General features: G+C 44.3%; 1 protein-coding gene and 1 long non-coding RNA gene across 6 annotated transcripts; one reads left to right on the top strand and one right to left on the bottom strand.

The window, feature by feature from the left end:
* The first annotated feature begins 6921 nt into the window (after positions 1 to 6921).
* LOC138787246 (uncharacterized) lies at positions 6922 to 23337 on the top strand. Its single transcript, XR_011362329.1, has 4 exons — positions 6922 to 7001; positions 19872 to 19988; positions 21011 to 21105; positions 23181 to 23337. It is a non-coding gene; the product is annotated as an uncharacterized lncRNA (long non-coding RNA).
* Positions 23338 to 43020: 19683 nt separating this feature from the next.
* On the bottom strand, positions 43021 to 69787 carry PTBP1 (polypyrimidine tract binding protein 1). 5 transcript variants are annotated; one of them, XM_069962388.1, is made up of 15 exons: positions 69703 to 69787; positions 67074 to 67104; positions 58238 to 58307; positions 56290 to 56462; positions 56010 to 56156; positions 55349 to 55519; positions 53810 to 53920; positions 53546 to 53717; positions 51780 to 51851; positions 51267 to 51418; positions 47379 to 47412; positions 46849 to 46941; positions 46555 to 46771; positions 46395 to 46472; positions 43021 to 46308 (listed from the first exon to the last, which is right to left on the bottom strand). In XM_069962388.1, exons 3-15 carry the CDS (start codon positions 58257 to 58259, stop codon positions 46176 to 46178), a joined length of 1575 nt encoding a protein of 524 aa, XP_069818489.1. In that variant the 5' UTR covers positions 58260 to 58307; positions 67074 to 67104; positions 69703 to 69787; the 3' UTR covers positions 43021 to 46175. The 5 variants fall into 5 exon arrangements, with proteins under 5 accessions (XP_069818489.1, XP_069818487.1, XP_069818485.1 ...); XM_069962386.1 differs by lacking the exon at positions 69703 to 69787 and adding an exon at positions 69597 to 69693; XM_069962384.1 differs by lacking the exon at positions 69703 to 69787 and adding an exon at positions 68791 to 68980.
* Positions 69788 to 72089: the final 2302 nt, after the last annotated feature.

The raw sequence follows: 72089 nt of genomic DNA, 5'->3' as shown, positions 1-72089 counted from the left end.
AATGTTGCATGAAGATAGCAAGGTGTGCTTGGCCTGGTAGGAAGCCGTATGCACGTGGCTTGACTGAGAGCGCCCCCTATGTCTATGACAGTAAGCCTGGTGTGGATGACTTTGTTACAATGCAGAGCCAGATAGACCTGAGTGATGCATCCAGTGAGGTTAGTGGTGGTCACACAGTAGTAGAAGAGCCACCAGAAGCTGTTCCTGTGGCTAATGTGAACATGCCTCAAGTAGCAAGTGATGAGATGGTGGCCAGAGAAGGTCAGGTCGAAGAGCTAGTGCCTCTTACAGGGAGTCTTGAAGTTGCTGAGGCTGATATAAATGGTGAAGAGGTAACTTGGAGGAACTGTATCCTCAATACACAGATGTGCATGAAGGAGCTGATGTGAAGACTTTTTCTTTGGACACTGAAAGTGTCTGCAGTCTGTATGTTGCCCTGTCTGGAGTGAGAGGTAGTGAGGCCTATCAGGCAATGTCTGAGCCGAGTGTCACTCATACAGTCCCATCCAATGTAGCTGGAATTGAGAGGTTGCATGTTGCCAAGGGTAACAACCTGGATGTTACCAATAAAGGAAACCAAAGGGCTTATGAGAATGGGGACTGGGTGCATGCTAAGAATGGGGACTGTGCATAATGAGAATGAGGACTGTGTGCATGATGAGACTAATGGACGTGGTCATGAAAGAAATGAACGTCAAAGGGAGAAAGTGGACCATGGTGTTCCTGTGTTAAGGAAAATGTGGGGGAAACAAAAATCTCATGAAAAGTGTGATGTGTGTCTCCAGATACTCCACTCCACCTAGAGCTAATGAGGCTCTGAAACCACCTGGTGGAGCTCTATTAGAGACTCCAGAGCTTCTCAGCGCTCGTTTGCTCCTCGTACCCCGCTCGCTGCCGTCCGGGCAGCCCATAGGATATAGCAGCGTCTGCTGCCGACGCTCCTATTCAATGGAGCGACGGCAGCAGATCGCTGCTATATCAGTCGCTTGTTTTTCAACATGTTAAAAAACAAGCGACTGCAACGATCAGCCGACATGAACGATGTCGGCTGATCGTTGCACTCTATTCCACGGGACGATTATCGTCCGTAGCGGCCGATATCGGCCGAATACGAACGATAATCGTTCCGTGGAATAGGGCCTTTAGTCAATGGCTAGACAGCCCAGGTTTTATTTTATTTGCAAAACGTTGCTGTTGTGTTATGTTTTGAACGGATAAATAAAGCTGACTGTGGTCAGTATTAAGCATACAGCACTGACTGGACTGCAATTTGTGATGTGCCAACTGTCTCAGGCCCAGTAGATGGCGATCCCAGCAAGTGAGATACCTATTGTGCCAGTTGCCCAGTAAAAGGCATGTGATACCTATTGTCCTAGTAGTCCAGTAAAAGGCTACAATGAAGAAGGGTAGTGCAAAGGGACGGGGCCGTGGACGCGGAAGAGGCGGTTCAGGCACAAGTCGTGTGCAAGCACCCGGACAATTAACGGATGCTGCTGAGGGGCAGGCAGGTTTACTGTTTTCTGGTCCTTTTCTGGCATCGGAACTGCTAGAATCCCGGGATTTTATATGCACTGATGCCCAAAGTTTGGAGCATCTGCCATCTCAAGGTGATGTTGGTGAGAAACGGCACCCACCGGGTGGAATCTGCATAGATGACGATGATAACGAGACACAATTGCCATCCGGGGAGGCAATGGGTCTGTCTGTTGTGCAGCAGGAGGATGATAGTGATGTAGTTGAGGAGAAGGAGGCGGTCGACGACTTAGTGACCCACCCAACCTGGCTTGGGGAGTCATCCAGCGGCGAAGGTTGTGGAGTTGGGGAGGCCTGTGCAGCCCCCTAAATTACGTCCCGAGGAAGAGGTGTCCAGAGGCAGGGGAAACACAGAGTGAAGGCAGGCGAGAGGCAGCAGAGCTGAGGCCCGTATCAGCCCCCCGCACCAAGCTCCCACATCAAGGGGCCGTGTCTCTTTTGGTTTGGACATTTTTTTTATGTCTGCGCCGATGATAAACGGAGTGCGGTGTGCTCACTTTGACATTCCAAAATAAGTCGGGGCTCTGAAAAAAGCAACCTTACCACCTCAGGTATGCAGCGCCATTTGGAAGGCAAGCACTGGGCAGAGTGGGAGAGAGCGAACGCCGGACAAGCTGCGTCAGGGGTCCCCGCTGCTGCCTCTTCCTCTCGTTTGTCTGCTGCCTCTGCAGTCCGGATGACCAGGCAGGACACTGAAGCATCGTCCTCCGCTTCGGTCACGTCTCGTCCTTCCACCCCAGCCTCCCCTTCGCCTGTGTCTGGCACTTTGCCTGCACCTTCGTTTGCCTCCAGCCAACAATTGTCCATCATGCAGGCATTTGAACACAAGCGGAAGTACGCAGCAAGCCACCCACAAGCCCAAACCCTAAACAACCACATCTCAAAAATGCTGGCCCTTGAGATATTGTTGTTTAGGCTTGTAGAGACCCAGTCCTTCTGCGACCTGATGGCGGCTGCCATGCCACGGTATTCGGTCCCCAGCCGCCACTACTTTTCCCGGCGTGCTGTCCCTGACCTGCACCAGCACGTGTCCGGTAACACCAAGTGGGCCCTCAGATACTCTGTGACCGCCAAGGTCCACGGACTCGTGGACAAGCGCCTGCGGTCAGTGACGATACATATCCATCACGACACATTAGGTCAATGTGGTGGAAGCTGGGACCGGGTCTCAAACTGGGAGGGACTACCTCCGACTCCCCAAGGTAATAACCAGCACAGGTTCTGCCAACCCCACCACTTCCTCCTCTTACCATCTTCCTCAGCCACTGGATGGAGACGCTGCAGCACTGGCGTGGGGATATGGCAGCAGGCCGTGCTCAATCTTCTCAGCTTGGGCGATAGACAACACTGCGCACAAGAGGTGCTGAACAGCCTATTGCAGGAGAGGGAAAGGTGGCTGTCGCCACTGCAACTGGGACCAGGCATGGTCATGTGTGATAACGGACGTAATCTAGTAGCGGCTCTGGAGCTGGGAGAACTCATGCACGTGCCATGCCTGGCCCACGTTTTTAATTTGGTGGTTCAACGTTTCCTGAAAACGTACCCAGATCTCCCCAAGCTACTGGTGAAAGTGCGGCGCTTGTGCGCCCAATTTCGTAGGTTCCCTGGGCCCGCTGCTAGCCTGAGGAAGATCCAGCAACGGCTCTATTTGCCTCAACACCGGCTAATCTGCGACGTCACCACTTGCTGGAATTCCACCTATTATATGTTGGCCCGGGTGTAGAGATGGAATACCAGCTCCAAAATCCCCGCGTGCCCACCTCTCAGCTACCTCAGTTTGCCAGCCATGACTGGGCATGGATGGCGGACAAATGTGAAGTTTTGCGCATATTCGAGGGCTCCACCAAGAGGGTCAGCAGAGATGACGCTATAGTGAGCCTAACCATCCCTCTCCTGTGCATCATCAAAGAAACCCTGCTCTCCACAAAGCAGAGCAACTTGTGTAGGGAGGAGGCCGGGATGGTAGGAGACGTTTTGCAGCGTGACACTGAGAGCACACTGTTGTCAGCTTCTCAGCAGCAAGGCCAGGAGGAAGAAGAGGACAACGACGAGATGGAGGAGGATGTGGAAAAGGAGGGAGCCCATACTTTGGAGGGTAGCACTCACGTTGGGTGTGTACCATCGGTTAGGCGGGGATGGGGAGAGGAGGAGAAGAAGGAGGAATGGGAGAGTCATCGGTCTGGTGGGGACAGCCCGTTGGTTGTTCAGACTCTTCATGAACACACATGGTTCATGTTGGACTGCATGGAAAGGGACCGATGTGTTGTCCGTATAATGGACAGTAGCCAATACTTGATCTTTGCACTCCTGGACCCCCAGTATAAAGACCAGGTTTGCTCTCTTATTCCCCTACAGGAGAGGACCCGGCGGCTACAGCAATACAAGCTTGAACTCCTGCAGACGATGATGGAGATCTTTCCCCCTACCATCGCTAGCGGAAGAGAGGAGAGTTCAACAGGAACAACATCCGCGAGGTCCACAGGCAATAAGCCAATACTGGACAAAATGTGGGACAATTTAATGGCACCCCAGCGCAAAACATCCACCACTGAGGTGCCTACCTGCAGGAGGGACAAGTATCGGCGGATGCTTAGGGAGAACATGGCAGACTGTGACCCTGTCCTCCCCGATCCCTCGGCGCCATACACCTATTGGGTGAAGAAGCTGGACACATGTCTGGAGCCGCTAGTGTGCTGTCAGAGAGGGTCTTCAGCGCAGCCAGGGGAATTCTAAAAGATAAACGCAGCCGGCTGTCCACGGACAGTGCTGACCGGCTGGCGCTTATAAAGATCAACAACAACTGGATAGACCCAGAGTTCTGAACTTGTCCACCACAGCAAAGCAGCCAACAGTGAAGTGCCTTGTGCACTTCCCTCTCACATTACCTTCTAGTACTCCTCCTCAACCTCCTACTTCCTCCTTAACCATTGACTGCACCTGTAGGGCCTACTAGACCCAATTTTTCCGGGGCTCGCTTCAAGGGCCCCCAAGTGACTTTTAAAAGGAAAAACATTTTGGGCCTACTATGGCCAATGTTTTTGGGGGCTCAACTCAAGGGCCCCCCATCTAATTTTTCCAGGGCTCACCTGATGGGCCTCAACCAAATTTTTCCAGGGCTCACCCGATGGGCCTCAACCTAATTTTTCCAGGGCTCACCTGATGGGCTTCAACCTAATTTTTCCAGGGCTCACCAAATGGGCTTCAACCTAATTTTTCCAGGGTTTACTTGATGGCCTTTAACATCATTTTTCCACGGCTTGCTTGATGGTCCTCAACCTAATTTTTGGAAGCCTGAGCTGAAGTGCCTGCCTGCTACCTTGTTCTTGGAAGGCTGAGCTGAAGTGCCTGCCTTTGAGCATAGTGTATTCAAAAACGAATGGAAGAATTCAATACAAACATAGCATAGAGATATAAATTATAACAAATTTTAATTATAAATTTAGGAAAACAAATAACGAAAAACAGAAATGAACAGAAAAAAAAAAGCATCAACGCCTTTGGCGCAACTTGTCGATCTGGCCCTTCAGATTTCTCAGCCCCAGCTGCACATCCCTTAAGGTGCGCATTGCCCCATATGCCCTCCTAGAGAGGTTGTCTGTCTCCTCCGCCAGCTGGTTGAGGGTCTCTATTACTGTTGAGGTAGAAAAGAGTTATGTGATGATTACAAAACTTATACAGGTGATGAAAAGCGATCATTTTCATCCTGTATCTCAAGTTTCTGCCCTTTCTATATGCTACAGGAGTTTGGAGGATTAGGGGAAGGTTCTTACCGCTCGCTGATAAGGGCCTTGCTTCTGTTGGCTCTGGAGAAAAACGACCCGGACAGTCCCCGAGGGTCGGAGCTAAAAAATAAAAGCGCAGAGCTGAAGCTCGGCCTGGCCCACTGAGGAGCATGGGAATTCCCCGGTGGTCCCCTGAGCAGGAGGTCACATAGAAAAAAAAATATTCCCTGGTAGGCCCAAGGTACCCCGGCTGCAAGTCCTGTTATATTGTGTTAACATAGGCTATATATATATATATACAGTACATGCAAATGTTTACACTTACTAGACTGTCCCAACTCCCTACTTTCATCCGTTGTGGGCCAAACATTTAGATCTTTAAAAAAAAAGGAAAAAAAAAGGAGTAGAAGTTATCATCATCAGCATCATCATCCTAAGCTGTTTTATTCCTAAAAAGCTCAATACTTATATTATGAGAGGAGGGCCATATGCTGTGGGCTGCATATGACAGGTGGAGGGAACAACTGCGGAGAGTGGCAATATACTTCGATTTTAGGGTGTTGCAGGCATGCTCCCCCTGATGTCACAGTGTCATTATGGAGGTGTTGGCAATGTTTAGGGAGGTTTCATAGGGGGCTTGGTGACCTCCAAGTGGTCGAATTTGGATTTCCAAGTGGCGAGAATTTTTTTCCCATAGACTATAATGGGATCGAATATTCGTTCGAATAGTCGAATCTCTGTCCCTATTCGATTCGAATTCTCGAAAGTTGAATATTTTACTACTCGCTCATCTCTATAGACTACCTTTCATTGGTCTGAAGAAGAAGACTTAGCGAGACATCTCTGATCAACAACTAAAGTAGAATTTTTTATATTAATTTATTTCATACTGGGGGGAATTCAGACATGGTGTATGTGGATGGACATGTTGCTGGGGGCACACTATAGTTAGATTAGGACTTACTGAGGAGAATATGGTGTATATTGAAACGAATATAACAGAATTCATGTGAAAAAAAAAAAAATATATATATATATATATATATATATTTTTTTTTTTTTTTTGTTCCCCACAGAACTGCTAGATAGCCTCCTAACTAAATAATATGTATTTTGTGTTGATTTAATGTAAAAAATAAGAGATTATTAAAAAAAAAAGTAAGTAGAATTTTTTAAATTAATTTATTCCATACTGTGGGCTGACTACTTTGTCAATGCTTTATAATGCTTAAAGGGAACCAATCATCCGTGGCTGGTACATGCCAGGAGGTGCTCAGGAGCTTTATACAGCGCTTCAGGGAACCATATCAGCCCAATTGGGCTGATTGGTTCCCTTTAATAGTAGGGACACAGGGGGAGATTTATCAAACATTGTGTAAAGTGAAACTGGCTCAGCTGCCCCCAGCAACCAATTAGATTTCACCTTTCATTTTCCAAAGAGTCTGTAAGCAATGAAAGGTGGAAGCTGATTGGTTGCTAGGGGCAACTGAGCCAGTCTTACTTTACACCATGTTGGATAAATCTCCCCCATAGTGTGGATTCCTGAGGTGGGAAGACATGGTGAGGATGGATCAGAACATGCTGAGGGGAGGTTACATGGTCTATACAGCAATTCATATAAAAGAATATGTGAGATATATGTATAATTTATTTTTTTTTCTTTCAAGGAATTGCCAGATAGCCTGGACTGCCTTTCACTGGTCTGAAGGAGAAGAATCAGCAAGACATCTCTGATCAACAACTAAAGTAAGTTGAATTTTTAAAACTCTTGCTTTAAAGTGGTTCTCCTGCCAAGCTTACTTTGAACCAAGCCCAGCCGCTGGAAGTCTGACATCATGGCATAACTGCACTCCAGCACACAGAGGGGTGGCGCTGAAACTGATGTCAGGCTTTCAGCGGCTGCGCTCAGTTCAAAGTAAGCTTGGCAAGAGAACCCCTATAATACAACAGCAAAAGGAAAACTAGATAGTTTGCTGTCAGTTTGTATTTATTTTCCCCACTGGCTCCAACCAGTCATCTTTGTTACACATGTTAAATTAATCACTTAAAGAAGTATTCTCCTCTGGCCATCTGCGCGCTGCTTTTACTTCCTGAATGGGTGAGGGGTGTAAGGAGGACAGGACACAGCGGTGCTGAGCTGAATCAGCCCTGCATCTCTGTGTCTTCCTCTAAGATTACACATGCATTCAGGGTCAATCCACAAACCCCGGAGACATCTGTGATCTCAGAGGGAGACACAGAACCTGGAAAATGTATATGCGATGCCCGGGCCCCTAGGGGCCACTCCGCTGAGAGGTGTTGTTGCGCGCAGGAACCGGGGCAGCTGCTAGCTAGAGGGTTGTCACGGTTTAGGCACGAGGGGTCACAGCTGGAAACCGGGCTCCTGACCGAGCGGAGACTAGGCATGCGATTCCTTGTTGTCCTTTAGTCAGGGCACCAATAATTACACCAATGCCAAGGTTCAGAAACAACGGTAGTTGTATATTTATTGTAACGGTGGTAACTAGTAGCAACAGTCTCTCCGGATGCAACCGGGTATAAAGCAGACTTGGATAAGGCAGAGTAATGGGTGATGCTGCAATAGGCTGTGATGATAGCGTACTGAATGATGGGAGTAGTAGTGATACTGAAGTTGAGATGCTGGGCGGAATGAAACTGAGATGAATACTTGCTGTTGATGGTTAGAGAAGATGATGAGAGGAATGACTGAAGAACGGCACCCAGATCTTGAGAATAGATGAGAATCTTGAGGACTTGAGAATAGAACACAGCCAGGAACACTTCTGGTAATGCTACAGCAGATACCGCAGGGCTGCGGCCTTGTGACACGGGAGCAAAAGCAACACACAACCTATCCCCCTGAAGGTAGGAGACAAGAGTGAGGCAGACAGGAAGTCACATGGTATTTCCCAGCCAAAGCTTGATGGCCATTGGAGTTACCATGGAAGCAGGGGCAGTCACGTGACATCCAGCCATTGCATCATCACACAATTAGGCATATAGGACTAAGTATACATGAGAAGTAACATACTTGAACACTGGGGGGGCGACATAATACCATTAGGCACTGATAACTGAATATGCATACAACAAATGAATGGAATAGCAGACCTGGACACTGAGAAGGGTGACACAATATACACAGTTTGCAGTGGACCAGCTTTCCAGAACAGAAGTGGCCATAATAAAGGTGCAGAGATAAAGTGACAAATAACAACTACTCTTTTCTGGGACACTGCATATACCTACCAATTTCTGAGGTTCCCAGCCCCCACCGCTTACAGAGTGAAGAGCTGTGGTCAATAACCTAGTGGGCAATTTTGCTAATGAAAAGTATTGGGAAAATTGCTATTGCAGTGTATAAAAGTGTACATTTTTTCACAGAACTGCTTTTACAATAAATACATCCTGTCTTACGATCATATGAGCGGTGCTCAAAAATGGAAAAGGAAAAGGGATGAAGAGGAGAAACATGCCAAACTCCCTAAAATAAGCAGTTTCTTTAAGACCCCTAGAGATGCGAGTACATCCTCTGCTTCTCTTGTTACCAGTGAACAAGGTGCATCAATGGAAAATTTAAATGTGAGTCCTAGCAGTGTTGTAGAAGGTTCAGTGCAGGACACTGAAACAACCAGTATAGCAGAGGAACACTTACAAAGTCCATCTGGGTCACAGTCACCTGCGCCATCTAGTTTTATTGAAAGTGTTCTAACAGAGGAACACGTAACCGACCGAGGCCATTATCCCATCAATATTACAGATGCAAATATTAAACGATTTATTATAGGTAATGGTCCATGTAGACCTAAAGGACCATTTCCACGAGTTGAAAATGATGAAAGGTGTTTCTCAGCAACTTACTATGTGAGAGTCACTAAAACAGGCCTTAGTTACCTGTTACTTGGCTATGTTATTCACCCAAACTTAATGCAGCCTATTGCAAGCCTTGCTGGTTGTTTGGAGATTGCAAGAAACAGGGCTTTGAGCCAGCATGGGCAAAAGGTATCCAAAAGTGGCAACGGTTATTCGCAAGGATCCAAAAACATGAAAATAGTCTCACATAGATGCATGTATAGTGTATGATCATTGGAGACGTAATAAAACAATAGAAAATGAGAGAAAAATCAGTCAAGAAAACCTGTTTTGGAGTAAAGCCTTACACAGAATTGGGTCCTATTCCACGGGCCGAGGAGGGCCCGATCAACGATGTAAACGATTCCACGGCTATTCCACGGCCCGATGATCGTTGAGCGAGGGCTGCAGGGACATCGTTACTGATGCCCTTGCAGCAGCATACATTACCTGTCCAGGCTTCTTCTCCGCGCTGTCTTCATCCCCGGGTCCCGAGCGCTCTATCTTCAGAATGGCCATTCTGAAGATAGAGTGCTCGGGACCCGGGGATGAAGACAGCGCGGAGAAGAAGCCTGGACAGGTAATGTATGATGCTGCTGCTTGTCAAAACGTTGGTCGCCCGCCGCATACCGCTATTCAACCATGCGTGGTGGGGGAACGATGATTTTAGGTCTGGCCCTAAATGAACGATCAGCCGATGACACGATCATCGGTTGATCGTTCTCTCTATTTCCCCGAATGATAATCGCCCGAATCGCGCCAAATGGGGCCGATCCGGCCGATTATCGTTACTGTGGAATAGGGCCCTTACCCTAACAATGGCTATGGCCAACCTTGCTTTTTGTGGCCACAGGGAAAAACTGGGAGAGGTAAACAATGGGAATTTTCTCACCATTGTTGAATTACTTTCTGAATATGATCCTGTACTAAAGGACCTCTTGCAGAGACCCCAAGGAACAGTTAAATATCTAAGTCCACAAATACAAAGCGAACTGATAAGTGTTCTTGCAAGCAAAGTAAAGGATTCATTTCTGAAATCCAGACATCACAGTTTTATTCTGTAATAATGGATACAATCCAAGATTTAAGTAAAGTAGACCAACTTAGTCAAGTGTTTTGTTATGTCATCGTTGAGAAAAATGAAAGTTGCAGGGTAACTAGTATTAAAATAGAGGAAGCCTTTTTAGGTTTTCAGTCCATTGAAGACCAGTCAGCTGCTGGTCTTGAACACAGTATAATTGAATCTATACAGAAAAGAGGGTTAGATCTGTCAAAATGCAGAGGCCAGGGCTATGATGGGGCTGCCACTATGAGTGGCATTTACACTGGTGTTCAAGCTGGCATTAGCAGCAAGGAAAAAATGCTCTCTTTATACATTGTGCAGCTCATAACCTAAATTTAGTTTTGCAGGAAGCTGTATCAGATATCACTGAAATCTCACAATTTTTTGATGTTCTTTAGTGAAAGCGTAAAAAGATGGGCATTTTTGTCATCCTTTACTTCTGAATCCTCCTTAACTTTAAAACAACTTTGCCCAACAAGATGGGCATCTCAACATGATTCATTGTTAGCCCTACGGTTTAGGTTTAAGGATATTTTACAAGCTTTGTCTAAAATTATTGTTCTGTCAACCAAGCCAAAGGAGAGCGATGAGGCCAGTGCATTAAAGACAAAACTTTCCATTTTTTTTTTCCTAATTGTCTTACAGGCTAAAATTTTACAAAGTGTAAATGCAGTTTCTAAAATACTGCAGTCAAAAGACATGGATCTCTCTTCTGCAACCAAATGAATATACAATTCTACTCAAGTCCTTAGCAACTTTTTAAATCATTTTGATGAGGTAAAAAGAACAGCAGTAAGTCTTGCTGAAAAATGGGGCATGCAGGCAAAATTTGAAAATAAAAGAGTCAGGAAAGTTTAGAGACACTTTGATGAGCTGTGTTTGGATGAAAGGTTGCAGGACCCAGAAGAAAAATTCGTAACAAACAGTATTCCCCAAATGTTTAGATATAGTTATAAGTTACCTGCGTAACTGTTTTAGTGGGATGAACACAGTGGTAGAAAGGTTCAGAATTCTTCAGCCAACAACACTCTCGTCAGAATTCGATGATGCAGTCTTTACAGAGGCAAAAAAACTGCAAGAATTCTACCAGGATGACTTATCCTGGTATGTGTCCACAGGGCCGGCGTTAGGGGGGGGCAAAGTAGGCACTTGCCCAGGGCCCCCATCCCCCAGGGGCCCCCTAGCTCCTTCCTTCATTAGTGGAGCAGGAAGCAGAGCAGCACAAGCAGCTCCCCTGCTCCACTAATGAACGAAGGAGCTGAGCTGTGAGGACGGAGCGCCCCTCCTGCAGAGCTGCCTGTGCCCTACAGAAGAGGAGGAACGGCAAGCCCAGGTAAAGAAATAGAGGGGGGGGGGGGTTAGAGGGTCACGGAGACTGGGGGCGGGACTTGCGTCCAGGGGGCGGTGCTTACAGCCGCGGGTGGGCGGAGCCTCGGGTGTCTTTATAAAACAGTAACCCCCTCCCCATATACTAGCCTAGCGAACAGTATACAGGAAGGGGGCAGGGGATCTTGTATGATGCAGTCCCCCCTTCCACCATATACTGTTCAGGGCCCTCCTCCCTCTGTATCTATGGGCACCAGGCCCTGAGCAGTACATGATGGAGGTGGGTGCTGAATCACACAGTATCCTGTATGATAAAGTACCCCCATATCTCTCCTCTGCTCTACTACTACCCCCAATACTACTCCTAATACTGCTCTACTATTACCCCCAATACTACTCCTAATACTGCTCTACTACTACCCCCAATAGTGCCCTACTACTACCACCATCAATACTACTCCTAATACTGCTCTACTACTACCCCCAATAGTGCCTTACTATTACCCCAATACTACTCCTAATACTGCCCTACTACTACTACCCCCAATAGTGCCTTACTACTACCCCAATACTACTCCTAATACTGCCCTACTACTACCCCCAGTAGTGCCCTACTACTACCCCCAATACTACTCCTAATATTGCTCTACTACTACCCCCAATAGTGCCCTACTATTACCCCCAATACTACTCCTAATACTGCCCTACTACTACCCCCAATAGTGCCCTACTATTACCCCCAATACTACTCCTAATACTGCTCTACTACTACCCTCAATACTACTCCTAATACTGCCCTACTACTACCCCCAATAGTGCCCTACTACTACCACCATCAATACTACTCCTAATACTGCTCTACTACTACCCCCAATAGTGCTCTACTATTACCCCCAATACTACTCCTAATACTGCTCTACTACTACCCTCAATACTACTCCTAATACTGCCCTACTACTACCCCCAATAGTGCCCTACTACTACCACCATCAATACTACTCCTAATACTGCTCTACTACTACCCCCAATAGTGCCCTACTATTACCCCCAATACTACTCCAAATACTGCTCTACTACTACCACAAATACTGCCCTACTACTACCCCAATACTACTCCCAATACTGCTATACTACTACCACAAATACTGCCCTACTACTACCCCAATACTACTCCTAATACTGCTATACTACTACCACAAATACTGCCCTACTACTACCCCAATACTACTCCTAATACTGCTCTACTACTACTCCCAATACTGCTCTACTACTACCCCCATACTGCCCTACTACTACCCCCAATACTACTCCTAATACTGCTCTACTACTACCCCCAATACTGCTCTACTACTACCCCCAATACTGCTATACTACTACCCCCATACTGCCCTACTACTACCCCCAATACTACTCCTAATACTGCTCTACTACTACCCCAATACTGCTCTACTACTACCCCCAATACTGCTCTACTACTACTACTACTCCCAATACTACTCTACTACTACCCCTAATACTGCTCTACTACTACCCCCAATACTGCTCTACTACTACCCCCAATACTGCTCTACTACCATTGCTATTATTACCTCCACTCCTGATACTACTACTCCCAAAACTGCTACTCCCCTTATCTACTACTACACCCGTCATCTTATATGCTTCTACTATTGCTACACCCCTTATCCACTATGCCTATACTACTACACCCATCAAAAAATAAAAAAAATCGAGAAAAGAAAAAACGAGATTTTATTTTTTGCCCACATCACCCCAGCCCTAGGAGATGCTATGTGCTGGGGGCGGGGGGGGGGGGCATTTAACTATCAGTGGAGATGCTATCTGCTGAGGGGGCAACTATCAGTGGAGATGCTATGTGCTGGGGGGGGGGGGGGAACAGGGGAGATGCTATGTGCTGGGGGGGGTAACTATCAGGGGAGCTGCTATCTGCTGAGGGGGCAACTATCAGGGGGCTAGCTAACAGGTGTAAAACCTACAGTGAGATGTCTCCTATATTGGTGGATACTACATACTGGGTGGTGGAGGTAACTACCAGAAGAATTACCTACAGAGGGATACTGACTATATGTACTATGGAGGCACAGAGGGACCTATCTACTATATAGGGCACAGAGGGGTCTTATTTAAGGTCACAGAACATCACCCCACCTCGAGCAGCGCGCCAACCGCTGACAAAAAAGTATCGGGACCTTAAATTGCTGCTACAATGTTTTAGCATTTGGGGCCCCACCTTCAACTTTGCCCAGGGCCACATTTTGTCTAAAACCGGCCCTGTGTGTCCACTACAAACCCCAGCATCCCCTCAGTAATTGTGTCTTTGTGTTTTCACTGGTATGTGTATTATTGTATTATTGTTTACCTTAGCATGGCACCGTCTTTACTTTTCCCACTGATAAGTTTCTCCCATTTGCTCTGCCCCCCCCCCACCCATTTTCACACCTGAGCTCTGATCAAATCTGATTCAACTTCCTGGACCTAGTAGTATAAATTTAGAGACAAGGTCTCATTTTAGACCTTGGTCTCATTTTTTGCACATCTTAAAGGGGTAGTGCAGCGCTCAGAAATTATTCACAGAATAACACACATTACAAAGTTATACAACTTTGTAATGTATGTTATGTCTGTGAATCGCCCCGTTCCCCGTGTCCCACCACCCCCACCCGTATACCCGGAAGTGTTGGTGCATTATACATTACCTAATCCGTGTCGAGGGCCGTCTGCCATCTTGTGCCAAACGTCATCTTCGGACGGACGGCCGAGTCGCTGCCGCCCGTCCCCCCTCCGCCGCGTCACAACTGTGCTCAGCCGCGATTGGCTGAGCACAGTTATGCTCAGCCAATAGCGTCTGATGACGCGGCCGCGTCATCAGCTGCTCAGCCGCGACTGGCTGAGCACAGTTATGCTCAGCCAATCGCGGCTGAGCATCGGATGAAGCTGCAGAGGGCGGCCGGCATTCGGGACAGTCGGAGCTGTTCGCCGGCCGCCCGAAGAAGACGTCACTTGCTGAAGATCGGAGACTGGTGTCGGCACGTGACAGGTGAGTATAGCGCACCACCCTTCCGGGTACACGGGTGGGGGTGGTGGGACACGGGGAAGGGGGCCATTCACAGACATAACATACATTACAAAGTTGTATAACTTTGTAATGTGTGTTTGTCTGTGAATAATTCTTTACTGCCGCACTACCCCTTTAAATATGCCATCTTAAAGTGCTAAATTCAGAATTAGGCCAGAATTGGATCAGGATTGATCAGAGAAGGACTGTGAAAATACACTCTTTTGTAAGTTACATCTGATCACCATGAAACACTTCCTCAACCTCCTAACTATCCTTGTCTCCACCTCCTGTGTTCTCTGTCTGTCCTACCCACCCTCTATTCACGCTATAAATTACATCCACATCAGCCCCTCTCTCCTCTCCTCCCCTATGTATACCTCCCATACCCTGTACACTCTCACTCACCTCACTACAACTCCTTCCACTGTGCAGCACAGAAGTCGTTCTCACAAGTCTTTTAACCTCCTGCTTAACTCCCTGCTGTCTCTTTCTATCCTTCTGCTTCTGGCTGCTGGTGACATCTCTCCTAATCCTGGTCCTCCTTCCTTTACTGTTAATCCTTCTCTTTCACTTCCATCCCAAAACTTTTTTAAGCTTACTAAGAACCACTGTCTGCCATCCCCCCTTTCCTCAGTCTCTCCAGCATCCTTTACCTGCGCCCTCCTGAACCCTCGCTCAGTGTGTAATAAACTCACTGAGATTCATGATCTCTTCATTAACAAATCCTTCACCCTTCTGGCCCTCACTGAAACCTGGCTGCAACCATCTGATACTGCTTCCCCCGCTGCTCTATCATATGGTGGTTTTCATCTCTCTCACACTCCCAGACCTGAGGGTAGGCATGGTGGAGGAGTTGGGGTTCTTCTCTCCCCACAGTGCACCTTCCAAGTAATCTCACCTGAGCCCTCACTCTCATTCCCTTCCTTCGAGGTTCACACCCTCAGACTCTTCCGCCCACTCCCCCTTAGAGTGGCTGTAATCTACCGTCCCCCTGGCTCATCACGACAATTCCTCGACCACTTTGCCAACTGGCTCCCTCATTTCTTATCTACAGAAGTTCCCACACTTATTCTGGGTGACTTCAACATCCCTATTGATACTCCCATCTCTTCTGCTGCCTCTCAGCTTCTCTCTTTAACCTCCTCCTTCGGCCTTTCACAACTAACCAACTCTCCCACACACAATGGTGGGAATTCCCTGGATCTGATCTTCCGCCACTGTTCTGTTTCAAACTTTTCTAACGATCCATCTGAGCTATCAGACCACAACCTTCTCTCTTTCTCAATAACTAACATCTGCCCCCCTCCTGACACTCCTACCCCATACATATACAGAAATCTAAATGGTATTAACACTCCTCAACTCATAGACTCCCTTCAATCCTTACTGTCCCCAATCTCATCCCTCACCTGCCCAAACACGGCCACACAACACTACCACAACACCCTGAAAACTACCCTACACTCTGTAGCCCCCCCTACTCTCCGCACACCCCGCCACAGATGCCGGCAGCCCTGGCACACCCCGGAAACTCGCTTTCTTCGGCGGTGCTCCAGGACGGCTGAACGTCTGTGGAGGAAATCTAGAACCTCCGCAGATTTCATTCACTACAAATTCTCTCTCAAATCTTATTACTCTGCCCTTCACCTTGCCAAACAATCTTCCTTCACCTCTCTCATCTCTTCACTCTCAAACAATCCAAAACGCGTTTTCAACACCTTTAACTCTCTTCTGAAGCCCAAAGTTCAGACACCCATCACTGACCTCTGCGCTGAAGACCTGGCCACCTTCTTTAAAACCAAAATTGACACTCTCCGCTCAGATATCACCTCCCAGCCCCAAAGTCCCATAGCTCCTATTACTTCTCCCATAGATGCCCTTCCCTCTCCCCCTTCGCTCTCAGCCTTTGACCCAGTGACAGAGGAAGAAGTTGCCAAGCTCCTCTCCTCCTCTCGCCCCACTACTTGCCCTTCTGACCCTATTCCCTCACACCTGGTCCAGTCCCTCTCTCCCGCTGTCACTACTCACCTCACTAAAATATTCAACCTCTCCCTCTCCTCTGGCATCTTTCCCTCCTCATTCAAACACTCTATTATAACCCCCACTGCTGAAAAAACCTTCTCTAGACCCATCTTATGCAGCCAACTATCGGCCTGTTTCTAATCTCCCCTTCATCTCTAAACTCCTGGAATGTCTTGTCTACTCTCGCCTAACCCGCTATCTCTCCGATAACTCTCTTCTTGACCCTCTACAGTCTGGTTTCCGATCCCTCCACTCCACTGAAACTGCTCTCACCAAGGTGTCAAACGACTTCCTGAAGGCCAAGTCACAAGGAAACTACTCCTTGCTGATTCTTCTGGATCTGTCAGCAGCGTTTGACACTGTGGACCACCAGCTTCTCCTCTCCATGCTCAGCTCTCTTGGCCTCGAGGACTCTGTTCTCTCTTGGTTCTCTTCCTACCTCTCTGACCGCTCCTTCAGCGTATCCTTTTCTGGCTCTAGATCCAATGCCCTACCTCTTAATGTCGGAATTCCCCAGGGGTCAGTCCTGGGTACCCTCCTCTTCTCCCTCTATACAGCCCCAATCGGACAGACCATCAGCAGGTTTGGTTTCCAATACCACCTTTATGCTGATGACACCCAGCTATACACCTCCTCCCGCGATATCTCCCCTGCCTTCCTGCAAAATACCAGTGACTGTCTATCCGCTCTCTCTAACACTATGACCTCTCTGTTTCTAAAACTTAATCTCTCAAACTGAACTTCTGGTATTTCCTCTCTCTAACAAACCTAAAGCCGACATCTCCCTCTTAGTCTGTGGTACTAGCATCACTCCTGTGCATCAGGCTCGATGTCTGGGGATAATGCTAGACTCTGCTCTATCTTTCACTCCCTACATCCAAGCTCTTACACGCTCCTGTCATCTTCATCTCAAAAACATCTCCAGAATCCGCCCATTTCTCACCACTGACACCGCTCAGACTCTGACTGTCACCCTGATCCATTCTCGTCTTGACTACTGTAACTCCCTACTAATCGGTCTTCCTTTCTCTAAGCTCTCCCCTCTCCAGTCTATCCTGAATGCAGCAGCCAGACTCTTCTTCCTCTCCAGCCGCTATACCGACGTTTCCCCTCTGTGCCAGTCACTGCACTGGTTACCCATTAAATCCAGAATCCACTTCAAACTCCTCACCCTCACCCATAAAGCCCTCCACAACTTTGCCCCTCCATACATCTCCTCCCTCATTTCCACTCATCATCCTTCCCGTGCTCTGCGCTCTGCAAATGATTTAACCTTAACATCTTCCATAATCAGAACATCTCAATCCCGCCTCCAAGACTTCTCTCGTGCTGCACCAATTCCCTGGAACGCCCTACCTAAACACATCAGACTCATACCCAATACTCACAGTTTCAAGCGTGCCCTGAAGACTCATCTCTTCAGGCTCGCCTATAACATTCCCTAAACTGTTTCCCCCTTCTGTTTCCCTTGCTCCATCTCTGACGATTCCTGCACTTTATATGTTTACTTGCATCAGACATTGGCGTTGTTACTGGCTTATCCCGTATTTCTAACTATGTACAATGGCTGGACCATGGACAAATAAAGCAATTATGCCTGGTGTCAACGAAAATTTATAGTCTGTAAGCTCCAACGAGCAGGTCTCGCTTATACTTTGTATTTTTGTTTTTATTTATGTTCTTATTTATTCCAATTTAACTGTGTATTATGTACCTCTGTACTGTATGCATAGAAAAAAAAAAAAAAAGCGCTGCGGAATCTGTTGGCACTATTCAAATAAATTTATTATTATTATTATCCAGTGGTTTGCCTGGTCAGTTGTTAAGTTTCTGATCTGCGCTTCCAGAAGATATCGAACGAGCCTCCTCGGTAAGAGATCTAGCCATTCTCCTGATGGTAGACAACTCGGGATTATCTTCTACTCTGCCTGATATCTGCATAGCATTTCTGCTGTTTCTTACACTTCCAGAAACTGTATCATCTGCAGAACAATCATTTTCAAAATTAAAATTAATCAAAAACTACCTTAGGAGCACAATGTCTCAACAGAGACTAAGTCATCTAGCCCTGCTGAGTGTTGAAAATGAGAGGGCCAGAAAACTTGATATTCAGGGCCCAATTGACAGGTTTTCTGAGGCTAAAGCACGAAGACGTACATTTTAGTAGGATTTGTGAGTATATAGTTTGCCAGTTCAGAATTACGAGTTTTAGGGGGTTTCACATACACCACTTTTTGAAAACAGCTTCTGCAGTTTTCTTTAAAGGGGTAGTGCGGCGGTAAAGAATTATTCACAGACTAACACACATTACAAAGTTATACAACTTTGTAATGTATGTTATGTCTGTGAATGGCCCCCTTCCCCGTGTCCCACCACCCCCACCCGTGTATCCGGAAGTGTGGTGCGCTATACTCACCTGTCACGTGCCGACACCAGTCTCCGGTCTTCAGCAAGTGACATCTTCTTCGGGCGGCCGGCGAACAGCTCCGACTGTCCCGAATGCCGGCCACCCTCTGCATCGTCATCCGATGCTCAGCCGCGATTGGCTGAGCATAACTGTGCTCAGCCAATCGCGGCTGAGCACAGTTGTGACGCGGCGGAGGGGGGACGGGCGGCAGCGACTAAGCCGTCCGTCCTAAGATGACGTTTGCCACAAGATGGCGGACGGCCCTCGACACGGATCAAGTAATGTATAATGCACCAACACTTCCGGGTACACGGGTGGGGGTGGTGGGATACGGGGAACGGGGCGATTCACAGACATAACATACATTACAAAGTTGTATAACTTTGTAATGTGTGTTATTCTGTGAAAAATTTCTGAGCGCCGCACTACCCCTTTAATCAAAGCCTGAGGTTGATCAAACAGTAAAAAGTATAAGTCATTCCTATACATTTTCCATTTCTTTTGAGTCCACTTCTAGCTTTGTCTAAAAAAAACTGGTAGCATTTTATAAAAAAGTGTGTGAAACCTGCCCTATTTTGTTTGAAGTCTAACACTGTTAAAAGTTTATACTAACACACTGCTTACTATTTAGTTAAATTGTTCCAGTTCAATCAGTTAGTGGATGGTTTAAGTAATTATTTATATAGCATCTGCCCTGCTAGAGACCACAGGAGCCAACTAAGACATTCTGGTAATGGTGAAAAAGTGTATATAGTGCTCATAGGTGTGCCTCTGATTGTCTAGAAAGTCATGGCAGATGCTTCCAAAAGTTAGACTTGTTTGAATATATAATCTAAAGTCATTGTCCCTTTGTTTTATTTTTACAAGGTTCCTATTCAATTTAACTTGTTCAGATACGTTGTTTTGTTGACTGTTTTGGAATTCGTTATCCTGGATTAATGTCTGTGGATCTGCGCTGTTCATGTCCTTTCAAGTTATTACTGGGTATGACTTGTGTTGTATGATTTTTTTTTTTCTGTTCTTTATTAACCCTTTCCCGCACAAGGACGTAACTGTACGTCCTCGTGCGGGCGTTCAGAGCGGGGCTGCACCGCGAACCCGCTCTGAACCGCCGCGGTCCCGGGTGCCTCATGTAGCCCGGGATCGCGGCTATTAGTTGGCACGGTCCGATCGCCATGCCCACTAATTAGATAATCAGAGGCAGCTGTCAAAGGTCTGAATCACCCCCCTTTTCCTAGGTTATAAATAAAAGTAAATAAATAAATAAACATATTTGCTATCGCCGCGTGCGCAATCGCCCGAACTATTAATTAATCACATTCCTGATCTCGCACGGTAAACGGCGTAAGCGCAAAAATATCCCAAAGTGCAAAATGGCGCATTTTTGGTCGCATCAAATCCAGAAAATGTAATAAAAAGCGATCAAAAAGTCGCATATGCGCAATCAAGGTACCGATAGAAAGGACACATCATGGCGCAAAAAATGACACCTCACACAGCCCCATAGACCAAAGGATAAAAGCGTTATAAGTATGGGAAGGGAGCGATTTTAAGGGACATATATTTGTTAACAATGGTTTGAATTTTTTACAGGCCGTCAGATAAAAGCAAAGTTATACATGTTACATATCGTTTTAATCGTAACGACTTGAGGAACATATAAAACATGTCAGTTTTTCCATAGGACACACAGCGTAAAAACACAATCCCCCCCAAAGAAAAAGAATTGTTGTTTTTTTTTCAATTTCACTGCGCATATAATTTTTTTCTGGTTTCGCAGCATATTTTATGCAAAAGTTCAGCCTGTCATTGCAAAGTACAATAAGTGACGCAAAAAATAAGGGCTCACGTGGGTCTGTAGGTGTAAAAATGCAAGTGCTATGGCCTTTTAAGCACAAGGAGGAAAAAACGAAAACGCAAAAATGAAAATTAGCCTGGTCCCAAAGGGGTTAAATATAACCTATAAATAGTGCCTCCTATGCTAATCAATGTCTATTCTTTTGTAGGTTCTCTGTGGATGGTTGCCTGATATATGGGGATTTGTCAAGATTGAGAAATCAGAAGATTACGGATTACTGTATCCAGTAGTGGATTATGATAGGTCCGTTTCGGGCGGTAGCCCAGGGCCCTAAGCTTCTGGGGGGCCCATGGCCCGCCAACAGACTTATACTTTTAGTGGTGTATTATCTCCAGGCTACGGTTCTGCCATGATTTTTTTTTTAAAGTCTGCTTTTTGCCACAATTTTATACAAATCAAGGCAAAACTGTAGCCAGTGACAATGACAATGCAGTAACATTAGAGAACATGTTTACTATGTTACTATGTAACATACTGAAGGACCTTAACATGTGACAATGATGTCACCACAGGACCTTAACAGGCTGCATTATGGAAGAAAAAGACTAAAGCTAGTGCCGCCATAGTTACAGTGGATTGGGTGAGGGGGGGGGGGGGGGGGGCAAGCTTGGTGATCATCCCAGGGCCCATGGCAAAGTTAATCTGTGGGTCAGGGACATGGGACTGTGTATCTGTAGTGTCAGACTGTAGTGTCTGTCCTTACTCCTACACAGAATCCTTATCAGGCTCATACCAATCCACAGCTCCTCAGGAGGATATCTGCTATTGAGTTTGCTTAAATAATAGCAGCTACTACTTTTCAGCTACTACTGTTTACAGAATACATTCACTTTTTCCCTGTCCCCGACAATCCCCTTCCAGCTGCACACACTCCTCTCTCCTAGAGGGAACTCTATTTTCCATTCTGACTCATGAATATAAGGACAGAAGAGCAGTATTCACAAACACTGCACACTATACCTGCCCATACACATTACAGGATCCCCTTCCCATCATAGCAATTTGCTAAGTTTTTTGTTACATGTTTGCTCCTTTTTTTTTTTTTTTAACATATAATGTTTTGTGAACCCAGAAAAGAATATTTGTTGGGTTAAATTGTGCATCATACATCACTTACATATGCAGTATATCCCTCTATATAATACCCTTATACCCCTCTAATATGTATATATTACCCTCATATATAGTCTTCTAATAGAGGGGTATATATGAGGGTATTATATACATATTAGAGGGGTGTATATGAGACAGTGGCGTAGCTACCATGGAGGCATGCCTCCATGGTTATCCCCCCAGACCAGCATACCCATGTTTACCTGGCCCAGTGTACTTCCCCAGCATTCATCCTCCTGGCCCTCTGGTGTTTTCCATGATAACTAAAAGAAAAATAATGAATGTAAAATGCAAACTTGCTTTACATCACATCTACTGTTGATTTAGGTTTTAAAAGTTATAACAACAGGTACAATTTAATGGTGATTTAAAAAAACTAATACAACTTTTTATTTTGTAGTGATCAAAGTGTACCTAAACTTTTACCTAATGTCTGACATGTTATAGAGACATATCAGAAGCTGTGATCAGTGGGGGTCCAGCTGCTGAGACCTTCACTCTGCTAGATGAAAGGGACAGAAGTGCTCTGTTGAGTTTTGTGCCCTTTCATTTTTACTCAACTCCTCTTAGACCAAGCAGATCACAACTTCTGACATATCTCCATGACATATCAGTTATATAGTCTTAACTATAAATAGTTATAGGGGTACTCCAACAATTATTATTATTTTTTTCAAATTACCGTATTTTTCGCTTTATAAGACACACTTTTTTTCCTCCCAAAGTGGGAGGAAAAACTAAGTGCGTCTTATAAAGCGAAGACAACGCTGGTGCTGAGGTGGATGGTAAAGCTCAGCCCAGGCTCCCAGCGCTGATCACACTGCTGCTATCTCCAAACTGTGACAATGAGCAGCACTTTCCTAAGCTCCTGATTGGCTGTGAGCTGAGCGGCGATAGAGGGGGCGGGCTGGGTGGGCGGAGCGGGACGCTCAGGGCCGTCCACTATGCATAAGTATAAACATAAACATTTTTTGGATCAAAATATTTTTTTTCTATTTTCCTCCTCTAAAATCAGGGGTGTGTCTGTTTTAAAATCTCCAGTCTTCCAGTACTTATCAGCTGCTGTATGTACTACAGGAAGTGGTGTATTTTTTCTTTTTGCAGGAGTACCCCTTTAAAGGTTTAGGTACACTTCAAACTTAATTTGCATAAAAGCAGGAAAACACTTGACATTTAACTTACTTTCTATCTGTGTACAAATGCAGGTATTCCTTTTACATGCAGATATTGAAGAGATGAGAGTAAGCAGAATGGCTATAACCCAGACTTACGCTTTGTCAGAAATCCCATCCCTAATAGCATTCTCTATTCTTACCAAATGAGCCTCATGAAGACTACTCATTAAAATGATTAATGCTTTGCACTCCATTGCTTTTATTATTATTTTTTATGCACGTTTCCTTGGCAGCATCAGAACTGTCTTTTTTTTATCCTTCGTTGTCACATTGTTATAGGGAAGGGAGACTATTTGTGTGTAAAAAAGCCACATATTAATATATGATGTGACAGATGCATTCATGTGTATACTGGTCCGAGATGGGTAAAATAAGAATGCACTTCAGATGTGATACCCCATCAGTTCACTATGTATGATGGGTATTCAAGACAATGAGGTTTTTTTTTACATTGAAATTCCTAATATCCTACAATAGAAAGATCCAGATTCCAGCCTTTCAATATCAGGACACACAGGGAAACAATGTTAGTTGTTCTTCATGTGGATTCTATTCTTTACCTGATTTATGAATACCTATACTCACAGAAGACCAAACCTATTTGTTAAAAAAATGATTGGAAATTACAAAATGTAAAGTGTCGGATGTTTCCCTCTTCGAACATTACTAAAGCTCTGTTCACATTGCGTTTTATTTGGTGTAATTCTTTAACAATGCGAACTTCTAATGCACCAATTTATCATAGTCTATTATTTACACAGAGAGATTTATCTGATAGATTTTTGAAGCCAAAGCCAGGAACAAACTATAACTAGAGAACAGGTCATAAAGAAAAGACTGAAATTTCCCATCTTTTAAAATCCATTTCTGGCTTTGGCTGCCAAAATCTGTCAGATAAATTTCTCTGTGTAAATGCACACTGTGCATTTACACAGAAAGATTTATCTGACAGATTTTGGAAGCCAAAGCCAGGAATGGATTTAAAAAGAGGTTAGATCCCAGTCTTTCCTTTATGACCTGATCCTTGTTTATAGTCTGCTCCTGGTTTTGGCTTCAAAGATCTGTCAGATAAATCTTTCTGTGTAAATGCACCATAATGCTATGTTTACACGGAAAGATTATTGGGCGAATTTTCGCGATAACGATCGAATTCGAACGATAATCGTACGTGTAAACGTGGCGAACGATCGAAAAATCGTTCATTTTGATCTTTTAACATGTTCATAGTTCGACGTTCGCAAAAAATTCGCCGATCGTTCCGTGTAAACAGTCGTTCACTGTGTGAGATAGGCTTAAGCTTAAGCGACCGCAAAACGATCGTAAAACGAATTTTCTGTACGATATATCGTTCCATCTAAACGCTGATCGTTATAAAAAAAAAAACGTTACTTCAAAATCGGTAATCGTACGATCGGGCCAATAATCGCCTTGTGTAAACTTAGCATAAGGCTAACTGATAAGTCTGGCATATTGGTCTAATTAATGGTGCGTTTACACAGGCAGATTTATCTGACAGATTTTTGAAGCCAAAGCCAGGAACAGACCATAAACAGGGAACGGTTAAAAAGGAAAGACTGAGATTTCTCCTTTTTTCAAATCCAATCCTGGTTTTGGCTTCAAAAATCTGTCAGATAAATCTGCCTGTGTAAACGCACCATAGAGGTTACACATCAAACCCAAATTGTGCATCAAAATGTTGGCATGTTTGTGCTATTTAATAAGGTGTGGCCATAGCGTCACTGAAGGTTTTCATATATGGTGTTTGTAGTTTCCTATTAAGACTAGGTTAACACTTAAAGTGTAAAATGAAGTGTAAAAAACCTGCAGGTTTTTTTTTTTTTTTTTTTTATCTAATTTTTTTATTATAGTTTATGGAAAAACATGCATCAGTGCACACATTGTATAAAAACAAAAGCTGCTGTAATTCTAATGTTGGAACTAGAGATCAGCGAACTGAACCCGTCGAACCTGGGTTCATTTTAAACTTAAAGGGGTATTCCGGGGAAAATCAATAAATTAGCAATGGAAAGGGTTAACCAAGGTTAACCCTTTCCTAATATACTTACCTGTCCGTTTTTGGCCCCCCAAGGAGATCTCCCGTCCAGTCACGTGATGGTCCAAGCTGTGACTCACGGATCCTCTTCTTCCGGTTCGGTGACGTCACCACCCGGCCGGCGACTGACTCTTTCTTATTAGCAGCAGAGCACTGAACCCTGACTGACTTGTAGTGTGTAGCCAATCAGGGTTTAGTGCTCCTGCTGTACGAAGTTAGCCGGGTTCTGATCCCCCCGGCCCCTCCTTCTCTATCATTACAGCGATCCCCCCGGCCCCCTCCCTGTGCTATAAGCCCGATCCTCCTGGCCTTCTCCTTCCTATGTAATCTGTCCTGATCAAAGATAGCTCACCCGCACCCCCCAGTGTGCTGCGGCGCCGGCCCCCGTATCGGCACTTATTGTAAGCAGCTGTTCTCAGCTGACAGGCGCTGTGTGTGTGTGTGTGTGTGAGGCAGGAGAGAGTTCATGCTTGCTCCGTACACAGCGCAAGCATGAACTCTCTCCTGCCTCACACACACACACAGCGCCTGTCAGCTGAGAACAGCTGCTTACAATAAGTGCCGATACGGAGGCCGGCGCCGCAGCACACTGGGGGGTGCGGGTGAGCTATCTTTGATAAGGACAGATTACATACGAAGGAGAAGGCCAGGAGGATCGGGCTTATAGCACAGGGAGGGGGCCGGGGGGATCGCTGTAATGATAGAGAAGTAGGGGGCGGGGGGATCGCTGTAATGATAGAGAAGGAGGGGGCCGGGGGGATCGCTGTAATGATAGAAAAGTAGGGGGCGGGGGGATCGCTGTAATGATAGAGAAGGAGGGGGCCGGGGGGATCGCTGTAATGATAGAGGAGGAGGGGGCCGGGGGGGATCAGAACCCGGCTAACTTCGTACAGCAGGAACACTAAACCCTGATTGGTTACACGCTACAAGCCAGTCAGGGTTCAGTGCTCTGCTGCTAATAAGAAAGAGTCACCGAACCGGAAGAAGAGGATCCCCGAGTCACAGCTTGGACCATCACGTGACCGGACGGGAGATCTCCTTGGGGGGCCAAAAACGGACAGGTAAGTATATTAGGAAAGGGTTAACCTTGGTTAACCCTTTCCATTGCTGATTTATTGATTTTCCCCGGAATACCCCTTTAACCAAAAGTTTTGTTCTAAAACAAACTGAATTTTGGGTTGAGTTCGGTGTAAAACATTTTTTAGGTGTTTTAGGACAGTGGCTTGAGCAAGAGATTATCCCTAATCACTTTTGTGAATGTAATTTCTGCTCAAATGGGCTTGTGCACAGAGTGCAAAAGAGGCGGAAATTTCAAGCGGAGCCTGAACTGTGGACGTTGCTTGAAATTCTGCCTGTCCCACTGATTCAATGGGATTTCTGGTGCATCTCCACTCTCCGCTCAAAGAATAGACCTGTCAATTATTTGGGCGGAGAGTGGAGACACATGAGAAATCCCATTGAATCAATAGGACAGGCAGAATTCAAAGCAGCATCCGTGGCACGGATTCCACTTGAAGTTTTCGCCTCTTTTGCTTTGTATCCAGGGGCCCTTAGAAAGTGAGACAGGGCTGCTTTAGCGTAGGAGCTGTCAACCTATGTGTAAGTTAATCCACTGAAGCACTTGCAGGTTACATCAGTTCCCTATGTTTAGTGTGTGGCATTGTGCTAATTGTGTCACTGTTCCCCGCAACATTTTTGCTGGCTATCTTGGGGGAATTTAACCCACTGAAGCACCTGGTATATTAAATCCATTCCCGGTTTTGGATATATTTTGGCACCATCATATGTTTCTTATTACCAAATAAAGTCTTTTCTGGCTATCTTGGCCCCTTTGGTTCAAAGGGAGTCCTACTGCTGCTGCCAACTCCAACTGTGTCCTTGGCCCCTTCGGGTTGAAGAGAGTGCTACTGGTTCTGCTACCACCTTCAGGTCTCAGTGTCAGTCCCCTTTGCATCTGAAAAAAAGTGGCATTGCTGGTGCTGCCTCTTCCAGGTGTCTGTTCTAGGCCACTCTGGGAAAAATAGATTGCTCCTCATGGTGCTGCCACTTTGAAGTGCCCAATGCTTTCCTGGGAGAAAGCATAATTTTATGCGCTGATGCACCAATGCTCACTGCTATCTATGGAGAAAACGTAAGTATATGCTGCTGATCCACCAATGTCCACTGCTATCTATGGAGAAAACGTAAGTATATGCTGCTGATCCACCAATGTCCACTGCTAACATAAGAATACAATGGCTAATCCACTAACATCCACTTCTGTCCTGAGAGAAAACTTAATTTTATGCCCCTGATCCACCACATCCACTGCTGTCCTGAGAGAAAGCGGCATTATACAACACATCCACCAAAACAGTCAAAACCATCTTCCAGCTTCAACGTTGTAACATGGGTCAGACATGGTGAAAGTTAAATAGGATTGACATTTTTCACACTATGAAGTTTTCACTTTTCTTCACTGAAATAGCTAGTGCTGTCTCACAAACCTATTCTCTTTATTACTACCACTAATTTAGCTACAATAGTACTGCTATTATAATGCAGTTCGTTTAGGTTCGGTTCAAACCTAAACGAACTTCGAGGTAAAGTTCAGTAAATCAAACTTTTTAAAGGTTTGCTAATTTTTAATTGAAACTACTGTTGTTTTTGTGTATACTATGACTGACAGCTTCTTTTCCATAGTGTATATACATTCCTGCTGTGAATGGGGCATTAATGTGTGTGGGGCTGCTTCAATGCAAGCAGACTCGAACACATTAGTATCCTAGGAGTCAGGGATAATGACAGGCAGCCGTGATCATGCAGCTGCCTGCCTTTAACCCCTTAAATGCTGTGATCTAAAGCGATCTCGACATTTAAGGGAGTCAGTGACAGTATAAGTACATGTCACTGACTGACTGGGACAGATCACTTTCCTCTTACTTACCTCCATCCTGTTGGATCAACAATCTCTCATTGAGTCTCAGGCAGACTATGTGCAGATCATGAATAATAATGATCAATGTTATATGGGGGGAGCGATCCCTGGGGGGGTGATCCTGCCACTACACCACCATATGTTGGTTTAGTTTGAAATTTCTAAATTTCACAAGGAACAGGAGAAAAAATGTACCCCAAAATGTGTAACGCAGGCTCTCCTGAGTACAACGTTACCCCATATGTGGGCATAAACCACTGTATGGGCATGCAGCAGGGCTCAGAAGGGAAGGAGCGCCAATTTGCTGGAGCAAAACCGCAGCTAGTAATAGTTAGTAGAATAGCGCAGTTACTAAAATAAAATAAGAATAAATTAGATTACAGGTAATGTGGGGTGGTTACGGACAGTCTGGGGTGGTTACGCACAGTCTGGGGTGGTTCCGGGTAATCTAGAGGTGGTTACGGGCAGTCTGAGGTGGTTACGGGTAATCTGGGGTGGTTACGGGCAACGTGGGGTGGATACGGACAACCTGCTGTGGTTACAGACAATCTGGTGTGGTTACAGGCAACCTGCTGTGGTTAGAGGCAACGTGGGGTGGTTACGGACAATCTGGGGTGGTTACGGACAATCTGGGGTGGTTATGGACAATCTGGGGTGGTTACAGGCAATCTGGGGTGGTTACAGGCAACCTGGAGTGGTTACAGGCAACCTGGGGTGGTTACAGGCAACCTGGGGTGGTTACGGGCAACATGGGGTGAATACGGACAACCTGATGTGGTTACAGACAATCTAGGGGGGTTACTGGCAACCTGCTGTGGTTACGGGCAACGTGGGGTGGTTACAGACAATCTGGGGTGGTTACGGACAATCTGGGGTGGTTACAGACAATTTGGGGTGGTTACAGACAATCTGGGGTGGTTACAGGCAACCTGCTGTGGTTACGGATAAACTGAAGTGCTAATAGGTAATCTGAGGTGGGTACCTGTAATCAGGCGTGGTTACGGGCAATCTGGAGGGGGTCACTGGCAATTTGGGGTGGTCAGAGGCAAGGTGCAGTGGTCAGAGGCAAGGTGCGGTGGTCAGAGGCAAGGTGCGGTGGTCAGAGGCAAGGTGCGGTGGTCAGAGGCGACGTGCGGTGGTCAGAGGCAACCTGCGGGGGTTACGTGCAATCTGGGGGGTTACATGTAATCTGGCATCATTACGGGCAATCTGGGGTGGTTATGCGCAACCTGCGGTGGTTACGGGCAACCTGGGGGGGGTTACAGACAATCTAGAATTGTTACGGATAGACTGAAGTGCTTATAGGTAATCTGGGGTGGGTACATGTAATTTGGGGTGGTTACAGGCAATATGGGGTGATTACGGACAATCTGGAGGGGGTCAACTGGCAACGTGCGGTGGTTACGGGCAACGTGCGGTGGTTACGGGTAATCTGGGGGGGTTAGGGGTAATTTGGGAGTAAACTGCAATTATTACTATAATAAAAATTGTGTGTTTTATTTTTTTGTATGTTTGTCACTTTTTCTACTTTACACATTCTTTTTCACTGTATTACTATGATTACTGTGATATTTTCTATCACAGTAATCATAGTTCAGTGACAGAGACCAAATTGGTCTCTGTCACTTTAAATTTTCAGAGCTGGCTGGTTGTGGAGCGCATGCGCACTTCATAACCAGCCAGGACGTCGAAGAGGAAGGAGCTCCAGGATCAGGTAATGTATAAGGGGTAGGGACGGGGGGGGTGACTTGGGGGGTGGGGGGCGAACTGGGGGGTTGGGGGGACATCACTTTTTATCCCCTGTCACCAATCATTCATGGTGACGGGATAAAAAGTGCCTGGAGCACATGGTACAAGCGATCAGCGGTATATAGTATATACCGCTGATCGCTTGTACCGGGACCCCACAGGGGGGGTCCCTGATGACTGCCCCATGCTCTCCGCTCCGGTGGTGGAGAGCATGGGGCTTTCATTCATTTTTACTAAGAGATCACTGTGAACAGATATACTCTGTTCACAGTGATGGCGGCGGCCATCTTGGATCTGATGGCCGCCACGGGGAGGGGGGATAGTGATCGCTGCACTAGGAGGCTGGTCTGGGGCCTGATTTTACTTATTTCATCTCACCCCACCGTGGATTCACGGTGGGGGGAGATGAAATATAGCGGCGGCACCGGCCCATTAGTGACCGCCGTTTCGGCGGTCACTAAGGGGTTAATGGGGGTCAGCTGCGGGATCGCAGCTGACTCTCATTACCCCCAGGGCTGCAGTCAGATGAGAGCTGGATCGCTATCCCTGCAGCGATCCCAATCTCATAATAAAGCCCCCTCAAGTCAGGAACGTATATATACATTCCTACTGCACGGGGCATGTGCAATAGGAACGTATATATACAGATTGCTGACGTGAAGGGGTTAAAGAAGATGATGACAAGTGTTGTTGCGCATGTCTTGGGACTTAGACTCAAAATCATGTTCCATTAGGTATGTCTTACTGTGCATGGACTCGGACTTAGAATTTCTGCTTAAATAATTACTGCACCTGCGTGTTCACTTAGTGTATGATAACAAATGTTGATGTGCATGTCTTAGAACTCTAAGTTACATGTTTGAGAACTAAAATTCAAGACCTCAAGTTCTATTAGGTATGTCATAGGACTTAGATTTATTGCCACTGGTACAGGCAGTGGTGCTTATATTGGTTCTTAATGGTAATGATGTATCTCGCTGCATGTATTTATTTATTTGGAAATTGTCAGTATTGTGTATAATCATGTAGCAGGTTTGTAAAGTTGTGCATAGTTGTCAATTTGAGTGTACTAGTTCATAGGGGCTCGTCGGTTCAACTGTGCACTGGTATAGTGCCATCATTATGTTTACGAACCTCTATAATGGATGCTTGTGTCATAATGGTGGGGTATGGTTCGAATAGAAGAAGTTTAATAGCATTAATATTCCTGTTTATGAAGTTTATGTGATCCAACTTTGATCTAAAAAACATTGTATAATCGATCACATTTTACAGTATTTTAGAGGAAGGGAGTAAAAGTGAATCCTTCATTCAGGCCATTGGGGGACAAAGTCTGTAGTCTATGGATCCACCTAGCTTCGGCCTGAAGTAATTTGCCATCCAAATCGCCTTTTCTTGGTCCAAGGCGCATTAGTTGTATACCCCAGAAAACTAGACCTTATGAGTCGCCGTTATGCTTGTCATTTATATGTCTCGCTATGCTTGTATCCATCTTAGTTCTAATGTTACTGAGGTGTGATCCAATCGGGTTTCTAAATTGTTGGATGGTCTTGCCAATGTATATGAGACCACAACCGCATTTAGCTGCATAAATGAGGCCCCTGGACTGACAGTTGATGAACTCCCTGATAGTATATGTATGATTACCTTTTGAGTCGGTAAACGTTTTAGTCTGCATGTACCACATGGGTAAGAGCCTTTGATGTTTGACTAAAGCCATGTACCAGCTGTAGTTTCAGTATTCTGTTCTGAGAAATGGCTATGGACAAGATGATCGCGGAGGTTTTTACCTCTTCTATATGTGATGCTTGGTGTGCTAGAAAGTACATCTTTTAGATCAGGGTCCGCTTGTAAGATTGGCCAATACTGTTTGATTGTTTCTCTGATCTGAAAGTGAGCTACATCGAACGTGCCAATACAGCGTATGGTCTTGGTGGTGGATGCATCAGGGACCGTGTTTTTGTATAGTAAAGCATTTCTGTCTGTATTTCGAGCCCTATAGAATGCTCGATGTAACACTTTTTTTGGGTAGCCTTTATTGATGAATCTACGATATAATGTGTCACATTCCTCAATAAAGGAGGTTTCTGTGGAACAGTTACGTCTTGCTCTCAAATACTGACCGACAGGGATACCTCTTTTAAGAGCAGCAGGGTGAAAGCTTTTCCATTGTAGGAAGCTATTTGTCGCCGTGGGTTTCCGAAATATTTTAGTAATCAAGTTTCCATTGGATTCAATACTTATGGTTAGGTCGAGGAAATTGATGCTTGAATCATGTATTTCACTTGTAAGGGTTAGGCCGATATGATTTTTGTTGAGATACTCAACGAACTGGTTAAAAAGCGCTACATCTCCGTCCCAGATGAGCAGGACATCATCGATGTAGCGCCCCCAGAAAAGTATGTGATCAATGAAATTCTTTGATTCTTCAATGAACACCATTGTTGCCTCCCACCAACCTAAATATAGGTTGGTGTACGTAGGTGCGCAGCTTGTCCCCATTGCAGTACCTCTCTTTTGTAGAAAAAACTTTTTGTCAAAGATGAAAAAATTATGCGTCAAGAGGAATTGAAGTAATTGTGTAATGAGATGGTTATGGGGCGTATATGTATTACCTCTAGTGGAGAGGTAGAATTCAACTGCCTGTATACCATATTGATGTTGAATACTAGTATATAAGGTTTCCACGTTTTATATTAGTTGTTGCTGGTCCTAAGTGTAAAGAATTGGTGTCTAAATATGTAGCAAGATAGCAGCTATACCGTACTATATACTAGTAGGTCCTTCTCAGACTGTACCGTAGCGGAGTCGCTAAGCCAGGTCCGGCAGGACTGGCAATATTATAACGCTGCGGTAAGGGACCGAATAGCACAGAGCATCGCACGTTGGCTACTGTGCAATTAGTTGTCGGTGCCCCTCTCTGGCGGAGTACCCGCAGAGAATTGCACACGACTGCGGCATAAACGACTTGTGGGGTACGGATTGACACAGGTTATTTGTATCGGAGGTGAAGCTATCCCTGATTCTCAAGTGATAACAGTTTTACACACCAAACCCATTAGTGTACTGTCTGCTGAGGCTACTATACAAATATAAGCACAAAAGGAATACAGCACAACTATTATTTTAATAATATTATTAAAAGTTAAGTTTTACCTTGGGGCAAGAATAAGTATTCGCCTTAGGGCACCACTAGTGGACTAATTTCATAAAGTACACTGCAAAACCAGAAAAAAATAAATGTGTGGTGAAATTGAAAAATAAACCCCGCAGTTTATTTGGGGGGTATTTGTTTCTACGCCGTGCGCCCTGTTATATATGTCCGTCAAGTTGTTACGATTACAACGATATGTAACATATACCTTTTCTTTTATGTGATGGCTTGTAAAAAATTCAAACCATTGTTAACAAAAATATGTTCCTTAAAATCGCTGTATTCCCAGGCTTATAGCGCTTTTGTCCTCTGGTCTATGGGGGTATGTGAGCTGTCATTTTATGCGCCATTATATGTACTTTCTATCGGTACCTTAATTGCGCATATGCGACTTTTTGATTGCTTTTTATGAAAATTTTTCTGGATTTGATGCGACCAAAAATGCCCAATTTAGCACTTTGGGATTTTATGCGCTTACGCTGTTTACTGTGCGAGATCAGGAATGTGCTAAATTATAAGTTCGGGCGATTACGCACGCGGCGATACCAAACATGTTTCTTTATTTATTTATTCATAACATGGAAAAAGGGGGGTGATTCAAACTTTTATTAGGAGAGGGGGCTTTTTATTAATAACAACACTTGTTTTTTTTTTTTTTTTTTTACCACTTATACTAGAAGCCCCCCTTGGGGACTTCTAGTATAAGCACACTGATCTCTCACTGAGATCTATGCTGTATAAAAATGCTGCAGCCGGAAGCTGCAGAGTGCCGAGCCGGGATCAGCGCCATTACGGCGCAGACCCCGGCCGGCAGAGGATGTGTGGATCACGATCCACCCCACTAGACACCAGGAAACAGCTGCATAAGGTAATCGGATGCAGCTGTCAACTTTGACAGCTACGGTCCCGGGCTACAAGCGGCACCCGGGACCGCGGCGGTTCAGAGCAGGGTCGCCGCGGGGCCTCGCTCTGAACTCCCTTAACGACCGCAGGGCATAAATATACGCCCGCGGTCCTTCAGGGTTAAGCCATTCTCTAACAATATAGATACAATAACAACAGTTATTTTTAAGGCTAAAAACATGGCCTAATTGACTCGTAATTTAGCAAATATTATGGTCTTTAAATAGCCAAACGTATGTTTTGAGTTGAAGTTGTTTTGGATAATTGCTTTTAATAAGGTGGGGGCCCAGACAAGTTGGCAGTTTGAGGCCATGGTGTTCCTGATGGCAGCCCTGTATGTGTGAAGCACTTCTGTGAGGCTCCACTGGTCACTAGCCAGATAGTGCTGGGTGACGCCACTACTGTGGTGGTTGGTCAAGATATAGCTCAGCTAGATGGTATACTGTCTTGACACGAGTGCCAAGTGGGCACACCTGCTTTTATTTTAGAGTGGAGAGCTATACCCTTTCCCCTGTGGTCGGTGACCTGCCGTGCTGTGAGGGGGTCCCTTGGGTACTTATCACGGTGGTCCGGAGTGGAGTTGTGACCCACCCGGACTATCGGTACCGCCACCCACAGAAAGGGGAGATGACCCAAGGATGTGGTGTTAACTGTGTAGGTGCTTGAGTAATAATCACAGAGTTCCGTTAGCATAAATACTTTTTTTTTACTATAGAAATACTTTGTACAATAGCTGACAGCAGACTTGACAAGACAGAAGCTGTACTGAGGACCTTTAGTGTAAAGGAGCTGTGAGTAGTTGAGAGAAGTTTATGCTGAGAGTCCAGAACAGCGGAGAGTTGTTTAGACTGCAGGTTCAGAATAGAGGAGTGTGTCGTGAAAGTCCCAACCCAAGGTAGAAGTGTGCTCTGCTGGAACTTTTAGAAGAGGAAGTAGAATACTGAAGACTTGAAAATAGACGTTTACTTGTGCCCGTGTTGTGTTTCGACCTTTTGCCCACCAGTGTCGGGTGACCCGTCCTACGAGGGTGACACAAGCCCCAGACCTTGTTACCTGGGTTGAGCAGAGTGGTCAATATTTTCTGGTTACACCTGTGCTGCGAGAGAGTGTACATAGGCTTCAAGCAACTTTGCTCTATCCGGATCAGTTCCTCTGTTATAGGATACTGTCCTACACTTTTAGACTTGTTCTCGACGTGGGTTGGGGTTTCTCTGACTTGTCCTAGCTTAATGGTGCGTTTACACAGAGATTTATCTGACCGATTTTTGAAGCCAAAGCCAGGAACAGACTATTAACAGGGTGCAGGTCATAAAGGAAAGACTGAGATTCCCTGTCTTTTCAAGTTCATAAATCTGCCTGTGTAAACGCACCATTAGGCTATGTTCACACTACGTATATGTCCAGCTGTAGTTCGTACGTGGTCGGACATGTGTGGCTGAAACTACGGCTGTGTGAAAAATAGACATGCGGGCGAATTGCGAACATACGCCCGTAGTATAGTTATGCTTCCTTGCTTGTTTCGAAGCGGTCTGAAGCAGGTCATTTACTTGGAAATCTTCGCCCAGCCCAATAAACCACACAGAACCTTTTAATATAAAAATCAAGTTCTATTTGGCTGAGAAAAGTATTCCATACGGGGCCGCATTGAAATCCACGGCCGTGAGTTGGAACAGTTCCGGCCTCAAACAATGGTCTTGTTCTTTTTTCACGGCGCCGTATATGATCCGGCTGTAGGCTCATACGTAGTGTGCATTGTACGGCCATATATCGTATACTTTCCAGGGCACGCATTAACCTCATAACTACGGGCGTATATTCGCGGTTCGCACTACGGCTGGAAATATACGTAGTGTAAACATAGACTAACACTGCATAGTATGTGGAAGTGCTGCTTTCAAGAAGAAGGTGTCTAAGTGTCCCATATGCGTCTGCTCTGCTCAACAACCAGACTAAGACTACTCTGTGTATCTCTGGAGTGGAGACCTGGCACGAAAAGTTAAGGCACAGCAAGGGTTATACACAAAATAGACATACGACAAGCGCACAAATAAAACTTTTTTTTTTGTTTTAGGCAATAATAAAATCGTCCACAATAAAAGCTTGAGTACTGGATGCATCTGTCCATATGCACCCTGACTGGTGCTATGATGTCAGTCTCTGTTATTGGTAAAACAGTGAGGCTTGTCCCTCGCAAGAAAGGGGGAGAAAGGAAGGGGGATCATGGCTAGGCCGGGTGCAGGAACTTAAACAGGAGCATTGCAAACTGGGGATACAAAAAGAAAAGAAGCCAATGTGGCTCAACTGTAGCTCAGCCAAGCTTTTCTTCTTTAAGGCAGCAGAGCAGGGATACTCTTTAGTTCTGCTGGAAACGTTGCTGGTAGGTGAGAGGTGCCCCTGAGGTCTTCTTCCTAGCTGTGCTGGGAGAAGTCTTCTGAGTCCTGTTCTTTTGCAGCAAAGGCACATCTCCATCATTGCTGAGGAGGTTGTAGTAGTCACTGGTGTTGGGGCTGTTGTCACAGCAACAATGTAAGTGACCTGAGATTGCACTTGGGACACTGTGCGCACTTTAGAAATTGCTGCAGCAGGAGTGGAGGTAGTAGCTGTTGCCGTGGCAGTAGTAGTAGCGTTCTCTGCCTGACAACTTTCTCTCTTGGTGAGGTAGCTCAAGGATGGGCAGCAGTGACTACACACACTTTCTCTTCCATGGCTTTTCACCGGTGATACGACTACCAAGTTTCATTCCAGTCCTGTGATGCAGTGGACTTAAACAGTTCTTGTACATAATGACGTGGTCTAGTTACAGCTGCAGCCCATTTCTCATGGTTTAGGATATATGGAGTGTATTCTATTATCTCTCCCTCTTTAACGCTGTGTTGGGTCGCAGGAATGTAGGCCCTTTTGACTGCTCTGCAACTAATGCGGATGTGCTCGCCCATATAGGAGTCTTGAATAACCCTGAAGCCTCTTGCTTTGTCAAAGGATATGAACGTGGCTCTCCGTCTCTCTAAGGGTTTTTCACCTGAACGTGGCTGGTCTAGTCGTCTGATAAATTCACGCTCCATTTCTGTTGCGGATATCCGCCGGGTACCTGGATCACTTGGCTGTGGTGGAGAGCTGTCACCGCCAGGAGTGTCTTTTGTCGGTTGTCATCCCTGTCTGTCGCCAGATGACAGAAGGGCGAGTGCTTAGCCGGAGGAATGTCCTTGAGAATGTCCAAAATCCTCAACGAATGGTCTTTGGGCGTTCATTGTGGCAGCGGAGGTAGTGAAGGCGGTCCCGCCTCAGAAGGGTTGCAGTTTAGTGGCTCTGCTGGGGCTGGAGTCTGGGGCCTAGTTGGTGATGCAGGGAAAACCACGCAGTTGTCATCATCAAAGGTAGCTTCCGCTTCTTTTATGACGGTGAAGTCTGAATATAAGTCACTATCTTGAAAGGGGTCCTGGATCTCAAAGAAGCTGAATTCTCTGCCTTGGGCCCAGAGGCGGATTATAATGAGGGCAATCTGGGAAACCGCCCGGGGCCAGGGAGATTGCCCCCATTATAATCTCAGTCCGCTGCTGCCTGCCGCCCGCCATCTGATGGGTGCATCAACAGCACCCCCGCCAACCCCCCGTCAGGCCATCTTAAGCTGATCAGGCCCACCTGTCAATCACCGCCACGCTGCGCTGGGTTCCTTCTCCCGCACACACGGGTCAGTCACTCCCTGATCATCATAGGAGCCGGACGGCCCCTATGACTGCTGCTGCTGAGACAAACGATTTAGCAGGTAAACAGGGGAAGGGGGACCGGGACATGTGGCAAACAGGGGAAGGGGGAGCTGGACATGTGGCAAATGGGAAGGGGGACCTGGACATGTGGCAAACAGGGGAAGGGGGACCTGGACATGTGGAAAACGGGGGGGGGGGACCTGGACATGTGGCAAACAGGGGGACCTGGGCATGTGGCAAACAGGGGAAGGGGGAGCTGGACATGTGGAAAACAGTGTGGGACAGGTGGAAAACTGGGGAAGCTGGACATGTGGAAAGCTCGCCTCCGCTATCCAAGTCTGGCCCTCCTGAGTGATATCACTGCACTCCATTCTGTTTCCCAATTAGCGTGACTGAGCTTTCCCCTGTCCCAGGGTTGAATCATTGCTCTCTGTACTGCTCCCCTGAGCAATCACTGCCTTCCATCCTGTCCCCAAGTCACATTCTTGCCCTGTCCCCCCACCCCAGTCCTGCAATCCCACCGTCCAGCCTAATGAGTATGTCATTACCTAAAGCTGCATTTTATTATGATGGAAATCATTGTAAAGATGGCTATAGACATTCTTACAAATAAAATTGGTATGTTTAAGTCTGTTTAGTTGCAATTATTTTTTTTAAGGAGGCAAAATGGGGGTGGAGCATGTGGGGGCGAGGGTGGAGAGTTTGGAGGCGGGGCATGGGGTGAAGTATTTGGGGTGGGGATGGAGCGTGTGAGGGCGGGGTAGAGCGTGCGTGGCAGGGGTGGAGCTGCAGGGACTGGGGCTGCGGTCATCGCTGACCAGCGGGGCCAGGGCTCCCATGATCTCTGTAATTGCGTTGGACGCAGCATTAATTACTTGTTGCTCTCCGCTTGCCATCTTGTTGCAACTGAGGGCGGAGTCACCACTTCCGGTGAACCGCAGGGGATGTCCATGGGTGTCGACCTGCTCCAAAATGGCCGCGCCGGAAGTGCAGGCGGGAGTGTCTTTCACCATCAGGGGTCCTCCTGGAAACAACACTCTGCACTTGGATGCTGCCAGGGGCGTTGTAAAGACTTTGGCGCGCTTTCTGCTGAGTTTTCCCGTGCTTTGGTGCAGTTTTCCCGTGTTTGTGGGCTTTTTGAAAGTTGTGGCGTAGTTAACAAATACAGGATACAGTCCCGAATCAATGAAGATGGACCCACTTTTAGATCCAGTTAGGATGGTTATCTTCAGTGCACTTATCTTCAGGGCAACTGTGATTTTGGTGGTTAGCGATTTGTAATCTGCATTGGTGGTGGAAAGTACACAGTTCATTAGTAAGCTTAGACAGCAGAACTGACACCGTACACAGTTTTTTACAATGAGATAAATTGGCAACAACGAGGCTTGAATCCTGTTCGAGACACCAATTCTGTTGTGCACTTCTTTGAGGCTCAACCGGTCACTTGCCAGATGGTGCTGGGTAATGCCACTACCATGGTAGTTGGTCGAGATATAGCTCAGCCAGATGGGATAGTCATGATGCCAGTGCCAAGTAGGCACACAGGGATGGGGGCAAACCTTTTATTTTTAGAGTGGCAAGTTATACCCTTTCCCCTGTAGTCGGTTACCTTCCACGCTGTGAGGGGTTCCATTGGGTACTTATCAAGGTGGTTAGGAGTGGAGTTGTGACCCACCTGGACAATCAGTAATACCACCCACAGAAAGGGGAGATGACCCAAAGATGTGGTGTTAACTGTGTAGGTGCTTAAGTAATAATCACTGAGTCCCGTTAGCATAAATAGATCTTTTTTACTATAGAAATACTTTGTACAATAGCTGATAGACTTGACAAGACAGAAGCTGTACTGAGAACCTTTAGTGTAAAGGAGCTGTGAGTAGTTGAGATGAGTTTGTGGTTAAGAGTCCAGAACAGCGGAGAGTTGTTTAGACTGCAGGTTCAGAGTAGAGATCCTCATTGGTGTACAGATCACAACAATAACCCTTTGGTTACCTGCAGCTGTGCAAAACATAAGTACAGTTACAAACAGCAACATCTTGTGGTAAAACTTACATACTGGTTGATTACCAGTTTATTTGGAGTACAGATTTTTGCAAATGGTGTAACAATAAGCAACACCCATAGCAGAACACCACAGATGCAACTTATACCTTTTTTGGGATAACAGGGGTCCATGGTCAAGTTATTGGTTGCAAACATACCTGTCATTTGCCTTTATGGTATGCTGCTTACCAAAGGTGAAGTAAACTTCGTGGAAATCACTGATTATTCTCTCACTAGCAACAGGGCAGACCAGCACCTCTAAGGCGTACAGCACCAGTTTGCACCATTTGTCCACAGGAAAGACAGCCTAACACGAAGTTAGCAATGTGTGCCAGTCTCCCAACAGGCAAGACGTTCCTGTCCTCACCAGGAGGATAATTCTTCACCTCCTCCTTTTCCAGCCATCCATATTAAACAGATGGGATACAACTACTATGTGTACTATCCTCTGCAGTGCACACAACAGTATCCTGCTCCTGTTTGCTTACCCTTCTCCCCCTCATTCAATAAGCACTGGGAAATTAAAATGAGGGTGGGCTGGCTATCAAACAGTGTACTGCCTACCTCTCTCCTTACCCACACGCAAAGTTCTGGAGACAAAACAATGTAATACATTAAAAGGGGTTGGCCACTTTATAGTAAAAGTGTTCAGTGTAGAGTATTAGAAAATGTACTCACTGTATATACTGACAGCAGCTCCCGTGTACCCCATAGAGCTAAAAATCAGACTCCCCTCCTCCAGACTGTGCTGCCCTGCTCTGTGGAGTCTGTCCATAAGAAGGCAGACATGGAGGAGCATGTGACTATGCCCTGCCCATAGTGTCCTCTAATATTTATTTGTATAGCACCAACAGATTCCACACCACTGAGCCTGTATAGGCATATATAGGCTCAGTGGTGGACACTTGGGGGCAGAGCATTGTCACATGCTCCTCTATGTCAGCCATCTTATGGAGACTCACCACAAAGCAACCTGGCAAAGGGTAGTGTGATTTTTAGCTCTTTGAGGCACGCAAGGAGCTGCTGTCAGTAAGTGCTATTAAACCTAATACTGTACACTGAGCAATTTAACTATAAAGTTGCCAACCCAGTTATATTACTTTGTAAAAAAAAACAACTATTTTTAAAAATAGATTTTACAAACATACTTCGTGTCTGGCAGCAGTAAGGGGCAACACGGACCCTCTGCTGTCACCACTGTTTGTATCAAACTGCAGGGCCATAAGCACCTGCTCTGTTCTAGCACTGCTGAACAGTGCTATACAAAGCAGGGTGTTTGTTCCCCATGTAATGAACAAACCCCCTGCTCGTCTTAGCACCGCTCAGCAGTGATTAAAGCCCTGCAGTTCCTGACAAATTGTGGTGGCAGCAGAGGGGGTGGGGTTTTTAGTCACTGGCACTTGCGACAAGGAATAGTAGCATCCATGTTCCTATTTTACGAACATTCATAGTGACTGGCTGATAAATGTTCAAGTTTTTATAATATCCCCAGATGGTTTGAGGTTTCAACAAAAGGCTACTTATTGTTTCTTGACCGGTATATGGCTATAGAACTGTTTCATCATGGGGTATATATCACAGAGGATGATGTCCTCTTAACAGTGATAGACCAACCTTCTAAAGCTACTATCAGCAGAAATTTGCAGGCTACCTTGTGTGATTTAGTGTGCATTCACAAATTGATGAGGGATCCAAATAATTTATATGGGAGATTGTGTCACAATAGGTATCACAGATGTAACCTATTTTTTTTTTTTGGGGGGGGGGGGAGGGGGGCATGATCCACTGGGAATGGAAAGGGTTGAATACGTTACAGGGGTTGGAAGGGGATTTAAATGTGTTTTGTAATATTTGTCACATGTGTTTCAACTTCCAACACCACACCCAGACTGGTTGAATGGACACTAAATTCACAGCACCCAATGACTGATAATAGGAAGTTTGATTTTTTTCAGAACACTTGTTTCTTGGTAAAATGGCCAGCCAGCACCCAGTGACTTTAGTATTAAAAGTGTCTGGTTTTGTGTATTATACAGACACTGGCTTCACAGCTGTCTCACAAAAGCACCCTATCTACCCACTATCCAACCTCCCATCCTCTCCATATTTCTCTATATTGCCTGCTGCAACCAACTCTCCACTACACAAAGCCAACTGCCCACCTCCAGGAAACGAACCACCTTATATAGAGGGTGAGGGGAAGGTGCTGAATGCACAGTGGGGCTTGCATGTAATTGGATGGGGCTGAAGGAATTATGAATAAGCCCTTGCTTCCACTAAATGTGCCCACCATGTTAGAGGATTTAGAAGGAACCTCTGAATTCACTTCGCAAAACAAATTGAAAATCGCCATTTGCAGCGAATTTGGCTTTGCTCTACTTACACAGTGCTGTTAGTTAAATGCTGCTACAGTAGGGAAAATAAAGTCTAATTTTTATTGTAGGCACACTTCAACTGACAAAATCTACAATAAAATCCCCCCAAAAAATCGTATGATCAAATTTAAAAAAAAAAATGTAATCACCCACCAACCAGCAAGAATTATGGCTCAAAGACCTGTTTGTCATAAGGATGCCATAAATTCAGGAAATGAGTGCAGAACGGGAGGGCTTAAAGAAAAGACACACACACACACACACACACACACACACTACACGCAGTTGAAACTCCATGTTGTCCAGTGACAGCACTGTAAACTGAAAGCTCTAAATGGAGTGTGAAAAAATCCCTGCTGCAAACTTGAACTAGCGGAAACTTGACCTTCAATCACAAAAAAAAAAAGTTCTGTTTTTCTATTGCATCAAATTTCATGCAATAAAATGTTAAATTTTGAAGTGTAAAATAAAATTACAAAACTCCATTTTTATGTAGGTGGGAGACCTTGGGGGAAAAAAAAAAAAAAAGTGTATTGGGGGAAAAAAAAAAAAAAAAAAAAAAAGTGTACTAACAATTTTCCTAACAGTTTTCTCTATAATGAACCTCTTGTGCCTGGTCTCACATCAATAGCTGAATATCTCCATCTATCCCCTCCCCCAGAAGCAATCACATAGGTGGAAAAGGCAGCAATGGGGAAGATGAGCTTCATAAGTAGTAGAGCAGTAGTATGTTAAAGGGGTTGGGCACTTTCGTGTACTCCCAACAATTACTGAGCATGTGGCTGTATCCGATTAGATTTAAAAAAAATGCACAGCAGTAAACATATTGCATTGGTAGATGTTTGGTGGATCAGTTCAACACAGGTTACATGGCAGAAGGGAACTTGAAAGGTAATAGAAAAGTCAGAAACCAAAGTAGGAGATTGGAGTTATAACAGTAAGCCAGGAAAAATAACTCACAAAGATGGAAAATAGCAGAAGAATAAAGTTTATTATAAGGCCATACATATACTGGCAGATAACCAAGCACTACAGTTGAGTAAACACCTACTGAAAAGTATAAATGTTTCTTATAAAATAGTTTTAATTCGTCTTTCATACAAACATTATTAGAGGTAATGGATTTCTCAAGTTGCCATCTGAGCACCCCACAATACTGAAATCTTTCTGAAAGGTTATCAAAATATACAATTTACCACTAATAAAAAAAAATGAATATATTGTTTTACAGCTTTTGCAGGTATACAAAATGCTAAATATTTACATTTAAGTTGATATAAGGTATAATGCACAGTATATACTAGGAGGTTCATCTGAATCAATGTCCACAACACATTTAAAACAGCTTAAAGCAACTCTCTACCCACAATCTGCCCCCTCCTAATCGCTTGTACCTTCTTTATAGCTGCTTTTAATCCAAGATCTGTCCTGGGGTATGATTGGCAGGAGACGCAGTTATTGTCCTTAAGGGTATAAACCCACACACCGTATATGCAGCGTATTTACTGCTGCAATACACAGCAAACTTGCAGCAGATTAGATCTAAATAACTAAACACATCATCAAATCTTACAAATCTGCTGCGTATTTGGTGTGTGGGTTTATACCCTAAAACTTCTAAACTTGCAGCGCTGTGTCTAATTAATGTGGCCTAGAATAACTATCCTAGGCTCGTACCACTTCTCTGCCCCTCCTCCCCACCCTCTTCACCATTAGGAATCCCACAGGGCAGGTTTTATCCTATTCACTTGTCTGAAGACTGCACAGGTGCCTTAACGATCCAACACATGTGCAATGTTCAGAGGTGATGATTAGGAAAAATTCTGCCAGGAGCATTCCTAAGGCCCCGTTCCCAGAGCAAAACTAGCAGAATTCCGCAGCGGATGCCGTTAGCCTCCCGCTCATAATGGGAGTCTATGGGAGGTGCGCGCTCCTGCCCTGTCCGCGCTGAAGAATGGTGAAGAGGGTGGGGAGGAAAGACGAAGGGGTGGTGCAAGTCTAATGCACAGACGCTCTAGGCCATGCCAATTTGACACAGCGCTGCAAGTTTAAAAGTTTTTTTTAGGACAATAACTGCAACCCCTGCCAAGCAGACCTCGGGACAAATCCTGTATTAAAAGCAGCTTTAAGATGGTTCAAGCGGTTTGTGGGCACAGAGTCACTTTAAGGCTACGTGCACACTGCACCATGCATGCAGCTCTCCACAGTTATGTGTCACCACATACAAGAGCAGGAAGGAGAACTTCATGGTCAACTCCAGCGTACACCATGTTCTTTAGGTGTACCGCTTAACTTGCTGTAATTCTTAAAAGGCTTTAACATAGTAAAGCCATCAAGTCATGTCTCTCTATACCAAGGCAATACATTATGTCATGTACTGCCCCACAAAATTTCAAGTGCCTGAAATTAGAGAAGCAGGGCTTGAATGCTTTAAATCCTTGTCAATGGATCTACAAACATGTCCAAATGCTGCACATCCCCTTTCCTCCAGTGTAAGATCACAGAACCAAGTTATGATCTAGATATGGAAACATTCCACCAATGGCGAGTGCAGTGATTAATGTTTTTCCTACAACAATGCTTCAAACAGATTCTTTGCAAACAACTTCCAACAAAGGAAACACCTTTAGCAGTAAGGCAGTATGTGTTTTAAAGGTGAATGTGTTGTCAAAATGGCTAAATGAAATAAAGAATTAAATTTTATATTCCACATGAAAAGATTCTTGCAGTCTTTAATCTGTCCATATAACCCCATAAGCTGCCAATTCCAGTACTGTAGAAGTCACTTCTCACATCTTTGCATCCTACTGTAGTAATACAGAGATCAGAAAGACGTTTCACTATCTGGTTGGAAATTACATTAAAAAACAAACAAACAAAAAAAAAAAACATAGGCGACATATTCCAGGCACTTACTGAACATAGAAAAATTCAAATACCAAGAGTCAACCTATGTATTTTAGAAGCACTTCAGCCATGGCAATTTGTATCCAATCCAGCACTTGATATTACCATACAGGGAAAGATACTGATTAAGTATTTAATTCGCACAGATGATTGTCTTTAACAGTATGACCAGTTTCAATCTACCTTGTGCTCACATTAGCCTATTAAAGTTGGGGATTCCTGGGAGAAGTTTGAAAGTTGATAAAGGCACTTCAGAATCATGTTAGGTTGGTGCAAACAATTTGAGAACTAAAAACATAAGACCAATTACAAAATGTTAGTGTGAACATTTAGTATGTCCACACTGCACCACCTAAAAGCAGCATTCCAACTAGTAATACCACTTTAATGACGGTAAGGCATTTACATCCACCTTTATGACCACAGATTTCACAGAAGGTAAAGATTTGGTCCTCATGCATACAAATACATGTATGCCTTAACAGCACTGGGAATGGACATACACTTAAACAAGTGCATCAATTCAGAGTGTATTAAAAAATATATATATATGACACTGGGGTAAGGCATTGTGATTCAACCAATGCTGCCAGTAGTCAGCTTTCTGATCACAGACAAATACTGTGAAAGGTGTAAAGGTCTATCCAAAGTGGAATATTTGGTACGACATTCTACAGGAATGGTTAGAAACTTGGTCATCCTGTAAAATACATTGTCATTTAACAGAATAAACCACCTGAAGGCACAGAGAGACAGCATGTGTGTGACACTAGGAAAATAATCCACTGACATTAGCTGTGGTACTGGAATAAAAAAAAAAAAAAAAAAAAGTATTCAAAATGGTCCTCTCAAGACACCCGTGCAAAGCCTGCTGTAGATTGTGACAAATCTAGTGACAACTAGATCCATAGCTGGCCTCAAACTTCATTTGGTCCTCAAGCATGAAACTGCCACACAAGTTGAGCATTCAGTATGGAGTTCATAAAACTAATGGAAACCTCCAGTCAACCCCTAGCCTAAAATCACCACTATCATTGCAGTCTTTAGGAACAGGGGGGGAAAGAAAAAGCTTAAAAAAAAAGGAATAAAATCTGGAATGCAAGGACACTTGAGTGCTGCATTTCTATCCTGTAAAGTGGCTTTAATCTGGAATGATGGAAGTGAGCCCTTTGAGACATTAGGTCACCCTCTAAAGGGCTGAAAAGTCTTTCATCCACAAGTTAAATAGTGGACTTTGAAAAGGAGACTCGCAGGTGATGATTTTCCCCCATATCATGGTTGTGAAGTTCTATGAGCGACTCTATTGCTTCTTCAACTGATCCCATCTGGATGAGCGCCATTTTGCGGTCTTTCCTTAAAAAAAAGAGAAAAAAATAAACATGTTGAAGTGTTTATTTTGGTATAAGGTTTCCAGTTAATATAACCATATTGAAACTTACTGAAAGAATTTGAAGCCTTTAACGGTGCACCCATCATGTGAGAACAGAAGCTTAAGATCATCTTCACTTACAGAAGGCCTACGGATGAGATAAGTTACAGAATTACAAAGTCTGCATGATGGAAACACATGAAATGCTATAAAATCTATGACGTTCTTACGGGATGTTTGAGAGGTGGAGTGTAGCAGAAGGAGGGAAAATGTTCTGGAAGTTCTTTGAACCTGGCTTCTTAAAACGATGGAGAGGAGAATTTGTGAAGTCTTTTGTTAAGCCTTGGTCTTCCTGGCCCTCCTTGGGTAACTGCACAGTCTGGTGTTTTGATAATGTAATACGAAGAGGCTTGCCATGCAGTCTTTGTCCATTCAGGTGACTCATTGCTGCAAGTAAGATATATTTTAATACAAGCAAAGTCTTATGTGATCAGTTATGAAATCAAACAGGAGAATAAAGTTACCTAGCTGAGCTTGGTTTCCATCAGCCATCTGAACAAGTGCATTCTCCTTCTTATTAAAGAGAATTTTCACCCTGTGTACATCGCCATATACACCTTTGAAGAAGAACAAGCAATTTAATAGATAATCAACAAGCATCTGTACTATTAGCTCAAGTCTCCCCCACAACCAAAAGTCTTATGCCATGGGCATGCAGAATTTGTTTCATGGACTATCAAATCAGAAAACACTCAGCATTTCAAGATCAGAAGGCAGCTTAGTAGTGTACCAGTGTTTTTCCATGCTAGTTTTCACATTAGGTGCCCTCCTTTAAGCTTTCATTTTAAAGGGACATAAACCAACTCTGCATGCCACTGAAAGGTACAGTTCTACAACTGATCTTAAGACATGCCAATGCACACCAAATATATTTCTAGTTATAAGTAAAACTGCACCTTTAAAGCAAAATACCCACCCAACACAACCAGAATAAAAATGCATGCAGAACCCACCCCAAAAAATTGGAAAAAAAGTAATAAAGTGCGAAACATACCGAAAAGAATAAATAGGCATTGGGGTGTAACTCTCTTTAGAGAACAGCAGAGCAAGGCAGCGGAGGGACAGGGGTAGAGAAAAGGAGCCGAGGGAAGAGCACAGCTTGCAGAAATGGTCCACGAGGAAGGTGTCACCGGAGGAGTGGTAGGAGCAGTTCACGGATGATATTCAAGGTGGTTAATATTTGAAGGATAGGTTGGATCCGGACAGCAGGGTGTTTGGGATTTTTTTTTGGAAGGGAGAGTTTATGTTTGTTTTTGTTTCAAGCACAACAGGAAGCAGAAGATGCCGTGCAGTCAGTTGGCAAAGAAATTCCGGATCAAGGTATAATAAAAACAAGAAGGGGGATGGGAGGAAAAGAAAAACAAAGTAGCAAAAACAGGTCAGTAAATATGTAAAGAAACAAGTACACAAGAATTAAAAAAAAGTTTTCTAGATTAAAATGTTTAAAAGGCAGTTACTCTGAGAAAAAAAAAATAAAAATGATACAATGAAAAGAAAAAGTCCGAGACAATATCCATTGTGTAATCATATCATTGCTGAACTAATATTCAGCATTAATACTTGTCACAAAATTAAAGCAGTTTACCAACTTATGGTACCAAGCTTAAAAGACCATGACCAGTAGTTTTAGACTATTCTTTTCACAAAACCTAGGTTTTAGAATATTGTCTCCATCTAAATTAAGATCTATAAAGTAAATACAGTAGCAAGAAAAGTCTTGTTAGTAGAGTTGGAAGGGTGACAGGTACAACCTTCGGTTTTTTATTACCCCGTGCCATATAATCTGAGGTAAAAGTCAGTATGAAACGGTGCTTGGGCGACTCAAATATAAAAGTCTGGGAACCAATCACATCAAAACCCACTATTAAGCTACCAAACATTGTTAATACACCAAAGCGTCGAAACATCTGTTGTCTAGTTTCCTGCAAGCTATGCCTCAAATACGTACTTTGAATTCCTGCGCTGTATGGAAATGTGGCTCAAATAGGCATCAAGGCAGTCCCTGTATTTCAAGTACGGTCATGGGAACCTTGTGCCCCTGGTGTTATTCATAATGCTGAATCATCGCAGTGTTACAAGGCCTGGCAGCACGTATCCAGAGACTATGATACAGTACTGTAAATCACACCCAGAATCACTGTCGCTTCTGGGCTGACATGCCCACCTGTGACGCAGCAATAATACACCACTGTGAATCACAATCAGAGAGGGGTGATACCAGCCCGAGGGCCATCACTACTTGAGATCCAGGGACTGCCCCAATGCCTAGTTGAGGTGCATTTGGCATAGCTTAAAGCGACCCAGGCAACAGATGTGTTTGGGCAGTGTGCTGTGGCGTATTAAACAATCTTCTCAGGTTGTGTGCCTTTACAACTCTGCTCCTATCACTTTAATGGAACCCAACTGCAATACTAAGAACATTAGGAGTTGAGTCATTTCTGGAATAAAGCAGCTAAGTTTTTCTGATTCGGCATAACCTCTTAAGAATGTATGACAAAGATTGCCATTTATTGACTTAAGAGTGACAATGGGTAAGTACCTACGGGACATTTGACTCCATTGTCACGTTTAAGCAATCAAACTGCTGAAAACAAAAAACTACATGTCAGGTGTTGGAATGGATTTAAGCATACTTCATTATTAAAATTGGTCTTAAAGGGGGGGTTCACATACATACATACACTGATCAACTGGTGCCAGAGATTTGTTCTGCATTTCTTCAAATGCCTGTGGTCTAAGGTGGTCAATTTTAAATATTTTCTGATTTGGGCGTTGTAAACTCAAAGTACTACAGGCTTTACAGCACAATGTAATCCTTATCATACTGGCTACAGATGTGTTTACCCAAACACTGATCATTGACCTATTGGGAATGTGAACATACCAAGTAATTTCTAAAGCCTCTATTACACAGGGCGACAGGAGCAAACGAGCGCTGTCAGCGCTAGTTTGCTCCTCGTTTCCCACTTGCTGCCAGTGCTATTACACGCTGTGGCAGCGAACGGGTGAGTACAGGGGGGGCTGCCGGAGTGATCGCTAGATTGTCCAACAGCGGTCTGTTGATGCTGCTCCTGTTCCACAAAGCAATGGCAGCAGATCATTGCTATATTAGTCGTCCAAGTTGGCTGATCGTTGCCTTCTATTACACAAGACTAATACGGCCGATAGTTTTGTGTAATAGGGCCTTAACAGAGAAAGCCAGCATAGGATTACCCTGTTTTGCATGAAACCTCAAGTGGGCATAATAATCAGTTCACCCCAAGTTCATGAATCAGCTTCAAAAAGGGGCTTTATTGTGAGTCTACCATACAACTGCCTTTCCCATTGGCTTGTATCTGCCAAAACATTGCCATTATATTGTGGACACCCAATAAAGCACTTGTGAAGCAGATCCATGACCCGCTGAGGTCACTGTGACCTGTTACAGCTACAAAACTAACAAGGCTAACTTTCATAGGCCATCTTGACATTCTTAAAGCAGATCTGCCACACTATGCTTTTGTTTACACAAATTTATCTGACAGATTTTTGAAGCCAAAGCCAGGAACAGGTCAGGAAAGACAGATTTCTCCTCTTCTCATAGCCATCCCTGGCTTTGGCTTCAAAAATCAGATAAAGATAAAATGTGTGTGTAAACACACCAGGGACAAGTCTTCACTACCATTAGCCAAAATATGCACAATAAAGTTATGATGTTTAGCTAGCGTAAGTTTTTATTTTTTGGTCAAAATATATTAAAAAGGGGTATTCCACTCAAATAAAACATTTCATACATTGGTGCCCATGGTAAATTACAGTTCATTCCACACTTATCTATTCAGTCTCCTCCCAGTTCTCAGCTGCTGCAGAAAACATAAAAGTGTGAGCCATTCTTTCAGTCTCCCCCATCCCTCCTTCTGAGACAGCTGATTTAAACAAGTTCCTGACAGGCTTTATCTGCAACATTGCAGCTTCTTCGTAATACAGGGAGGATTAAATCAGCGAGTTCATTGGCAACTTTACCTGAGATTAACCCTTCCAGCATTACAAAGAAGCTACAATGTTGCAGATGAAGCCTGCCAGGGACTTGTCTACATCAGCAGTCTCAGAAGGGAGGAGGAGGGGGAGACAAAGGCTCACACACGTGTTTTTTTTAGTAGAAACTGGGAGAACTGGAAGACTGAATAGATAAGTATGGTAGGAATCGTTAGTCTCAACATGGGCAGCAACATGTCAAAAGCCATGTCTGAGTGGAATACCCCTTTAAGTTATGTACAAGACAGCACTCTGACAACTAAATGACTGAGCAAACACCCCAACTGATCAGCTGTTCCGCACCGGCACTACACCAGGAATGTGGCCAGAAACAGTTGTGCCCACACAAGCCAGTCACTTCAACATGAGCTGAACTGTAGTTACACATTACACCTGCCATACAGTGAATGGAGACTGTTGCTTCTGGCCCTAATTGTGTAGTGGGGATGCCTGTAGACTGTGCATTAGTATCTTTTGGTCAGAAAACCCCTTTAAGAACATACTGAACCCCTAGTTTATAAGACCAGTGAATTCATGAAAGCAGTGACCTCTCATTGAGAGCTGGCTGATGTGTATCTATATACCCAGCCTCTTCACATGGGAAGGCAAGAAGGAGGTGGAGAGATGAGGAAGCCTTTCCCTCATTAATACACCAGACTCCAACCACGTGTACAGTGTATTTTGCAGTTCCTATCAGCACAGTATATTTGTGCTGTACTGGCCAACAGGGCAGCGCAGATCTGATCTACAGCCAGCAGGCCTCCCAGCTGTTAAAGTATTCATTTCATTAGGGCATATTTTAATGTCTGTACCACAGGTCAAAAAACAAAAACATAACTGATGACTGAAGACAAGGAAAAGAACTAACCTCTGGACTAAGGTTGCTGATAAGCAAAACAGAGTTTCCCGGAATGCCTAAACCAGGTATGCCGAGTCTGCTGGCAGCTGCTGCCGCTGCCGCTGCTGTTGGTAGTGCAAGGGGTGTAAGTGTTCCATGGACACCTGGCAAAGAGAAAAAGTCTGCCACTATATCAATCACTACATCTACTAGACACAATAGCAACAAGACAGGCATGTTCAATAATTCAAGAAACGCTGTTATATTTAAGAGCCTTTCATTCCAAGATAGAACCCCATTTATACTATTCTAGGTGGGCAACAAGAAACGGTAGACTCAATGGGTATTAGGCTTTATTTAGTTGCCATGTTTGTTGCAGATGACAGTGTAGTGGTTGCATGATTAATATATCGCTAACATAAGTTGTACACAAGTCAAGGAAATTTAAAGTTCACAACCATCTGTGCAGCTTCTTCAAATGTTCTACCAAACACCAATAGATTTAATTTGACACAAACTACAAGACCAAACAAAAACCCTTACCTTGTGGAATAGCAAAGGCTGGTGGAAAACCTGCACTAGCATATGGGTTGGCAGATATCAGTCCAGGGGCTCCTGAGAATTGAGAACATTTCCATTAATAGTTTGTATTGAAACTTGGAAGTGACATTATACTGAGGTTACATTTAAGCACTGTAGGCCAGGAAAAATAGTATAATATAAATTGTGCATGATTACAACATCTGACAAGTCCCCGACAAATTAGAAGTTGGTGCAGACTGCTAAAAAAAAACAAAAAAAACTAAGCATCCACGTATGTTATGCTTTTGCTTCTCCTTTGTTTTCTCGGAAAGCAAGATGATAAAGTACAGACTAAAATTTCACTTCATTCATGCAGTTTGTTTTTATGTTAAATATTTTTAGTGACTTAGGCTACGTTCACATCAGCGTTTGACCATCCGGCACCATTCAGTCTACCTTTTCCGTTTTGCAGTAAGCAAAACGGAAATTGTCGGATCCGTTAAAATCCCCATAGACTCCCATGATATATTAGTGTGCTCCGTTTGCATGCAATCCGTTCAAGATCCGTTTTTTTGAACGGAAGAAAAAAATAGTGTTTGCAGTATTTTTCTTTCCGCTTAAAAAACGGATCACGAACGGAAAGTGCACTTCCGTTTTTTTTTTACATTGTAGTCAATGAGGACGGATCTAAAACTGAAGGTATTTCCGTTTACATCCGTTTTCTTCATCCGTTTTTGCACTGAGCATGCGCAGTAGCAGCAAGAAATCAAAAGAAAAATAAACGGATAGAAAAACGGATGCTGACTGATGCAAACTGATGTACAAAAGTCAAGTTTTTTTAAGCCAAAATACAAACGGACCATTAAAAAAAGATGAACATTTTGCAATCAGTTTGCATCAGTCTGCTCATCAGTTTATGCTCATCCGTTTAAATATAGACGGATCTGTTAGAAACAAAGAAAAACGCTAGTGTGGCTGAGCCCTTAACCTAATTTTCCATTTTTATCTACATTATAAAATAATCCAGAGAGCCTGCAGTTTTTATTCTCACCACTGAGGCTAAAACTAAGCTAAGATTGAGGCTGCTGTAAAGTGATCTGTATGGCATTGCGGTGATGTGTAAGGGCCCTATTACACCGGACGATTATCGTTCGCATAATCGTTAACGATTAAGAATCCCAAGTGTCCGTTATTACGAAAGACCTGAAATAGTTCGCCCATTTACATGGAAGGATAATCGTTACTTATGATTATTAGTCACTACCGCGAACGACTTCTTATTAAATGCGAACAAGCAACGATAAATATAGGTCCAGGTCTTAAACTATCAACGATCTCTCGTTCGGACGTTAGTCGTTAACTGCTATTCAAACGAACGATTGAATCTAGTTTAGATTCAAACGATTTAATAATCTGAACGATAATCAGGTGGAATAGGGCCCCTAACATCAGATCCCTGTGGAATGACCTCTTAAAAAGGTCACAGAGCAAGCTCAGTGATGTTTCACGTTCATCTCAAGGGGACAGACTGTCTAATTTAATCTACAGCAACCAGGTTCAACCACAGTAAAATAGGCAAAGCCAACTGCTACCAGCCCCATTCATTATGTAGTGCCGGTGCTGAACAGCTGATTGTTGGGGCTGCTGGTGTCCGCAACCCCCTGCAGTGACAGATTACCCATACTGTAGATAGGTCAGCAGTATATTTTGTCAGCAGTATATTTTGCCCAGAAAACCAATTTAAAAATAGCACAATAATCACAGTCTTATATTGGATTTATCCTCACCAAAGGCAGCAATAGTTTGATCCAATGAAGGCTGTCCATCACCAGAGGGCAGATCAGGGCGTGTGTAATCTCTGCTTTTGTCATTGTTGTATTTTACATTAAGGCTGGTGAGCTTTGAAAAGTCAATTCTAAGCGTACAGCAAGCATTATAGATGTTCTGGCCATCTAGGGACTAGAGGGAGGAAGAAAATGGTTTATAACTGTAGTTATAACTAAGGTTCTTTACTTTATATTGTGATGCAATTTTATCAAAACTCTGCTTACCAGTTTTGCATGCTGGGCACTCACAGGATCAGCATACTGCAGAAGTGCCTGAAACTGATTGTTCTTTGTGAAGGTTATTATCTTAAGTACAGTTCCAAACTTTGTAAATATCTGAAAGACAAAACAGGTTTAAACCTAAAATGAATATTTTAAGCAATTCTTTTAGTGCATCAAGGTTCCTTTAGGATTAGATTTTTAAAGGATACAGGAGATATAGGCCCCTCTGCTACCACCAATACTCATGGTGGGAACGGCAGGGCTAGCCAAGCCCTGCAGTAACCAATCCCCTGGCTCTGTTCAAGTGCTATAGTTACAGAGCTGGATCCTGCTTCCCTGTTTCTTATCACCACTCACCCTGCTAGCACCTCTAGGCTGTAACACACCATACTATAACAAATAAATGTAATGATTAAAGGGGTACTCAGGAGAGTAATTTATTTTTAAGTCCCTACACTGTTCATATGTTTAGGGGGAATCTGAAAAGGTTTCAACAAGCTTATCAAACTAGAGCCGACCTCAGGGCTGTGGAGTCGGAGTCGTTAGTTTTGGCTGGACTCGAAAAAAAAAAAAAAAATGTATTGACTCAGACTTAAATTCATATCAAAACTCTATTCTAAATTGTTCTAAAGAATTTAAGTTTTGCTCATCAATATATATTATGAGCAACATTCTAATAGGACACTGGCCCTACTAGATAAGGGTGGCCAGGAAAAAGTTATAACAAGGGAAAAAGCTGGGAAAAAGTTGTCGGTCTCTATTTGGCAGTTTGTTTCTGAGCTGGAAGAGTCCATTGTGTGGGGGCAGATCTGTGCTGTTCTCTTCCTGGATGCCTGTATATTAGCAGCAGTGTAATCTGAAGATATCCTGTATAATATAGAGGAGGAGGAATAAGTAGGGTAGCAGTAAACTGTCCTTAATGTGGTGTTTTTCTTCAGTGTTCTATGTTGGCTGCAGCAAGCTGTGTGTGCGCATGCTATGGCTGCAGCAGTGTGTGTGTGTGTGTGTGTGTGTGTGTGTGTGCGCGTGTGCGTGTGCTATGGCATGCCCCCACACCCACAGTGACCCCTCTATTACAGGTATCTGGCATTGTTAGCAGTATTTGTGTGTATGGTGATTATTTAGTTAGAAACTAAAAGACCAAATGCTCCTAGTCTAGTTTTGAGTTGTTCAGGACATGGAGGCTGGAGACTGTCTGCATCCTCTGCACACAGGAGAAGCCGCTTTATATCTTTCCTTATTTACTCAGAAGTCGCCCCAGGATCATGTAGGTCATTAGGGAGAAGCTGCTGAGCCAGTGTGATAAATAACTCCTAGTATACGACTGGCCATTATGAAGGAGCAGAAGGCAGAGTCGGGCCTGATAAAATTCAGAAGTCGGAGCTGCAGTTTACTGACTCCACAGCCCTGGGTGACCTATACTGCAGGTGTAATGCACTATGACTGCAACCATAGTGCATTATTATTTCAACACGTGGCACTGTTAAAAACAAAGATCTATATGACCACAATTCCACAGTTTGTAATGGTTGACAAACTTACCTGATGCAAAACATCAAGAGTAACCGGATAAAAGAGATTTTCCACAATTATCCTAAGGACTGGACTCTGCCCGGATATGGCCATGCCAGCATCCACTGTGGTAGTTGCAGCAGACAGCCCAATACTGGTAGACTGAACAGAATTCACAGCCTGTAGAGCCGCTTGTGCCCTCTATAGAAAAAGACCATACAGAATGGTTTAGACAAGATCATCCACCTTATACCAGTTACAAACAAACAATCTCTTTAATGCAATGTCAATAACATCCGCCAGTCTCATTTTACACTCTACAGCTACTTTGGCAAGGAAAGGTCTGGTCTTAAGCCAAATTTCTTCTACACAGGGACATTAGCCAACACATGGCAGACTGTTTACACTTAACATCTGCTGCAAGAGACGTTAGATTCTCACCCACAAATAAAAAGTTATCCCTTTACCACCCATAAGAGGTCAGACCCCCATATCTCTAATTTAGGCCCCGTTCCCACTTAAAGCTAGCGGAATTCCGTCGCGGAATTCCGCTAGCTTTGCTCAGTGGGAACGGAGCCTTAAAATAGAACCACCCCTTTAATATGCCATTTACATCAACATATCAAATATGTCAAATTCTGCCATGTGCAAAAGCAGACAAGATCTTGGTGTACAGCTACATGGTGCTTACTGCTTGGTTAGGCGAGTTGTCAGTCTTCAGTTCTTTGTGGTTGGAGAACTGAATGTAGATAGGTTGGCTCCTGAGCACTGGTGTGACCGTGGCAAAATAATTTACCATAGTATTAGCAGCTTCTTCAGTATTCATCTCTATGAAAGCCTTAAGAAAAAAGAAAAATGAATGCAAACACTGAGATTAACACTATGAAGGCTTTTATCTACAATCTGGCCACACTCATGGAGATCTGATCTCCTATATGGTAGCAACCCAATAAAAAAAAAATATATGTTACCTGGTTTTTGCCCTTTAACATCAAGAGATTAGTCACTTTCCCAAAAGGAAGGCCGAGAGCTATGACTTCAGCTTCTGTAACATCCCCTGGAAGCTTTCTGACATGGATCACTTTAGAACCAACACCTACAGATCTGTTGTCGCCTTTAAATTTCTTGCTGTCATTTCCATTTGCTGCAAAAATACATGGCATTAAGATCACCTTTTAATATTCTCCATGTACTTAAATGAGCACCTTCATTAGGCTGTGTTCACACGTTTTTCCGATCCATTTTTTAATCTTTTGCAAAAAACGGATGAGAAAACAGTTCTGAAAAAATTTTTCATTGACTCCTATTTATAAAAAAAAAAAAAAAAAAAAAAAGAAAAAAAAGAAAAACGGAGTAATTAAAGTCAAAGGAAAAGCGGATGCGATTGTGCGCATCTGTTTCGATCCGCTTTTCCATTGACTTCAATTACTCAGTTTTCATGCTTTTATTTTATTTATTTTTTTTTTAAATAGGAGTCAAAAGGATGAAAACGGAGTAAATTAAGTCAATGGAAAAGCGGATCGAAACAGATGCACACAACCGCATCAGTTTTTCCATCTTTTTGCAAAAATGGATGAGAAAAAAAGAAAAAGAAAAAAAAACTTCCTGTGATCCCAGCCTTAGGAAAAAAAAAAATCTGATATGGCAGAAAAACATATCAAAAGTTTTAATCTGTCAGTGTTCAGCCAGCGACGAACCAGAAGAACGAGTAGGGAGAAGTACACGCACAGTGCATTCGTTCCCGGCTCCGTCACGTGACCTAGATGGACTGCCAATGCAATCCAATGTAATTCAACATTGATAGTTCTAACAAGTTGATACAAGGTTGTTCTATTAAAATGCAAGTAATCTTAACACTTACAAAAGCCAGTAGTCAATACAAAATTATAATATTGGCATCAATCGTAATTTCCTGATTATAGCTTTGAAAATCCTGGCTAAAAAGCATCTGTAAATGTACAGGTGGATTGAACATGACAAATCTGGAGGTCATTCAGTCACCTTTTTAACACAGAACAGCCCTTGCAATGTATATTGTCCCCATGCAATGGGATTAATCTGCTTCCTGGTCTGACTTTCTACTAGGAATACACATGGTAAATGATATGTGTCAATGTGTGTTATAATTATATCACTGCAAGTGTATTTTCCACTTGCTTTAGATAAATACACTAGACAACTACGTCCTATGATTGCCAGTGAAAGCACAGTTTTCAACATGGAACAGTGTATGCTGAGAACTTTGGTTGTCAGGTGGGATAATCTTTACATTTAACCATAACTATAGTTATTTTAAAGCGGTAGAAATAATTTTGGGATTATGAGAGAAACCACCCCTGTGTGTAATCTTGAAGTGTTTGTAATAGTCACTAAAAATGCATTAAATGCAACAGATATAGAAGCTGTAGTATAAAGCAAATTGTAGAAGCCAGTAGAGTTTAAAGGCTTACACTTAAGCATTTATTTATAAACCCAGATTCAAATACTAAAAGTGCTGTCCATCCAAAAAAAAACAAAAAAAACAACAACTAACTAACTAACTAACTAACTAACTAACTAACTAACTAACTAACTAACTAACTAACTAACTAACTAACTAACTAACTAACTAACTAACTAACTAACTAACTAACTAACTAACTAACTAACTAACTCTCTCTACGCAGCAGTACACTCCCCATCAAAAATCACCACAGGAACAGCCCGCTTAGCCTGTCCCGCAATTTTTCCCCAGACACCTTTAAAATATTCCCAGGTTTTAGCATATCATGCATTCAATTGAGAGTCAAACACTGCATGATGATTTGGTGTAACATAATGGCTACTGAAAGGTCAATGAAAAATATATATATAAACTAAGACCAGCAAATTGGAAATGTGTGAACTATAGAGCCAGAAATCCCAGAGAAGAAACTTTACCTGCAGAAGCAGAGCTGCTCATGATAAAAGGTCCGTTAGTAACACAAGAGAAAAGTTCGTCAGATCCCCGCTGAAAGAGAACAGAAAGTGTATGACAGGGTACAGAATAGAAAGTTAAAGAAAACATTCTGTGCAGAAGTGCATATTTTGTCATTTCAAGCTATTACTTAACAGCAGAACCCCATAGTACACCACAGTATGAAGATTCAATGAATGCAAAAGGGCTAGCTTAAAATAAGGGGCGACAGCAGTGAATGGTGAAACCTACAAAAGGACACCCTAAAGCCACTATTACACGGAGCGATAATCTGCCCAATCAGCACGATTAAGCAGATTAAAATTGGCACAATTTTACAGAAAGTAATATTTACAGGAAGTTTATATTTCCAAATACACCCAGTCTGTGACAAGACATTTCTAGCATTGATGTACCTGCTATGCTGCCATCTTGTGTCGAACACGTCATCTTCAGGAGGCCTCCCGGACCGCTCAAGCCCTCCTTCATGCCGGCCCCCCTGTAGTGTCATCAGCTGCTCAGCCGCGATTGGCTGAGCATAGTTATGCTCAGCCAATCGCGACCGAGCAGCTGATGACATGCTGGAGGGGGGCTGGCATGGCCTCCTGAAGATGACGTCATTGTCCCAAGATGGGAGCTGGGGTCGACCGTAATTCAGTGAGTATACGCCATTACACTTCCGGGGGTGTGGGGGGCACGGGGAAGGGGGCCATTCAATTAAATAACACACATTACAAAGTTGTATAACTTTGTAATGTGTGTTATTTAGTGAATAGATGTTGAACACAGCACTATCCCTTTAAGAGGATACAACATAGCTACAAGTAAATACTGTTACTTTTAAAGGGAACCAATCATACAAAAATTGGCTATAAAGCTAAGGAAACGTGCTGGTAGATCAGCCAGAACACTTCCTAACCATCCCCGTCCCCTGTACATAGAGCCTGCAAAGTTAGTTTATTAGTCTCCCGGCCTCTATGCAAATTACCATGTAAGTAGTCACGGTGGGCGGGCGGCTTCTTCAAGTAGTCACGGTGGGCAGGTGTCTTCAAGTGGTCCGTGTTCTGGGCCGGCTCCGGCACTGTAATCATGCCCCTCTTGGCGTGTAGAAAGCAGCGCCGCATGGTGACATCATTGGGGGGGGCAGCATTGCACGTCGGCCTGGCCGACGTTTACTAAGCTGCGCATGCGAAGTGCAGCCGGTGAGGACACTGCGGTACTGCGCCTGCACGGCGTAGTACAGCAGCGGCTTCACCCACAGTACTGCGCATGCACAGCTTAGTAAAGATGTCGGCCAGGGCGACGTGCAATGCTGGCCCCCCCCTAATGACGTCACCATGCGGCGCTTTCTACACACGCCCAGAGGGGAGTGATTACAGCGCCGGAGCCGGCCCAGAACACGGACTACTTGAAGACACCTGCCCACCGTGACTACTTGAAGAAGCCGCCCGCCCACCGTGACTACTTACATGGTAATTTGCATAGAGCCCGGGAGACAAACTAACTTTGCGGGCTCTATGTACAGGGGACAGGGGGATGGTTAGGAAGCGTGCTGGCTGATCTACCAGCACGTTTCCTTAGCTTTACACTTTATATACGTAAAGGGTAAATTTAGTGGATTTCATATCATACGTCATTAGCGCCACTTAGCCCGCCCACAACGGCACAGTTGGCCCCACCCACTCACCGGCCATTGGAACAGGCTGGCCGAAAGGTCTAGACCCCACCATCTTTACATCCGCCAACCAATGGGCGTCAAGGGGATGGGACCAACGGTGATGTGGGCGGGGCTAAGTGGTGCTAATACCACAAGGCCACACCCACTTAATACAATCTGCAGTTGATAAAAGGACACTTTACTTGAACAAACACCATGACGTATGATATGAAAAACGCTAAATTTTCCCTTTACACCTGTGTAGAGATGTCAGAATGCAAAAAAGGAGGTGACAGTGTCACTTTAAAAAACAAGGAATCTCTGCCTGTAAAACCCATTTACTCACTGCAATTCATAGAAACATCTATTTTAGCACATAGCTCAGTAAAAGTGGTGCATGGGAGTTGCTATTTTTTATTGTTTAAAACTGCAAGGTTCTCATGATTGTTGTGTGCCAAACATGAACTTTTGACTAGGATTAAGAGAAAGTAGTCACAAAAAAGTGGCACTTTACTGCAATTGCAAAACCATACAAAAAACAAAACAAAAACCATTTTTGCCCGATTTCACACTAAAGACTGAAATAGAATGTACTTTATGTATGCATTGGAGACCTGAACCTCAAGGTAACGGGCAAGAAGAGGGTATTCTCTTCCATTTATAAGAGTATTAATAGTTGTAAAATTTTATTAGTTATACATGGTAATTCAGATTGGGGAAGGAACTTAAGTCATTCAGGATGACACATATAAGACCATTTGGGGAAAAGATTAGCTGGTTTCTGTAAATTACATAAACTTTAGCAACACTGTTTATGTATATGTTGGCTTCAGTCACTGATCTCTATTGCTATACTGTCTCCTACTTAAGTTACCTATACCAGACGAGTATGTTGACGTGATCTTGTCTCACACCTATAGGGCCAGTTCACATGGAGTAAAATCAGGGGAATTCCATGGTGGAACTCTACCGTGGAATCCCGCCTGCCTCAGTGTGATACTTTATGAGAGGGCTCACGCGCCTCCAATCTCTGCGGCTGTCTGCTCAAATTGACATGTCAATTGTTTGAGCGGAGAGCCACGGAAGCCCTCCCATAGAGAAAGTGTCATACTGAGGCAGGTGGGATTTCACAGCGGAGTGCTCCACCAAGGAATTCTGGCGATTTTATTCCATGTGAACTGGCCCTCTATGTGCGGTTTTCTGCACTATCCACAAGCTTAGTTGCTGCATATTCTATAGATACCTGTATAACACGTGTCTTCTTTCTGCTGTAAAATCAATTCATTTGAGTAAACAGTGTTACCTAGGTGGAGCTTTAAGCAGCAGGTGTGTGTGTGTGTGTGACAGTATCTTTTATTTATTTTTTTAATTGTCTGCGGCTATCACACTACGTTATGGTGCGTTTACACAGACAGATTTATCTGACAGATCTTTGAAGCCAAAACCAGGAACAGACTAAAAACAGGTCATAAAGGAAAGACTGGGATCTATCCTCTTTAAATCCATTCCTGGCTTTGGCTTCCAAAATCTGTCAGAAATCTGTGTGTAAACGCACCCCAAGTTCCGTAGTAGTCACGGACATTGTTGCCAGTTTGCATTAACATTGTCCCTGTCCCAATAAAGTTTAAATCTTTTCCTATTTTATTTATAAACACACCTAAAAATAAGCAAAGCATACATAATTTTTTGATCTAATAAAATTTTATAGTGTTCCTGTATGGTGAACTGCTTAAAAAAAAAAAAAACAGAAATGCTGATTATTTTTTTAAAATATAGAATGTAACAAAAAAAGAGCGATCAAAACATCTCATCTACACGTATATGGTACCACTGAAAACTAGAGATTGTGGCGCAAGAGACCCCAAACAGCCCTATAGGTTGAAAAATAAAAGCACTATGGGGTGGGGGGGTTTAAGGAAACTCTGGGGAATATTTACTAACAAACCTAAACACTATTTTTGAAAGATGTTTTGGCATAATTTCCAATCTAATGTGTTTAGTCAAATTTATGTAAATTGTCTAATAGCATAGTAAATGTGTCTTAAATTCACCTGGTTTGGAGCAGACATAGCGATGCGCCAATATATGCAACTTTTTTAAAAATTGAGCAGTTAATAAATTAAGCTAAAAAAAAGAATTCTGGCGCACTTTCGATCTAACAAAAAATCAAATTCAAAAATTTGCATCTAATTTGGAGTCTTGACTAAAAAAAGCTTCATAAATTCATATCACATGGTTACAGGTCTATAGGTGATCACAACTCCAGTCTTGAAGGCTATTAGAAGTATCAGTTAACAGAGTTCCATTGTAAATTAGTAAAGAGGAAAGTATTAGATTACTATGAATTAAAATACTAAGTCCTACCCATTACATTAGTAATGGACATAGTACAATGCTATAATAAATGTACTAGTAGGCACAGTCAGACCATCTATAAAGCTACCCTTCCTAAAGTGCCAGATCAGACAAATATACTATGTCCTATCCAAGCAGGCAGCAGTGTTCTATAGCAGATGCAATCCCTGGCCGAATTCAGGGTCTACATGCTACCTTAAAGGGGTAGTGCGGCGGTAAAAAATTATTCACAGAACACACATTACAAAGTTATACAACTTTGTAATGTATGTTATGTCTGTTAATGGCCCCCTTCCCCGTGTCCCCCCACCCCCACCCGTGTAACCGGAAGTGTAGTGCTTTATACATACCTGATCCGTGCCGACACGCGTCCGCCATCTTGTGCCAAACGTCATCTTCGGCCGGCCCGAACACCTTCGATCTTCCCGAGTGCCGGCCGAGTCATCAGCGGCCGCTGAGCCGCGATTGGCCGAGCACAGTTATGGTCAGCCAATCGTGGCTGAGCAGCTGATGACGTGGCCGGCACTCGGGAAGATCGAAGGTGTTCAGGCCGGCCGGCCGAAGATGACAATTGGCACAAGATGGCGGACGTGTTGTCGGCACGAATCAGGTATGTATAATGCACTACACTTCCGGGTACACGAGTGGGGGTGGTGGGACACGGGAAGGGGGCCATTCACAGACATAACATACATTACAAAGTTGTATAACTTTGTAATGTGTGTTATTCTGTGAATAATTTTTTACCGACACACTACCCCTTTAGGGTACAAACCCACTTGACGTATTTGCTGCGTGAATCAGTCTTAAAAATAAGCAGGCAAAACGCAGGTTGGCTTTATACAAGTGTTCTGCGTTAAAATACGCAATTGCGTATTTTTGAAGAGTGAAGCTTGTTGTTAGCAAAGCATCAGTTGTTAACAACCTGTGCGAAAAACGCATGTAGCTTCACGCTTCAAAAATACGCAATTGCGTATTTTAACGCAGAACACTTTTATAAAGCCAACCTGCGTTTTGCCTGCTTATTTTTAAGACTGATTCACGCAGCAAATACGTCAAGTGGGTTTGCGCCCTTAAAGCAACTAACAGACATATGTGCACCCCCCCAATTGACACCTTTCCCACTTGTCTATACTGTTCCTAGTCTCAAATTAAAAAATTTTACAACTGTTTTACATCATGGCACCCAGCCAAGAAACTACATCTCCCAGCATGCATCTCACGTCAGAACCAACTGCCTGTTGCTTGCCCCTGTATTGTGGTATCTGCCCATCACTTGCTCAATCTGCTTCTGCTTTGCACAGTAAATACAGTATCTATATAGATACTACTCAGGAGAGCCTGTCTCCCTACCCTTGGCCAGATCACTGTGATGTCATTAGGAGGAGGGGGTTACAAATGAGGTGCTACGGGTTGCCTGGCAACAAGAGAGATCAAGTGACTTCTGTCTCGAAGAAGGGGGGGGGGGGGGGGGGAAGTAGTCGAGACAGAGTGGACTAGAAAGTGAGGATTTTCAGCAGCTTCAGGGTGCGAAGCAGGGTATGCTGCAGACAAACGGACCGGTTCATGTAATTAGACACCTATTACAAACAGGTTTAGGTTATGGGTGGGGCTTAAACACTGTTCAATCTTTTGTAACTGGAGCTCCCCTTTAAAATTCTGCTCAGGAAACTGATAAGCATAGGTTATAGAAGTTTTCTTTCCCTTCCCCCAAACTCTGTTCTCACTAGTCTTATGGCACAACAGTTCTGGGATCAGTAAAAGAAATTGCCTAGTAGTGTCTAGTCTCAGCCACAGATTTAGCTGGGCAGCCAATTCCTCACACCAACCCAAGAAGGTTTGCACAGTATGTAGGCATACAACATAATACTAGTCAAGTCATTTCCTTTGCAAGATTATAAAAATTTAGTTTAACACTGAAAATGAGATTTCAGATTTCACCAGCACAACAGCTTATTTTAGTTGCATGCCATCCTTGACATGGAAGGGGGGGGGGGGGGGGTAGGAAATAATCAGTGCTTTCCCAAGAACACTAGTGTAAAAAAAAAAAAAAAAAAAAAAAAAAAAGTGAGCATCTGCTCAAAAATGTGCAACTGATCTTATACTAAAACCATAGATAACCCCACACCAGTCACCCATTATTCAAAGCCCATACAAATGCAATTTGCAGTCTAGAGTCAGTCTAACTAATAGCTAGGTGAAGAGCCTGAGGCGGTAACCTTTGCACCATCGCTCCCCCTAAACCAACAAAGAAAAAACTGCCATGACTACACCTAGAAAAATAAACCTGCAATAAACACGGGGTGAGGCAGCATTCCAAAGCTTCAAAAGGAGTGCAGCAACGCAAACACTCCCAAACATTGCTTCAAGCAAGAGAGCTTACCAGCTAAATGACTGCACTACTGAAAATGGTAAGTTGGAGGGACTATTCAGGATGCACCCCCTTCCCAGAACCATGCTATGGCTCCCCATACAGGGGGGGGGGGGGGGAGATGTCTCTGACTGCATGAAAAATATGCCAGGAGATAATTTGCACACAAACAATGCTCAGCAACCCTTTGCAACATGAAGCGCTATTTTGAAGATTCTGCAAGGCACCCAATAAACCCTCCAATGCATGTGTGAACCCAGGCTTAACAGTAATTTTTGCAAGGTCCTAAAAAGGAGAGGTTCAGGCAGTTTAAGAATCTGGTGTGTGTGTGTGTGTGTGTGTGTGTGTGTGTGTGTGTGTGTGTGTGTGTGTGTGTGTGTGTGTGTATTGAAACTTGTCATCACAGCTGGGGGGGGGATGCCTGTGAGCACAGGAGAGGAAAGTTTCAATCCCCCCCCCCAGCTGTGATGACATCACTACTAATGCCTGTCCCATCCCAGTCACCGACTGGCTGAGCAGTCAGTTCATGAGCCAGGTTGTGACATGTCATGGGGAGAGGCTAGTACTTGTAATAAATTTCCCCCTGACTGATGTTAATCTGCCGGACTTCTCCTTTAAAGAGGAAGCAGTTAGACAGCAAGAGGCCAAATCTGAGAAAACTGAGACAAAAACCATGGAAACAATAGTGTGATATAGGGTACACCAGCCCCACAATGGTTTTATCCTTACATAAACTATAACTACAAGGATAAGCTTAAAACATGGAATACTTTATTTCTACTAGTTTAAAATATATCAAAGGTAGCAATATCAAAGGTAGCAATATACAAATGTACAAGGGTCTCTAAGAACAGGGTATGTAGTCAGTAGGAAGGGGGTATAGCTGTCTTGTCCTCACTGGTATGGGGGGGGAGCTCTGTTCGTGTCCACAGAACAGTCCCAAATCCAGTTACAATTATAAACAGTACAGATAGTACCTACCGACTATAGAATAGGACCAATTGTGAAACAATGAAGCTGTCTCCTGATCAGTCAGTAAACCATAATATGCACAAGTATATAATCTTCTAGTTTATACTTATACAAGGAAAACAGACCAACCAACATGACCAACGCGTTTCAGTATCAAGTGTCGGATACGTCATCAGGGGCTAAACGGTCAAAGCGTCAAATATGTCATGAATATATCATAATAGATCAAACATCACAATTGCAGATAATTTAGGCTAATTTTGCACGCTAGTAGTTTATATGTGTGTGATGATAGTGTGGAGCGCTGCTGTATCCCGTACTCACTGTACCAACGTCCAGGTGATCAACAGATATTTATCCCACCATACGATACTGGTTGTGGATATCTGTCATGCTCAGGGGTCTACCTGGGTACAGAGGAGACTCTGCTGAAACAAAAGGACAGGAGAATGTCTCCACAAGGAGCGCTGGCTGTGGACTGATCCTAGATGTAAGTCTGTACCCAGGTAGACCCCTGAGCATGACAGATATCCACAACCAGTATCGTATGGTCGGATAAATATCTGTTGATCACCTGGACGTTGGTACAGTGAGTACGGGATACAGCAGCGCTCCACACTATCATCACACACAAACTACTGGCGTGCAAAAATTATGCATTAAATTACGTGCAATTGTGATGTTTGATCTATTATAATATATTCCATGACATATTTGACACTTCAACCGTTTAGCCCCTGATGACGTATCCGACACTTGATACTTAAGCGCGTTGGACATGTTGGTTGGTCTGTTCTCCTTGGATAAGTATAAACTAGAAGATTATGTACTTGTGCATATTATGGTTTACTGACTATCAGGAGACCGCTTCATTGTTTCACAATTGGTCCTATCTGTACTGTTTATAATTGTAACTGGATTTGGGACGGTTATCTGTGGACACGAACAGAGCTCCCCCCATACCAGTGAGGACAGGACAGCTACACTCCCTTCCTACTGACTACAGACCCTGTTCTTGGAGACCCTTGTACAATAACCATGGCTCAACTATTTGAAGTAGAATTAGGCTGTTCCTGTGACAAGTAAAGGTTTCACCATACGTAGACACTGACTGCACACACGTGTTAAGGTATGGTAAGGGCCACATGCTGCATCTGATAAGCCACAGAAGACAGGCATTTCAAAGCACATTCTTGGCAGGCAACCAAGGGTGATAATTACTAATGCCATGGTAACAGGGCAGCCATTCTAGCTCCTGCAACCCTTCAACTAGAAGACCGCTTTGTGTAAAAGTAGATGCTAAATTTTAGTGCTACAGAAGTTATGCAACTACTTTTCATAGCATTCAACAGCCACCATAAAAAATGCATGTTTAAAGAGCAATAGGACCACGTGCAGAAGGCCAACAAGAGACCCAGACTCTGATATACATTTTCGAGAAGATAGAAAAGTTGATGGTTCTTACCTTAGTACCAACTGTTATATCTTGGACGATGCTGTCAACAGAAGACAAAGAGTTAGGTGTGAGAAATGTGATATTGCTATGATTGTAGTAAAAACATTCTGCATTATGAAGCTATGTTATCACTAAGGAATCCTGGCTTTTTATAATTGTCTATTCAAACACACAGAATCTGAAGCAGATTTGACACTGCAGTGTTCAATTTAGTTACATTTATAACTGCAACATCAAGTTGCTTCAGATACTGTACATGTGAAGGTACCCTTAAAGGGGGCTTTCCAGCGAAACAAAATTGTGCGTCCTGCCTGAGCAGAAAATCTGGTAGAACAGGAACACACAGCAGGAGGGGGGGGCAGTATGGGCTTGTTTATTGTTTTACTGCACAGGGAGGCAGGACCCTTATATTCTCCCCCCCCCCCCCCCACACCCAGCTCCCAAAAAAAACAAAAAACTGTTTAATCCACATATAGTCTTTGAGATTGAGGACTCTCTCAGCAATCAATGTGACCAAAGTGGTTGCAGATAAAGCAAATACTGCATTCATTACCAGCAGGCTTGCAAGCAAACAAATGTGGTGTGGTGGGTACATGGCGATCGTAAATGTGGTAAAAAAAAAAGTTAAGAGTTATAGGAATTGAGTCATGCTCCAACTAGCTTCACCCCCCACCCTCGCAGCATATGATAGCATCTACAGGAAATGCTTTGTTACTGTTGCCAGTCAAACTGGTTCTAAGCTCAGTATACACAAGCACAGGACAAAGACTGAAGCTGCCTCAAAAAGCTTAAGGAATTCAAGAGTTGCACAACCTAATAGCAGCCCAACATGGTAACAGGATATGAGTAAGCAACTTTGTGAAGGATACACACAAAAAAAAACGCCTGTCCTACTACATCTATATATGACGTTGCAGATGAGCTGCAGTTATTGCATATATACAAGATGCAGTTTTGAAACAGTTAAGGGCAAGAAGTAGTGCCGCACATGGTTAGTGTGCGCTTAAAATGCCCATGATTGCAATAGCTGCAGACTCCAAAATGTGACCACTGCCTAAGAATCTAGAAGCTAATATGCTGCTCTTGCCCTGGGGCCACAGGCTACCAATTAAGGCCCAGTGAAACCACTGCAAACCACACTTCAACGGTAAGCCTGAATTAATCTTTACCATAGCTGAAACAAAGTGTTCATAGACTATCCATCTTATCTGAAGACCCTTTCTTCCCTAGGACAACCACTTTGCTCTTAAAGTTACTAAAACCTGTGTCCCACCCCCACCAAGCTGTAGCCTTGTCTGGCAGCATCTCACATCCCTCCGTGCATCTCAGGTGCCATCAGCAATATCACATTACAGGACTGAGCACTCCATTGTGCATCCGAAAAGGGCTTCAGAAAAGCTATGGAAGACACCTCCAAAAGGGCCAGCACATAAAGGGTTAGCTTTACAGCACGGCCACATGTATAAACTCCAGCTAGCTTTGGATACAGAATAAGTGTTGATTTCAGCACTCTATTGAAAAACACCTTTTTGAATATATATATATATATATATATATATATATATATATATATATATATATATATATATATATATATATATATATATATACACACACAAAAAAAGTACCAGAAGGTTTCTGCCATTTCCTAATGAATAGCTGCACATTGCTCCCGCTTATGAACCCAGTAAGTTTCAAGATGGATGTTTCCGCCTCAGTAATTTACCATGTGAACAAGCCCTGAGGAAAGGTCGGTGGCCCCATAGCTCTGGCCGCAGTCAGTCCTGCTATACTAAGTTCCATCTAGCTGCACATCTTCCTACACATCGCCCATTTTACACTGGGGATAATATTAGGGCTCCGCTCTCGTCCACAACGTGCTGGCTGAGCCCTGTGAGGAGGACGCTGCGCGGACTATCTACAATGGGTGGAGCACAGGAGAGGCGGTGAGAGGCAGTGAAGAGGCTCAGTGTCCCGGATCAGATAAGATTGCTCACACCCTTTGATGTCCACACACCCGAGAAGTGCGTGCAGACAATGGGGCGGAAGCCTGAGGGGGAGGGGGGCTGAACTTCGCCCGGGCAAGGCGGCGGGGATGGGAGGCTCTAGGTGCGGAGCATGGCCGTGCCTCAGGTAACACAAGTGCAGGGCACCACGTAGGCAAAGCAAGATGGATCCCGAGCACTTCCTGGAGCAGCGCTCAGCACCCGAGCACACATGGGTGGAGTGCAAGAAGTCCCCCTCAGCGGGTGCGCTCACTGCCACATCACCTCCTCCGTGCACATCCTCCACACATAGCAAGTTCCGCGAAGTTCCCCTAAACTGCCGGCACACCTCAGCGGCCATCTCCTTCACACTGCACGTACCCCCCGCGCCTGCCACTATACCCCGGACACTCCAACTAACACCCAAACCCCCCAAGAAGCGTCCGCTAACCAGTCCCCGTAACTCCCATCCCTACGCCATCATCACCAGTCTACGGCCCCGACGGAGAACAATTCCCAGGTGTGTGCCACAGGTAGCAAGACTCACCCTTCCATGACACACACGAGAACCACCCGGTTCAGAGAGGAGGCGCCGTAATAACCAAGGAAGTCTAAGCGACCGCCTCATATAGAGTCTCAAAATGGCGACCGACCTGATGACGAAGAGTAACCGAAGCTTATTGGCTTCTAGCGCTGTCCATCCAAGCAGGAAGGCGGGTCTATACGCGCGGACTCCGCCCCCAGTGTTCCCGCCAAGTTAAGGTGCGTCATTCAGCGCTGGCACTCCCACAGAAAGGAGGCTAGAGTTGTCTGGGCCGGGTCTTTGCGGGCGATGTGCAGCCAGCGTATGCTGGGGGAGGCCACTGCCCATTCAGTTAGGCTGGAGGCTGTTTACTAGTTTCCTTGGTTATATAGAGGGGGAGGGAGGCCGCTGTACCACACTGCACTGAGTAAGCTATAGAGGTGGCTAATGCTCACTGCACTGTTCTTTATTACTGACTATAACTGGGGGGTTCCCAACCAGTGTATAGGGATCACAATCGCTGGATTTTATCACTGCTGGATTTCCATGGTGGTTTCTTTTTTCCCTGTCAGGTTTTACTCAATGTATTGAGATGTGCAGACTGTTTTTTTTGTTTGTTTTAACTCTATTTCTCATTGCAAAAACGTCCCAAAATGCTTTGAGGCCCTTATGCCCTTTTGTATTTATATGTTTAACTATTTGCAGCCTAAATGACACAGAAGCTATAGCCAGAAATAAGCGGTTTTGATTGGGATTTATTTTGGGGTGTCCCAAACGGTGTGCCACTATATGGCTGGAATTGGCATGGAAACTACTCAAAAGAAGTACATTGCATTTAGGGGTGCAGCTAAAGGCTTGTGGGCCCTGGTGCAAAATGTCAGCACCTCCTCATTAGAGGCAGCCATGGGCGGAACTGTCAGTAGGACATGATGAGAGGTAGCTCTGCATAATGGAGAGACGCGGGTCAGTAATGCTTACCTCTCCTGGCTCCTTCTTTGCTTCCATGTGCTCTAGCCTCGTAAGGTCTGGATGCTGTGTAATGCTCGCTTCACCCAGGAAATGCTGAGTGGCATAACAGGAAGCACTCCCCTCTTTTGCCACTCAGCTATTCATTTATTCAGCAGTGCATTGATAGTCAAAATAAGGGGAGAGCTGCTCCCCTGCTTGAGGACCGCCTGGAAAACTGGGATACAGCCATAGTCATAGGCTGTATCCCAGTTTTCTAGGTGGTCCTCAGGCTGTATCCACCCTCTCCACAGAGCGGGCAGACAACGGGAATCAGAAACGGATAGTTCAGGTTCATATGAAACCGAACCTCAGCTGGTTCGCTCATCCCTAGTGATCATGTTCAGTGATGTAACATACAGCAAGTGTGCAGTCGCTGTGCTTCTCAACCGGCTTTGCTTTGGCCTACACCAGGGAGCGGAATTTAAGTGCCCTCTAGGTCTTTACTAGAGACGAGCGAACCTTGAGCATGCTCGAGTCGATCCAAACCCGAACTTTCGGCATTTTATTAGCGGTGGCTGCTGAACTTGAATAAAGCCCTAAGGCTATGTGAAAATCATGGATATGGTCATTGGCTGTATCCATGTTTTCCAGACAACCTTAGGGCTTTATCCAAGTTCAGCAGCCACCGCTAATCAAATGCCGAACGTTTAGGTTCAGATCGTCTCGAACCCGGTTCGCTCATCTCTAGTCTTCACCCTTTATTCCGCTACAGAATTCGGCAGCTAAACTTCTGTAGTTGCTCTAGCTGGTTGCAACAGGTTGCTCCACAAGTGTGGTCCCAATCTGAGCAGAACAGGCAAAGTATATGTAGTCAGCAAGCAGGGTCATCAGCAGGAGAGTTGGCGCAGTACCAGGGATGAGACAGGTATTGAAGTCAGACAATCGAAGTATTAGGCAGGTTATACAATCCTAGTCGGCAACAGCAGAGGTGGATGCTACAGACAGGGGTCGGGCAATAAGCCTAATCCAAAGAATATTGTATAACAGCAACAGACCGCATTCCCTTTGATATAGGGTGCCCGTGTAGAAGGATTCCTCAATCCCGTAATATATGTAGGCAGAAACACGGCACTTCCAAAGCGCTTTATGCTTGTGAAAGAAAAATCTTTTTTATTCAAATGAATATAAGGTGTCACAATCCAAACAGATCAAGGTACAAGGAAAATAAACGTAAAGGCAAGGCTACTGGCGACGTTTCGGTCGTGCGTCTGACCTTCCTCAAGCCAATGTAGCAACACTATGAAAGAAAAATGCAACACGCCGCAGCACGCCACGCGATATCAGAGATGTATCTATGTGTCCAAGGTAACGGGTGGGGAAAAGGCGCCTGCGCACTCCGATGGTCCGACGTAAATAGTATCATGACGTTAGTGTCATGTGATCGGCCATAGACGAGACTAAGGCGTCTGTGTGTCCATGGTAACCTGGGATGAGTGTTGTCAATGGTAGAGACGTAGTGACTATGAGCTGTTGTAGAAGCGGTGGAAGAATAGAGAACAAGATAAAAGT

Source organism: Dendropsophus ebraccatus, chromosome 3 (assembly GCF_027789765.1).
Source record: "Dendropsophus ebraccatus isolate aDenEbr1 chromosome 3, aDenEbr1.pat, whole genome shotgun sequence".
Taxonomy (NCBI): Eukaryota; Metazoa; Chordata; class Amphibia; order Anura; family Hylidae; genus Dendropsophus; species Dendropsophus ebraccatus.
Note: the sequence above shows the minus strand (reverse complement) of the source record. Positions and strands in the feature narration are given on the sequence as shown.

Bases quoted from the DNA above. Each gene is read 5' to 3' on its own strand.
- PTBP1 (XM_069962384.1), bottom strand. From the start codon at position 68,867: ATGGAACTTAGTATAGCAGGACTGACTGCGGCCAGAGCTATGGGGCCA. The intron at 46,772-46,848 runs GTAACTTTATTC...TCTTACTTGCAG, and splicing joins TGGAAACCAAGCTCAGCTAG to CAATGAGTCACCTGAATGGA. The intron at 46,309-46,394 runs GTAAGTTTCAAT...CTTTTTTTTAAG, and splicing joins AAAGGCTTCAAATTCTTTCA to GAAAGACCGCAAAATGGCGC.